Raw genomic sequence first — 72,089 nt, forward strand, 5'->3', positions numbered from 1 at the left:
TTTTTTTGAAGAGGTAACAAAGAAGCTGAATGAGGACAGAGTGATAGACGTTGTCTATATGGACTTCAGCAAAGCATTTGACAAGGTTCTATATACTAGGCTAGTCAGGAAGGTTAGATCACATGGGATCCAAGGCAGCTAGCAAATTGGATACAAACTTGGCTTGTTAGAGGGTGTTAGTGGAAGTTTGTTTTTCAGACTGGAGGCTTCTGCCAGCTGGTGTGAATATAGGAGTATGGTTAGCAAGTTAGCAGATGACCCCAGAATTGGAGGGTAACGGATAGCAAAGAAGATTATGTCAGAGTACAACAGGATCTTGATCAGATAGGCCAATGGGCCAACAAATGGCGGATGAAGTACAATTTAGATAAATGTGAGGTGCTGCAGTTTGGAAAGGCAAATCAGGGCAGAACTTATACACGTAATGGTAGGATCCTGGGGAATGTTGCTGAACAAACAGCCTTGGAGTGCAGGTTCACAGTTCCTTGAAAATGAAGCCACGACTGGACAGGAGAGTGAAGAAGGCGTTTGGGATGCTTCCTTTTTTTTCTGGTCAGTGCATTGAGTACAGGAGCTGTACTGTACACTGGTTAGGCCATTTTTGGAATATTGTGTGCAATTCTGGTCTCCCTCCTATATGAAGGATGTTATTAAACTTAAGAGGGTGCAGAAAAGATTTACAAGGATGTTGTCAGAGTTGGAGGGTTTGCGCCTCAGGGCGCAATAGGCTGGTTGAATAGGCTGCAGCTGTTTTCATAAGAACATAGGAACTCAGAGCAGGAGTAGGCCGTCTGGCTCAGTGAGCCTGCCCCTCCACTCAATACGATCATGGCTGATCTTTTTGTGGACTCAGCTCCATTTACCCGCCCTCTCACCGTAACCCTTAAATCCTCTATCATTCAAAAAACATCTATTTTAGCTTTAAAAACATTTATTAAATTAACATCGACTACTTTCCTGGGCAAGGAATTCCATAGATTCACAACCCTCTGGGAGAAGAGGTTCCTTCTCAATTTGGACATAAATCTGCTCCCTCTAATTTCGAGGCTATGCCCTCTTGTCCTAGTTTCACCCACCAGTGGAAACATCCTCTCTACTTCTATCTTATCTATTCCCTTCATAGTTTTATATGTTTCTATAAGATTCTCCAGAATTCTAATGAATATAATCCCAATCTACTCTGTTTCTCCCCATAAGCCAACTCCCTTAACTCCAGAATCAACCCTGTGAACCTCCCCTGTATCCCCTCCAGTGCTAGTCCATCCTTTCTCAAGAAAGGAGACCAAAACTGCACACAGTACTCCAGGTGTAGCTTCACCAGCACCTTGAACAGCTACAACATAACCTCTCTGTTTTTAAACTCAATCCCTTTAGGAATGAAGGACAAAATTCCATTTTGCCTTCTTAATTACTTGTACCTGCAGACCAACCCTCTATGATTCATGCAAAAAGACACCCAGGTCCCCCTGCATAGTAGCATGATGCAACATTTTGTCATTCAAGTAATAATCCTTTTTACAGTTTTTCCTACCAAAATGGATGACTTCACATTTATTAACATTGTATTCCTTCTGTCAGACCTTTGCCCACTCACTCAATGTATCTTAGGTTCCCCTGCAAAGTTTCACAGTCCTCTGCACACTTTGCTCTGCCACTCATCTTGGTGTCAAAGTTTGCAGATGACACTCTACACTTAGTCCACAACTCCAAATCATCTATATAAATTGTGAATAATTGCATTCCCAACACTGACCCCTGAGGCACATCACTGGTTACTGATTGATTGCCAACCAGAATAGTACTCTTTGTTCCCTGTTAGTCAACCGATCCTCTATCCTTGCTAATTCTTTACCCCTAATGCCGTGCATCCTTATCTTGTGCCCACAAGAGGCTGCTGCATCTTGTCGAAGGCCTTTTGGAAATCTAGGTACACCATAATCACTGGGTCCCCACTGTCCACCTTGGTCATAATGTCTTCATAGAATTCTAAAAGATTTGTTAAGCATCACCGGCCCTTTATGAAACTATGCTGTGTCTGCCCGATGGCACAGTTTCTATCTAGATGCCTTTCTATTTCTTCCTTGATAATAGACACAAGCATCTTCCCCATACAGAGGTTAAGGTAACCGGTGTGTAATTCCCCACCTTTTGTCAACCTCCCTTTTTAAACAGTGATGTCACATTTGCTGTTTTCCAATCTGCTGGGACTGCCCCAGAGTCCAGCAATTTTTGGAAAATTACTGCAAGTGCACCTGCTATTTCTCCCACCATCTCTTTTGGTACCCTGGGATTCATTCCATCAGGGCCAAGAAACTTTTCAATTCTTAGCTCCATTAGCTTGCCCAACATGAGCTCTTCTGTAATAATGATTATATTCACGTCCACACCTACCTTTGTCTCTTTGTCAGTTGCTGGTGTGTTATTAGTGTCCTCCATTGTGTGGGCGGATACAAAATACCCATTCACTGCTTCAGCCATTTCATCATGTTCCATAACTAAATGTTCCTTCTCATCCTCCAAAGGACCAATGTTTACTTTAGCCACTCTTTTTCATTTCATATATTTGTAGAAACTTTTGCTAGCTGTCTTTCTATTCTGTGCTATTTTTTTCTCACGTTCTCTCTTACTTTATAGATCTGATTGTGGCTTTCTGTTGACCTTTAAACTTTTCCCAATCTTCTAGTTTCATGCTGTTTTTGGCCATTTTGTTCGAGCAAACTACACGTAAATTAAAATCCCCCCCATGAGAACTGTCATACCATTTTTACAGGCATTAATTATTTCTTTGTTTATTGTCTGCCCCAATATGATGTTATTATTTGGTGGCCTATAGACTAAGCATATCAGTGACCTTTTCTTCTTAGAATTTCTCATTTCCACCCAAATGGATTCAACCTTATTCTCCATAGAACCTATATTATCTCTTAGCACCGCCCTGATGTCGTCCTTGAATATCACAGCTACACCACCTCCTTTATCTTCCTGTCTGTCCTTCCAAATAGTCTGATACCCCTGGATGATCACCACCTAGTTGTGACCACGTCTCCGTAATGGCTACCAAATTAGATTCATTCACGATGATTTGTGCCGTGAACTCATCAACCTTGTTATGAATGCTACGAGCATTCAGGTAAAGTGTCTTTATGCTAGCTTTCTTACCCTCATGATTTCCAACGTCTCTAATAATATCTTCTGAGTCATTCTTCCTTTTTACTTCTTTCATAGTCTGCCTTGTAGATAAACCCTCGTGCACACACGCTAACCTGCTGCTTCCCTTTTTATTTACCATCGTACCTCCTGCTGTTTTCCTCTTCCCTTCCCTTCCCCTGACTCATTAGTTCAAGGTCCTCATCACCACCCGATTTATCCTATTCACTAGAACACTGGTTCCAGGTCAGTTCAGGTGGAGACCCATAGGTGTAGATCCCTCCTTGGACCATCAGAGGCTGAGGCATGACCTTGTAGAGGTTTATAAAATCATGAGGGGCATGCCTGGGGGTGGGGGAGTCCAGAACTAGAGAGCATGGGTTTAGGGTGAGAGGGGAAAGATTTGAAAAGGACCTCAGTGGCAACTTTTTCATGCAGAGGGTGGTGTGTGTATGGAATGAACTGCCAGAGGAAGTGGTGGAGGCTGGTACAATTGCAACATTTAAAAGACATCTGGGGAGGTATATGAATAGTAAGGGTTTGGAGGGATATAGGCCAAAAGCTGGCAAATGGAAATAGATCAGATTGGGATATCTGGCTGGTGCAGACAAGTTGGACTGAAGGGTCTGTTTCTGTGCTGTATGACTCTATGACTGTATAACTAGCAGCAGGAGGAGGCCATTCAGCCCCTCAACACTGCTCTGCACTATTATCATGGCTTCTCTCACCTCAAGCTCGCCTTCACTTTCCTGCCTTCTCTCCATTACCCTTCAACCCTGTTACTCATTAAAATTCTGTCCGTCTCCTTAAATTGTGAAAACAAGCCATTTGGCCCAACAAGTGCACACTGACCCTCTAATGATTAACCTGTCCAGACCCATTTCCCTCTGACTGACACACCTCACACTACGGGTAATTTAGCCAGGCCAATTCACCTAAGCTGCACATCTTGGGATTGTGGGAGGAAACTGGAGCTCCAGGAAAAAGGGGAGAATGTGCAAACTCCACACAGATAGTTGTCCGAGGCAGGGATCGGACCCAGGACCCGGATGTTGTGAGGTAACAGTGCTAACCACTGAGCCACCTCACCACCCACTAAATTTATTCAATTTCCCAGCATCCGCTGCACTGTGGGATGGCGAATTCTACAGATTTGAAGTAGATTTTTTTGTAGGTGCATTTTGGATGGGCCGAGGGGCCTTTCTGTATGATTTGATGATTCTATGATTGTTCCTTTTCTTAGGTTGGTATCACAGCATTTGGAATGTGTGGCTCCCAGAAACCAAACTGAGCTATTTGCCTGAGCTGAGTGAAGCAGCCATTGATCACAGTCAGTGTACTGACCATGGAACACTGTCTGGAAGCTGTCGGGTTCCATCATTGTGCTTTTTGTTAACATGCAGGGTACGGTCAGGCACATGAACAAACTAACTCAAAGCTGGCTAACCCTCTTTGCATTTCTCCCAGTGCTAGCCGTTTAGATACATCGAGACATCTATTTAACATGTCATGATTCATTTCTAACAGGAGTCAAGATCTTCTGAAATGGGAGTTATATTACAGTGTTGCTGTAACCTATAATCTGCACGATACTCTTCACCTCATATTCAAAATTAACAGGGTATAAAATATCAATCAAACATTTAAAGGTATTTTATCTGTTTATTCATATAAAGAATCGGATCTCCCAATCTAAACAAGAGCTTTTGAGCGACTGTAATTAGGGCAGGTGACTGAGGTGTCAGTGGGGGAGCACTTTGGGGCCAGCGACCATAATTCTATTAGATTTTAAATAGTGATGGAAAAGGATTGACCAGATCTAAAAGTTGAATTCTAAATTGGAGAAAGGCCAATTTTGACGGTATTAGGTAAAAACTTTCGAAAGCTGATTGGAGGCTGATGTTCGCAGGTAAAGGGACGGCTGGAAAATGGGGAACCTTGAGGAATGAGATAATGAGAATCCAGAGAAAGTATATTCCTGTCAGGGTGAAAGGGAAGGCTGGTAGGTATAGGGAATGCTGGATGACTAAAGAAATTGAGGGTTTTGTTAAGAAAAAGAAGGAAGCATATGTCAGGTATAGACAGGATAGATCGAGTGAATCCTTAGAACAGTATAAAGGAAGTAGGAGTATACTTAAGAGGGAAATCAGGAGGGCAAAAAGGGGACATGAAATAGCTTTGGCAAATAGAATTAAGGAGAATCCAAAGAGTTTTTACAAATACATTAAGGACGAAAGGGTAACTAGGGAGAGAATAAGGCCCCTCAAAGATCAGCAAGGTGGCCTTTGTGTGGAGCCACAGAAAATGGGGGTGATGCTAAATGAATATTTTGCATCAGTATTTACTGTGGAAAAGGATATAGACTGTAGGGAAATAGATGGTGACATCTTGCAAAATGTCCAGATTAGAGAGGAGGAAGTGCTGGATGTTTTGAAATGGGTAAATGTGAATAAATCCCCAGGACCTGATCAGGTGTACCCGAGAACTCTGTGGGAAGCTAGAGAAGTGATTGCTGGGCCTCTTACTGAGATATTTGTATCATCGATAGTCACAGGTGAGGTGCTGGAAGACTGGAGGTTGGCAAACGTGGTGCCACTGTTTAAGAAGGGCGGTAAAGACAAGCCAGGGAACTATAGACCAGTGAGTCTGACCTCGGTGGTGGGCAAGTTGTTGGAGGGAATCCTGAGGGACAGGATGTACATGTATTTAGAAAGGCAAGGACTGATTAGGGATAGTCAACATGGCTTTGTGCGTGGGAAATCATGTCTCACAAACTTGATTGAGTTTTTTTGAGGAGGTAACAAAGAGGATTGATGAGGGCAGAGCAGCAGATGTGATCTATATGGACTTCAGTAAGGCGTTCGACAAGGTTCCCCATGGGAGACTGATTAGCAAGGTTAGATCGCACGGAATACAGGGAGAACTAGCCATTTAGATACAGAACTGACTCAAAGGTAGAAGACAGAAGGTGGTGGTGGAGGGTTGTTTTTCAGACTGGAGGCCTGTGACCAGTGGAGTGCCACAAGGATCGGTGCTGGGTCCTCTACCTTTTGTCATTTACATAAATGATTTGGATGTGAGCATAAGAGGTACAGTTAGTAAGTTTGCAGATGACACCAAATTTGGAGGTGTAGTGGACAGCGAAGAGAGTTACCTCAGATTACAACATGATCTGGACCAGATGGGCCAATGGGCTGAGAAGTGGCAGATGGAGTTTAATTCAGATAAATGTGAGATGCTGCATTTTTGGAAAGCAAACCTTAGCAGGACTTATACACTTAATGGTAAGGTCCTAGGGAGTGTTGCTGAGCAAAGAGACCTTGGAATGCAGGTTCATAGCTCCTTGAAAGTGGAGTCGCAGGTAGATAGGATAGTGAAGAAGGTGTTTGGTATGCTTTCCTTTATTGGCCAGAGTATTGAGTACAGGGGTTGGGAGATCATGCTGCAGCTGTACAGGGCATTGGTTAGGCCACTGTTGGAATATTGCGTGCAAATCTGGTCTCCTTCCTATTGGAAAGATGTTGTGAAACTTGAAAGGGTTCAGAAAAGGTTTACAAGAATGTTACCAGGGTTGGAGGATTTGAGCTATAGGGAGAGGCTGAACAAGCTGGGGCTGTTTTCCCTGGAGCGTCGGAGGCTGAGGGGTGACCTTATAGAGGTTTAGAAAATTATGAGGGGCATGGATAGGATAAATGGGGGAGTCAAGAACTAGAGGGCATAGGTTTAGGGTGAGAGGGGAAAGATATAAAAGAGACCTCAGGGGCAACGTTTTCACGCAGAGGGTGGTATGTGTATGGAATGAGCTGCCAGAGGAAGTGGTGGAGGCTGGTACAATTGCAACATTTAAGTGGCATTTGGATGGGTATATGAATAGGAAGGGTTTGGGGGGATATGGGCCGGGTGCTGGCAGGTGGGACTAGATTGGGTTGGGATATCTGTTCGGCATGGACGGTTTGGACCAAAGGGTCTGTTTCAGTGCTGTACATCTCTATGACTCTATGAATGTATTCATAATGAGTAGCACAGGTAGGTTTTTCCTCATTGTGAGTAAAATTGTTCCTGCAACAATGTTGCAGTCCAAATGCACTCTTCCCCATTTTATTAATTTGGAAACACAGTGTTTCTATGTGAGAAGATGCAGATATTCCTTCTTTGAGGTTTAAAGTAGATCAAACAGGTAAAAGAGTTGGTGCTGACTTGCTGTGATCGAATATCTTCCATTGCCCGTTATCAATGAGGTACAAGTTCATTATTCTCATCTGAAGAAACGTTCTACATTCTGTCTGACAATCTCCTTCATGATCTTTATAAACATTGAAACCATGGACGGGCCATCGGGAGATTTTCCATTTAGTCTCAAGTTATGGGCAGGGTTTGCTGCTGGCTCAGATTCTGAGTGACTGTATTAGAAACAATGTTGGACTGGGGTGGACAAGGTCAGAAGTCACATAACATCAGGTTATAGATCAACAGGTTTATCTGAGATTTCACATAAACCTCTCAGTCTATAAGCTGGATCTGACTAAATTAAGAAGGTTCCATTGGCATCATGGTGGAGCCCTCAGAGTGAAGGAAGAGACGTTCACTTCACTGTTGGAGCTGTCAATGGCCAGCTAATCCACGGGGAAGGAATACAGTCTGTTCCACCTAACCTCCATCTTTCTGAAAGTCACAGTGTTCTCTTAGTGACCATCAATTCTGAAGCCAGTGTTATGGGGCTTCTGCAAAATATTTCTTTTCCACCAATTTGACATAAAATAAATATTTGTCAAGAGTCGATACGGTGATAGATACTCAGATGTATAAACTGAATTAGTCACCAGTAATGGCAATAGTTATAGAACAGGAGCCCAGATACGAACTGGTCATCACAGGGATCTGAAAAGCCAGGCTGTAAATCTGTGCTGGACCATCAGCACGCTCCTGCTCCTGCTCCTGCTCCAGCTCCTGCTCCTGCTCCAGCTCCTGCTCCTGCTCCAGCTCCTGCTCCAGCTCCTGCTCCAGCTCCTGCTCCTGCTCCAGCTCCTGCTCCTGTTCCAGCTCCAGCTCCTGCTCCAGCTCCAGCTCCAGCTCCAGCTCCTGCTCCTGCTCCTGCTCCTGCTCCTGCTCCTGCTCCTGCTCCTGCTCCAGCTCCTGCTCCTGCTCCTGCTCCAGCTCCAGCTCCAGCTCCAGCTCCAGCTCCTGCTCCTGCTCCAGCTCCAGCTCCAGCTCCTGCTCCTGCTCCAGCTCCAGCTCCAGCTCCTGCTCCTGCTCCTGCTCCTGCTCCTGCTCCTGCTCCTGCTCCAGCTCCTGCTCCTGCTCCAGCTCCAGCTCCAGCTCCTGCTCCTGCTCCAGCTCCTGCTCCAGCTCCTGCTCCTGCTCCTGCTCCTGCTCCAGCTCCTGCTCCAGCTCCAGCTCCAGCTCCTGCTCCTGCTCCAGCTCCAGCTCCAGCTCCTGCTCCTGCTCCAGCTCCAGCTCCAGCTCCTGCTCCTGCTCCAGCTCCTGCTCCTGCTCCTGCTCCTGTTCCAGCTCCTGCTCCAGCTCCTGCTCCAGCTCCTGCTCCTGCTCCTGCTCCAGCTCCTGCTCCTGCTCCAGCTCCTGCTCCAGCTCCTGCTCCAGCTCCTGCTCCTGCTCCAGCTCCTGCTCCAGCTCCAGCTCCTGCTCCTGCTCCTGCTGTAGTGATTGTAACGAGGTCAACCAGATGGACCACATAGAATATGAGTTCCCTGATTGCGGCTGTTAATCTAATCCAACCAAGGATCTCTGGCTGACAGATATATACAGGAGTATCAGAGGTTCTGCTCACTCTGAGGGAGCTGGATTAATGTCAAGGTCTCTCTCCAAGTAAATTAAAGGGTGATTGGTGACGGGATACCAGCCTCAGTGGGATCTGACAATGACGATGAGAGAAAAGCACGCTCCTGAAGAACATTCACTCACAAGTCATCTTTAAGTTGGGGGTAAGAATTTCTGGCATCATGTTATTATTTGGGAAGCTGGACTCCTTCGATTCTCCATCAAAGACGGGGCCCAGTTTGTGGAAAGAACGTGTTGTTTTTTCTGGGTGAATGACGTTGGGGAAGATGAAAAGTCACGAGTAATCCTGCTGACAGCTTGAGAAACCCCAGCTTTTTTGGTTATTAGGAGCCGAATGCTTCCTGAGGCAGCAGATACTAAAATCTTTCAAGAGTTAATGGATTTAGTTAAGGAATATTATGACCCGCAAGCCTCCTCTCATTCTGAGACCCTACTGGTTTTACTCAGCGGTTTGACAGCCAGGGGATTCTGTGTGAGGATTTTTGACAAAATTTTCTTCAGGATTCGGGCCGTAGGCCGTAGAACGGTTCACCTTGATTGGCTCAACATTTTTCAATTAGAAAATGGCTGTCTGGGTGAAATCCTAATTAAATATCTGAACAATTTTCAGGAAGTTCTCGGGATTATCAAAGGAGTCTAGAGTGCGGTGCTGGAAAAGCAGGAGAGTCGACGTTTCTGGCATGAATGCCTCTCCATTCGGTGTGGAGGTAGCATTATCTCATAGGTGGCCCAATAGTGAGGAATACCCAATAGCATATTTATTCAGGACTTTTGGCTAATGCAGAGCATAATTACATTCGTGCAAAAAAGGAAGGTTTAGCGGCCATATTTAGAGTTGGGAAGCACCACCAATTTTTTTTTAATGGATGTAAATTTGTAATAATAACAGACCACAAATCCCCTGCTAGGTCTACATGAGGAGGACAAGGTAGTGCCACCCATATCTTCAGGCCAAATTCCGGGGTGAACTGTAATGCTAATTACAAGTTGGAACACCGTCCGAGAGGTAAAGTAACAAATGCGGATGTATTGAGCCGGTCCTGGCAAAACTGAAACAGCTAGTGGTGCGGAGGGAATCCAAAGAGCCATCACAACCAGAACTTACACCTTTTTGGGCCCGGAGAGACCAGATCACAGTAGAGGACTGTAAGAGTGATTGACCAGAGCAAAGGTCACCATTGGGTACTAGTTGAACTCCACCAGGGTCATCCAGGGGTTTCCAAAACGAAGATGTTATGTCTAATGTCCTGGATTGGATGCAGACATAGCTGTGTTGGTGGGGCAAGACCCAGAGTGCCAACAAGTACAATAATTACTGCCAGCAGCTGCCCCATGTTGGTGGAAATGGCCAGGTAAATCCTGGACTCAGTTACACATTGACTAAGAAAATTAAACCCTGCAAATTCATTGTGGATACCTAATCAAAGTGGCTGGACGTGTATAGAGGTCATTTGTCAAACACTGAGACGACGATAGAAAAACTGTCTGCATCCTTTGCAGTACGTAGACTTCCAGAAGTGTCGGTCATGGATAACAGGCCATTGTTTATCAGCAGGGAATTTGAATATTTCCTGAAGTTCAATGCCTTTTGGCATGTTCGAACAGCTCCAAACCATCTGTCATCTAAACTTTCGAAGGCAGGCTTAAAGAAACAGCCTACAGCATCACTAGATACCAAACTTAGCGACGAGAGCGATAACTCCAGCACAGTTGCTAGTGGGGAGAAGGCTTTGCAGCAGATTAAATCTGATCTTCCCAGGCCTGCGCAAGAGGATCAAACGGCACCAGTGCTGGACATAAGACTTCACTAAGCGAGAAAGGCAGTTTACTTCAGGGGATGAAGTTTGATGCAGGAAATACGGGAATGTCCCTGTGTAGGTAAGAGGTATGGTGAACGTGAGGTTATGTCCAGTGATAAAGTTCGGATAGAAGCGATGGTCCTGAAAAAGCATATGGACCATATGAAAGATGCAAACTCTTAAACGGTGCAGAGGCAAAATGTGCCTGGCTCATCAACTGCCTTTCTGACTGTTCCTGCTCCTGACGGTTCTCCCTTTCTGTCTGGAATCGGAGATGAACACAGCAGACGCCACCAAAATGATGCCATCTGATGAAGGGAATGATTTTCTTCCAAGATGCTCCGACTGCAAGAGGTGAGATCCCGTGTGTTACACGCTGCCCATATCTGACACAGAGTCAGAGGAACAGGACCCAGTGCTAAAACATCCCAGGACAAGTTACAAGAGAAAAGAACTTGTTTATGTCTGTGGACCCTGAAGCGGAGGGACATTGTGATTGTAATGAGGTCAGTCAGGTGGACCTCAGAGAGTATGAGTTCCCTGCTTGGTGCTGTTAACCTGGTCCAATCAGGGAGCCCTAGCTGACAGATAGAAATAGGAGTGTCAGGGGCTCTATTCACTCAGCCAGCTGGCTCTGAGGGAGCTGGATCAGTGTTCAGGGCTCTCCATCTGTAAATAAAGAGTGACTGGTGATGGGATACTGGCCTCTGTGGAGTTATTTCACAGCTCAGTATCACCCTTCTGCTGGTTAAATCAATACTGCTTTTGGCAAAGTCACGTTATACCCAGTTTAGACATTCCAAAGTGGTCTTGTCAGCTTCCCATCTCATGGTTATAAACACTTTGCAGTTGGTGACTGTGTGTATATTACTGTAGCTGTTAATGGGGCACATTCAGACTTCCCGCACACTCTGCACTGTCCCCACTTCACAGGAATTACTTTTACTCTTTTTTTAATTTAACATCAAAGTCCATTTGAACGATTTAAATCCTGTGCAGATATTCAACACGGCATCAGCAGTTCCTTCGAATGTATTCCCGTCATGTGATCACAATTTGCTGCCATTAGCACATTGTTGTGGTGATGATATTATGGGCTGGAAATTACAGTTGTTGATATTTGTGGACTGCAGCTAAAATAGTATACTGAGGGGCATCCTATCACATTCATTGCCAACAATAACTTTTAGTCCTGACTGCAGGAAATCATTTTCTGAAGCGTACGGTCATTTGCACATGGCTGGTTCAAACAGACCATTTGATGACATTGTCATTGAGACAGATCACCTCCTGTGTAGATGGTCAGACCTATAGTCTGTCTTTCAAGGTTGAGAGATACAAGTTCTTAACATTTACTGAAATAAATCAGACCCTTCTCTGAATCTACTGCCTTGCAAAATTACAATGGACATGATTTAACCCTTTTGAAGGTTGGACATCATTCAGATGATAAGTAGATCATTTAATTGCTGTGTTTAAATTGGCCAGTGGCAGTGTTCAGGACTGAGCGCGTCAACTAAAAAGTCACTTTAGTCCCAGAAGATGGCGCTGTCATTGGAGAGAGACAGTTTAACCTGAGGGTCAGCCCCCCTCTGCTGAGGGGGGGGGGGTGGTTGGGAATGTGGGACCTGCACCTTGATGCAGTTTGTACCAATCAAAGAGGGGCTGAATGTCTCACCGGAAGATTCCAGAATGGAAAGGTCAGTGCCTGGAGTGGAGGGCGGGATGGGATGGGGGGGTGAGGGGTGAGGTGAGAGGAGGGTTTGCTGTCAACATTGTAGAGCCTTCATTAATGTGTTTGAGTCACAGATTCATTCAGTACAGAAGAAACCCTTAGGCCCATCAAGTCTATACTAGCCCCATTTTCCAGCAGTTGGCTCTTAGCCCTGAATGTTATGACCTTTCAAGTGCTCATCCAAGTACTTTTTAAATGGTTTCTGACCTTGACTTCCCTCCCAGGCAGTGCATCCCACATTCCCACCACCCTCCAGGTGAAAAAGGGTTTCCTCAAATCCCTCCAAACCTTCTTTCCTTCACCTCAAAATTATGCCCCCTCGTGGCACCCAAATTCGATGCTGCCATGGAAGATGATGAAATCTGAATTCAAGAGAAATCCAGAATAAAAGCTGCCCTAAAAGTGACCATGTTACCACTGTGGTGGGCTTTTTAAAACAACAGTCTGGTTCACTGAGATCCTTCAGGGAAGGAAGTCATAGGAACAGAGGAACAGGGGGAGTTCAGCCCATCAAGCCTGACGCACCTTTCAGAGAGACCATGACTGATCTGCGGCCTAACTCCATAAACATACCAGGGTCCATATCCCTTCATACCCTTGCTTAGTAACAATTGTCTATTTCAGATATAAAGTTAACAACTAAGTTAGTATTGAGCACTGTTTGTGGAAGAGAGTTCCAAACCTTCATCTTTGGTCGGAAGAATAGGGGCCTGGACTATTTTTTAAATGGGGAGAACATTCAGAAGTGCAAAGAGACTTGGGGTTCTAGTCCAGGATTCTTTCAGGGTAAACTTGCAGGTGAGTCAGTAGTTAGGAATGCAAATGCAATGACGGCATTTATTTTGAGAGGATTTGAATATAACAGCAAGGATGCACTTCAGAGGCTCTATGAGGTGCCGGTCAGACCACATTTGGAGTATTGTGTGCAGTTTTGGGCCCCATATCTCAGGAAGGATATACTGACCCTGGAGCATGTTCAGAGGAAGTTCACGAGAATGGTCCCAGGAATGAAAAGCTTAACATGAGGAATGTTTCAGGACTCGCTGGAGTGGAGAATACTAATTGCCTGGACAGAGAGGATGTTGGGAAGATGTTTCCATTGGTAGGAGAGACTAGGACCCAAGGGCACAGCCTTAGAGTAAAGGGAAGACCTATTAGAGTGGAGATAAGGAGAAACATTTTCAGCCAGAGAGTGGGGAATCTGTGGAATTCACTGTCGCAGAAGGCTGTGGGGGCCAGGGCATTGAGTATATTTAAGACTGAGATGGACAGGTGCTTGAGCATCAAGGGTATCATGGGTTACAGGGAGAAAGCAGGAGAATGGGGTTGAAAAACTTATCAGCTATGACTGAATGGTGAAGCAGACTCGATGGGCTGAATGGTCTCATTTCTGCTCCATATGGTCTTATGGCTTTTGCAATGAAGTGTTTTCAAACATTTCTCCTGATGGCCTGGCCCTAATTCTCAGAATATGCCCTGGTTCTGGAATCTTGAACCAGTGGAAATAGGTTATTTTTATCTAACCTGTCTTTTCCTATTAACATCCTGAACACCTCAATTAGATTCTCCCCCTTAACCTTCCAAATTCCAGAGAAGAAAGGCCTACTTTGTCTAATCTCTCCTCTTAACTTAACCCATGAAGTCCAGGATTTCTCCTTGGTAAACCTGCACTGACCTCCCTCCAGGATCAAAACATCCTTCCCATGATTCCCAGACCTGCTGAGTGTGCACGAGTGGGTTTTGAGTAACTGCAATGTAATGTCTATATCCCAATGCTGCAGCCCCTTAGATGTGCAGGCCAGCATTCCACGGAGACCTTCCTGACTGTTTTCTGCACCTATTTGTGGTATTTTAAACGGCTGTGCACCTGAACACCCAAATCCACAGGATTTAACTTTGTGCCTGCTAAAACAGACGCTGATCGATCCTTTTTTGATCTGAAATGGATAATCTCACACTTGCTTCTATTAAGATCAATCTGCCCCAGCTTTGCCCATCCACCTAATCGATCACTATCCTATATTATAACTGTATGCTGTTGCCATCACTGTCTGTGATATTGGCCAATATTGAGCCATCAGTAAATTTGTCACTTTGGCTTTTTATGTCATTAGGAGAAAGTGAGGTCTGCAGATGCTGGAGATCCAAGCTGAAAATGTGTTGCTGGAAAAGCGCAGCAGGTCAGGCAGCATCCAAGGAGCAGGAGAATCGATGTTTCGGGCATGAGCCCTTCTTCAGGAATGAGGAAAGTGTGCCCAGCAGGCTAAGGTAAAAGGTAGGGAGGAGGGACTTGGGGGAGGGGCGTTGGAAATGCAATCGGTGGAAGGAGGTCAAGGTGAGAGTGATAGGCCAGAGTGGGGGTGGGGGCGGAGAGGTCAGGAAGAAGATTGCAGGTTAGGAAGGTGGTGCTGAGTTCGAGGGTTGGGACTGAGACAAGGTGGGGGATGGGGAAATGAGGAAACTGGAGAAATCTGAGTTCAAGGAGCTGAGTTCTCCAGTTTTCTCATTTTCCCTCCCCCCACCTTGTCTCAGTCCCAACCCTCGAACTCAGCACCACCTTCCTAACCTGCAATCTTCTTCCTGACCACTCCGCGCACCTCCCCCCCCCCCACTCTGGCCTATCACCCTCACCTTAACATCCTTCCACCTATCGCATTTCCAATGCCCCTCCCCCAAGTCCCTCCTCCCTACCTTTTACCTTACCCTGCTGGGCACACTTTCCTCATTCCTGAAGAAGGGCTCATGCCCGAAACATCGATTCTCCTGCTCCTTGGATGCTGCCTGACCTGCTGCGCTTTTCCAGCAACACATTTTTCAGTTTTTATGTCATTATCCAAGTTTTTAATGAATGTTGTGAATATTCGAGGCCCTAACACAGGTCCCTGTGGGACACTGCTAGTCACATACCACCAGTTTGAACACTTACCCATTATTCCAACTCTCTGTTTCCTGCCATTCAGCCAGTGTCCAATCCCTGTCAGTAAATTGCCCTGAGCTTCCACCTTGGTTAACCGTCTTGTGTGTGAATTTATCAGAAAGTTTCTGGAAGTTCACATAAACAACATCCATCAACTTTTGTTTGCCACCTTTGTTACTTCTTCAAAAAACTCTGAGGTTTGTCAGGAATGATCAACCCTTCATGAATCTATGCTGACTCTCCTGAGATGATCAGGTACCCTATCCTTGATGAAAGACTTGAACAATTTCCTGACCCTGGGACAGTGCCTGCAAAAGAATTGAGGCAGATACAGCTTGGCTAAAAGAGATGGGAAATCCTCTATTGTACTTAACATAAAAAAACTTTATAATTCTAAACAGGATGGAAGACCACTATGAAACAGCACAGAGATCATATATTATTTCAGATTTAACATTTCATTTAAAAAAATTTGCAGCAAGTAATAAAGTATTGGAATTATTAAAAGGAAAAAAAGTAGTATTGAACTATACGAACATTTTAAATACTGGTAAAACAGAAGATCACAACAGGGGAGGAGGGATTACAAATACCCCCCTCCTCAATGATGGAGGAGCCCAGCACATCAGGGCAAAGGAGAAGGCTGAAGCTTTCGAAGCAATCTTCAGCTCGAGGTGTCGAGTGGACGGTCCATCTCGACCTCCTCCAGTGGTCTCCAGCATCAGAGAGACCAATCTTTGATTCAGTTTGTGATATGAAGAAATGTTTGGAGGCACTGGTTATGCAAAGGCTACAGGTCTTGCCCGATAACATTGTGACAATATCCCAGCTAATTCCTCAAGTTCAGTGACTTCCTTGTCCTTTTCACAATGTGGTTTAGGGTCAGCCACACTGCCAGGGGGTGGGGAGGGAGTGTCTAGAATCATGTATCATCCAGGCTGGGTCAGGGTGGCAGATCTCCTTCAACAGGACGTGAGTGAACCAGATCATAATTGCTGGCTTCATTGTTCCCAGCGCTGAATCAAAACCTTCAGAGCTAGATGAATGAATTAGTTAATTTAAATTTATTCAGCTGCCATGTTGGCATTTGAACCCCAATCCCCAGAGCATTCACCTAAAAATAAAGCCTCTTATATTGTCTTTAGTGAAGTGAAAACTGTCCCAGTCCCAGAGGATTAAAGGCTTGGGGAGAGAGAGAGAGAGAGAGAGAGAGAGAGAGAGAGAGACAGAGCATGATAACTGATGGTGAGCTGATCTTGAGGGTCAGCCCTCCTCAGGTTAAGGGGAGGAAGGGTAGGGAGGTGTGACTTCGGGATGACCTCAGCCTGTATGAGAATTGAACCAACACTACTGGCATCTGACTATCCAGCCAACTGAGCTACCTGACCTTGTTCACAGATTGTCGTTAGACTTTGCAACCGTTGTTCCCACAAGCAAGTGTGGCCTTTTATATCAGATTGTTTCTTTCAAAAGCTGGCCTAGTAAGGCTTTGTAGGTGACTGCAATATTGTATATTCTTGTCCATCAGTTGGAACTTTCTAGGCACGACCTGATTGACAAACTGCTCTCCATGAGTAATCCTTGGTGTCAGCACTGAGAAAGGAGCTTCAGAATTAGCACTTGAGACAGAACAAAATGTGTAACTGGGTGGATTGCATGTGTGTGACTGTTGTGCTGGTATTAAAGAAGCAACTGATAAAAGATCATTATTTTTGACACGGTATCTAGACTTGATTTTAATGTTAAAAAAATTAAAACAGAATGTTTAATCAGGTGATTAAAGAACAGCGTAGGGCTTGCAATGAAATCGAGTTGTGCCGGTTTTATGGGAGCAGGGTGCGGTCTGCCCTTCATCTGTAAAGGCAGTGAGTATTGATAAGGAGCTTCTACACTCATTTCAGACCTGGATCGGAAATAGAGTCTGTTCTGGTTTGTGGTGAAGGTGCATTTCTGGTTTCTCAGGAACTTAATGCTGATGAAAGGGGCTACTCACAAAAGGCCAGAGAAACCGCCATGATGTATAAAGCCAGCACGAGCAGGAGTATGTTCCCCAAACACCGTCAAATTAAAACAACGCCAGGCCACTCCCTGCCTTAACTGAGCTCCAATTGACAAACACCAGGGCCTCGTTTTAGGACTGAATTCATACAGCTCTAACAGGGTCTGATTTTAACCTTTAATCTCTTGATGAACAGTGACAAATCCCAAAAGTGAATTCTATTTAATTCTTGATACCATTTCTCAATTTGCAGCCTAAGAAATTTGGGTCCTGCCAGCTTTAAAATTAGTTACCTTTCCAATATCCTGCTTGTTCACATTTTGAGGTATTAATTCAGGCTGTAATTTTAGATTAAAATGAGAATAATTGGAGCTGTTGGTCTATTAATCAGCTGTGAAACTTACCAATACTTCCCACAATTCTCCAGGGCAACACTCTGATGATATGCTTTCTGTGAAAAAATGCAACGTGAAATTGGGTCTGGTGTAAATCATCCATCAGATCGGATTCTGTCAGTTTCCTACTGCTTTGATTTGGTTAAAGTTAACCCCGTATTATTTTACAGCGTGAGGTTGTGTTCCACCTGCTGACCCAGCTCTCTATCCCTGCCCTTTCCTTGGATCATTTTAATTCCTTTCCCCTAAATATTCCCTTACGGTGTTTATTGAATCTACTCTCATTACAGTTTCTGGGATAGATTTGCCATGTCCACAGCATTAAACAAAAGCCTCCAAATGTTTCCTCTGTTCTTTTACTGATGTCCATTTTAACACAAGCAGAAGGCACAAGGATCAACAGTGACTCATTTCCCTCTGGTGTTGAATTGCAGGCCAGTGCTTGTTTATTCAAGTTAGTAACTTTAGTTCAGAATAACAATAATAATTATGATCCGTTTCACTTAAAAGGTTCGGATGCATCATTCATCAGCCTGTGAAAGAGTAATCTCTCCATTACAGCTTGAGCCACAATCAAATTGCCTTTTACCCGAAACTTAGATCCTTTAGTGAATGACATTTCTATCCTGGGAAAAAAGATCCAACTATCCATTCTATACAAGCCTCTCATAATTTTGTAAACTTCTACCAGGTCACCCCTCATCCTTCGACTTTCAAATGAAAACCGGTTTATCCAATCTCTCCTCACAGCTAATATCCTCCAAACCAGGTAATAAATTCCTGATCAACTGTTTCCGTACCTTCCCCAAAGCCTTCACACCCTTCTGGTAGTGTGGGGACCCAAACTGTACACAATGTCCCAAATGTGGTCTTCTACATAGCTGCAACATGACATGCCAACTGTTATACTCTCTGTTCCAACCGGTGAGGGCAGATAAGGTCAGGGAATTTAGGCTGAAAGATTGGCATGAGAAAAGAAAGGTTTTGATTCATGAAAGACTGGCGTCAGGACTGGGGAAAGAGTGAGCCGTAATGTTACATTAGCTTTCAGCTGACCCACAGTCTGTTGCATTTATTGACTGGTTCCACACTGGGGTCTGTGGATGAGTTGTGTAATTAGGCCCTGCTGGGGGGAGGGGAGGGGGCCAGCGATAAGGAGATTGGGAAAGTTACATGAGAAAGGACAGCCAATAGCATTGGTCAGTAATTCATGTGATGATATTGGGACAGGAAGTGACAGAGCATGCTAACAGGAGAGTGCAGCAGGAAATGTTGTGTAAAATGGTTTTAGACTTGCAGAAGGAGAGGGATAAAGGAAGATTCAGAAATTCAAAGATAAGAGTTGAATCAATTAACAAGTATTTCAATGTGGGTAAAGACAAGCCGAGTTGGTCAGAAAGGAACAGGATAACATCAGAGATTAAAATCCATGCAGGAAATAGTTGTAAATACTGAAGTCATCTTTTCTTTAAAATTGAGAGCATCTGCAATGAGACACATGGACAAGAGCCATAAACCGAGAGAAATGGTTTTGTTCTAATCACCATTGAGTACACGTGGTTATAAAGTGACTAAGGTGGGAAATAAATCTGCCAGGGGACATGTTATTTTGAAAAGCAGGAATGGATAAGAAGCAATAGTAAGCTTAATCATGATAATCATGAATAATAATAAAGAATAGCACAGAGTATTAGAGAGAGGATCTTGGCTCAGAAAAATCGGGAAATAGCGCGGGGGAAAATTCACAGGTGGATGAGAATTCCAGCTGTAAAGAGGACATAGAGAGTGTAGAGATATAGACAAGTTAAAGAATCAAACTCAAGGGCAGATGGAATTTAATGTGTATTTGTTTAAACAGTGTGAAACTGTTAAATGTTGATGTTCAGAGAAATGTGGGGGTATTTACATAAGACACATAAAGTAGGTACACAGGTCCAGCGAGCAGGAAAGTCACTTCATGCCAGACTCTGTTTTGCAATGAGACCTGAGAACAATAACAGTTCTTGTTCCTGGCTTTTTGCTGCTCTTTGTTTCAATTTATTGCTAGAGTGTTGTGGCAGTGTCCCTGCCTCTGGGCTTGGAGATCTATGTTAATGATTTTTCATCAAGTTCTAGCAACTTGATTTAATGTAATTACAGAGAACCAGCTAGGAGATTGGTGAGGCTGGGATGGGGATAGGGGCAGGAGGAATTACTGACATGCTGTGAATTAACCTCTCCGTAAGGAACAGGTCTGTGGCTGTTTTCTCCTTCAACATCGGGACCTGGATCAATGTAACCCTGAGCTCACCGTGCACCTTGAGTCAAATTACTTATTGTACCCCAAAGCGGAACGGTGAATCTGGGCAATAATTTGAAATCCTTTGTCTTGGTTTTTTTTAATGTTACTCCCCCTCTACATTAAAGGTGGAACCACACAACCATACAACATGACATTGAGTATGATAGATCTGGAGCTGAAAGTTAGTCTCAGTAATGATGACTATGAAACCATCTTTTACTGGGTAAAATAAAATATGGTTCACTAATGTCCTTCAGGGAAGGAAATCTGTCGTCCTCACCCAGTCTGGCCTCCATGTGACTCCAGACCCACAGTAATGTGGCTGACTGTTTACGGCCTCTGAAATGGCTGAACAAGCCCCACACTTTGAGTCATCAGGAACAGGTACCAGATGCTGCCTTGCCTATGATTCAGGCAATACAGAAACTGCAGGGGTGCTTCAATGGTTAACCTCGTTGGGAGGCAACTCTACATTGATGGTGTTCTGGATCAGAGTCATAGTGGACAGGAATCTGATACAACTGTCTCTGAGTGGGAAAAGGAAATCCAGTTTGGTGATACAAAGTGTCATTCACCTGACTGTATCAGACTGGGAGATGGTCTGGTCAATGCATTCAGAGTGTGAAAACTTTCATGGGTCAGATCCAGATGTTTCTCTGGGGGTGGGGTACATATCAAAAAGAAAGGGCCATAAATGTAAAGAAAATGAGCTGGGCCATTGAGTTGTGACATCAGGAAGTACTTTCCCATAAAATTGCTCAGTGGTTAGCACTGTTGCCTCACAGTGCCAGGGTCCCAGGTTCGATTCCAGCCTCGGGTGACTGTATGGAGTTTGCACATTCTCCCCGTGTCTGCGTGGGTTTCTTCCGGGTGCTCCGGTTTCCTCCCACAGTCCAAAAATGTGCAGGTTAGGTGACTTGGACGTGCTAAATTGTCCATAGTTGTTAAGTGCATTAGTCGGGGGGGTGGGGTTACTCTTCGGAGTGTCGGTGTGGAGTTGTTGGGCTGAAGGGCCTGTTTCCACATTGTAGGGAATCTAATCTAAAACCCTTCAGCCCACAATATTTTGCCAAACATGGCGCCAAATTAAACTAATCCCTTCTACCTGGGCGTGGTCTATATCCCTCCATAACTTGCATATTCATGTGGTTATCTAAAAATCCCTCCCTTCAATGCCTAAATCCACCACCACGTCTGGCAGTACTTTCCAGACTCCTACCAGTCTCTACGTGAAAAATTTGTCCCTCACATCTCCTTTGAATTTTCCCCTCTCACAAAGAACAAAGAAAATTCCAGCACAGGAACAGGCCCTTCGGCCCTCCAAACCTGTGCAATCCAGATTGCCTCATGTAGCAGCATCCAGGAGTAGAATGCTATCCTGCAGATGGTTTTAGATTATAGGAGAATGAAAGGTTTGTAAACGATTTCTGTAGCGTAAGACTATGAAAGGATATGGAACTACGGTAAGTCAATGGAATTAAAAGGCTGACCTTGAGCTATCTGAACGGGTGACACAAAGTCTGTTTTCAGCACAGGCTAGAAATTATTGCTAATTGCTGGGCTTTGTGAATTCTATGAATAGTTTACTAATGAGCCTTAAATAGCAGAGTTAGGATTTGTTAATCTAACAGGAGGGAGAGCAATGTGTAAGCTCCAGTATACCTGTACTGGAGAAGTATTTCGCAGCAGACAGTGACCTCTGTTGGAGGCACAGTCAAATCGCTCTCTCTCCCAAAGTGCATCCAGCTCCTTCCTATTAAACTGTGACTGGACTTTTGGACCTGAATAATATTAGTTAAAGTAACGCCACTCGGGTATCAATTCCCAATAATTAAAAGCGTACCTCAGAAAATTTAAAATAAAACAAAGAATTCAAGCTCAAAATCAGAAAGTGCTGGAGAAGCTCAGTAGATGAAACAGAGTTAATGTTTTGAGTCCAGTGACCCATGTTCAGAACTTTCCCTTCACAGATGCTGCCAGACCTGCTGAATTTCACTAGCAACTCCTGTTTCTGTGCTTTTTTGGTTTTGTACCAGGAAATTTAATGTGGGAGTTAACTCTCACTTGTTAAAAAAATAAAATTAGTACAGATATGAATTTCAATCCTGCAATAAATTATCCAAGATGATACAGTTATTTTGATGTTTATTCATAATTTGAGAAACACACATGTCAACTACCATCAATTAAACTTCTGTAGTAAAACAAATGACAGGGATTAGACCCCAGCTGGAATACTGTGAACAGTTTTGGGCCCTTTATCTGAGGAACAACAGACTGCCATTGGAGTCAGTCCACAGAAGGTTCACTCGACTGATGCCAGGGATGAGGAGGGGCTGAGTAGGTTGGGCCTGTTCTTTCTTTCTCTCTCTCTCTCTCTCTCCCCCCACTAGATGCTAACAGACATGCCGAGTTTCTGCAGAATTCCAGTTTTTATTTCAAACCCTATTCCCTATTTACCAACTCCACATCCCTCTCTCACAGCAGTGTGAGGATAAGTCAGTTTGTTCACAACTTTAGTGTCACATTTGAACCTGGAGTAAGCCTCTGATCTTATTTTTGTGCCATCACCCAGACTATCTATTCCATCTCTGTAATCTTACCCATTGTCTCCCCAGTCACAGCTTCCCTGCAGCTGAATCCCTCAGCTGTACACTTTGTTATCTTGTAGATCGTTTAATCCTACTGCGCTCCTGGCTGTTCAGACCCTCAGGACATGGTTAAAAATCACCCAACACCAGATTATGGTCCAACAGGTTTACTTAGAACCACCAGCTGCTGCGATCCTACTCAACTAGCTAACTGATGAAGGAGCGTCGCTCCGAAAGCTAGTGCTTCCAAATAAACCTGTTGGACTATAACCCAGTGTTGTGTGATTTTTAACTCCAATGCATCACATCCACATCCCGCACCTCCGCCCTCAAACCCCACCCTCCAACTGTAACAAGGACAGCACCCCTCGGTCCTCACCTTCCATCCTACCAACCTTCGCATAAACCAAATCATCTGACAACATTTCTATCACCTCCAAACGGACCCCACCACCAGGGATATATTTCCCTCCCCACCCCTTTCCACCTTCCGCAAAGACCGTTCCCTCCGTGACTACCTGGTCAGGTCGAAGCCCCCCTACAACCCATCCTCCCATCCTGGCACTTTCCCCTGCCACCGCAGGAACTGTAAAACCTGTGCCCACACCTCCTCCCTCACCTCCATCCAAGGCCCTAAAGGAGCCTTCCACATCCATCAAAGATTTACCTGCACATCCACCAATATCATTTATTGTATCCGTTGCTCCTGATGCGGGCTCCTCTACATTAGGGAGACTGGGCGCCTCCTAGCAGAGCGCTTTAGGGAACATCTCCGGGACACCCGCACCAATCAACCACACCGCCCTGTGGCCCAACATTTCAACTCCCCCTCCCACTCTGCTGAGGACATGGAGGTCTTGGGCCTCCTTCACCGCTGCTCCCTCACCACCAGACGCCTGGAGGAAGAACGCCTCATCTTCCGCCTCGGAACACTTCAACCTCAGGGCATCAATGTGGACTTCAACAGTTTCCTCATTTTCCCCTTCCCCCCCACCTCACCCCAGTTCCAAACTTCCAGCTCAGCACTGTCCCCATGACTTGTCCTACCTGCCTATCTCCATTCCCACCTATCCACTCCACCCTCCTCTCTGATCTATCACCTTCATCCCCATCCCCACTCACCTATTGTACTCTATGCTACTTTCTCCCGAACCCCCACCCTCCTCTCATTTATCTCTCCACCCTGCAGGCGCCCTGCCTCTATTCCTGATGAAGGACTTTAGCCCGAAACATCGATTTTCCTGCACCTCGGATGCTGCCTGACCTGCTGTGCTTTTCCAGCAGCACACTAACCTGAACTCGCTCTCCAGCATCTGCAGTACCAACTTTTGCCCTTTATAACTTTGCTGAAAATGTGTTGCTGGAAAAGCGCAGCTTATGCCTGAAACGTCGAATCTCCTGCTCCTTGGATGCTGCCTGACCTGCTGCGCTTTTCCAGCAATACATTTTCAGCTCTGATCTCCAGCATCTGCAGTCCTCACTTTCTCCCCTTTATAACTTTGTCCACCCCAGTCCAACACCCGCACCCCCATCTCAGGACATCACAATTTCTGCTGCACATGTGTTAATACACCACAACATTTATTCCCCTTTCACTCTTGTACTCACTGACCTATATTAGCTCCTGGTCAAGAAGCAAACCAATTTGAATATCCTTATCTTGGTTTTCAAATCCCCAGCTGGCCTTGCCGTAATCTGTAATCTCCGAGAACCCACCGTTCTGCTGATTACTCCTCATATTCGCTCCCAGTTAGAATTGCTCCATCATGGGTCGCTGGGATTTCAGTTGCTAGGGATGGCCAGACTTTAGGGAGACAGGATGGTGTTACTGTTCCCACAGGATTCTGGACATTGAACCTGCTCCCGGAGACTCCAGGGAGCCAATGGCCTGGTGGTCCTGGTCCTGGTCCTGGTCCTGGTCCTCGCCCTCGCCCTCGCCTCTTTTAAGATGCCCCTTAGAACCGACCCATTTGTAGCTGTCCTGTGGCTCACTGGTATACTTTGTTTTATAAGCCGTTTTTGCAGTCTGCTAAGTGATTACAGTTGCTGTATAACTATAATTTGTTGCTGCTGTGTTCTGACCAAGTGAAGGATTGTTTCTGATCTTTGCAATCTCCTCAGCTGACTGCATTAAACAAATAACGATCTTTCATGGCATCAGATAGACCTCATTCAAATCTAAATGAGGTAGAGTTCAACATTTGATTTAAACAGCTAATTATTTATAAGCTTTTCTTGAGTGAAGGGAAGAGCAAATTTATTACTTGTTAACCGAGAGAAAGACATGACACAGAAATATAGGGCAGGCATGGGTCAAGAGAAAACATTATTTTGAGGAAGAATTGTAAATAATAAACAGAATGCTTTTTTTTTAGAATAGAGAGATGGCCTTGCCTGAGGGGTTTAGCCTTGATTCAGAGAGTGACTGTTATAAAGAGGAGCTCACTCCCCATTCTCCACCTCACTCCCCATTCTCCAGGTCCAACTTTCAATTGATCTCGGCTGTTCAGCTTGAAGTCCATTTCCTGTCCCTCCCCATTCTCCAGCTCCCTCCCCATTCTCCAGCTCCCTCCCCATTCTCCAGCTCACTGCCATCTGTCTAAACAGTCTCATTGAAATCCCCCACCATTAATTATTAGTGCAATCTCCCACAGGACGTGATCCCAGCCTTGATAGGAAACATTGGAAAGGACTCGGCTTGAAGTGGTATTGTACTGTTGAGGTTACTGAGCTGTTCTCTCATTAAGATAATGCCAATGAGTTTGTCAAGGTTCACGAATGCCTTTCCCCTAGGCCGTGAGTGGGATCAGACTCCCATGGAATATTGGGAAGAGAGGTCACCTCACAATTGAGAAGCTGGGAGGTTTAATTGAGAAAAGACACTTGAGTTTGTCACTGGGTGTAAACGAATAGGGAAGGTGAGCCTGTCTCCAGTAACCACTTTCCCAATGAAGGAGAATGATGATGGATTGCTCGTCTGTCATAAATTTGAGTGCTTCAGTTTGACTCATCCAGTGAACTAAACTTAGTATCGTATTTGATCTGTCAATGAACGTTTTCACACTGACATTACTTTGTTGTCATTAAGATGAAGGATTTCAGCATCCTCAGAAGGAGGCCATTCATTCCCTCAGTGCTATCTTTTCAAAGGAGCGATCCAATCAGTCCAACATAATACAAGCAATTGTTCCTCTTCAGGTATCCATCCAATCCTCTTTGGAAAGCTGCTGGTGATTTTATTTACACCTTCGCAGGCTGTACTTTCCACATTACAGCAACTTACTAAGAAAAGCACGTTGTCCTCAGCTGCCCTCTAGTTCATCACGAGCACAGTTCATCGATCCACCTCAGTGTTGCTGCAGTATGCTTTCCATCTCCACATTCAGCTCCAGCCCCTGGGCTGGGTGAGCTGAGAAACCTGAGGCACTCCTCACTGCTGCCGAAGGAAATGACCGGCTCAACACAATCTCACAAATGTTAGTGACAGCCAATGACACACTTCAGCTCCTCCAGACTTCCCTTTCCTTTACACCCCTCCCCGACCCTAGCCCCGACCCTCGCCCCGACCCTCGCCCCGACCCTCGCCCCGACCCTCTACGTGACCCTTCCTGACCCACACCCTGACCCTCGTCCTGACCCTCGTCCTGACCCTCGTCCTGACCCTCGTCCTGACCCCCGTCCTGACCCCCGTCCTGACCCCCACCCTGACCCTCCCTTACCCTCGCCCTGAACCCCGACCTGACACTCCCTGACCCTCGCCCCGACCCTCGCCCCGTCCCTCCATGTCCCTCGCCCTGACCCTCCCTGACCCTTCCACTGACCCTTCCCCTGACCCTTCCCCTGACCCTTCCCCTGACCCCCGCCCTGACCCCCGCCCTGACCCCCACTGACCCTCACCGTGACCCTCCATGACCCTTGCCCTGACCCTCCCTGATTCTCGCCCTAACCCTCCCTGATTCTTGCCTGACCCTCGCCCGACCCTGACTCCAACCCTCGCCCTGACCATCACTGAACCTCGCCCTGAGCCTTGCCCGGACACTCGTCCTTACCCTCGCTCTGACACTCCCCTGACTCTCTGTGACCCTCGCCCCGACCCTCGGCCCGACCCTCGCCCCGACCCTCGCCCTGACCCTCCCAGATCCTAGCCCTGACCCCTGCCCTGACCCCTGCCCTGACCCTCAACGTGACCCTCGCCCCCACCCTCGCCCTGACCTTCTCTGACCCTCACCCTGAGCCTCGCCTGACCCTCGCCCTGACCTTCCCTGACCCTCACCCTGACCCTCGCCCTGGCCCCCGCCCTGATGGGAGAGGTTTGCAGGACTGGAAGAGCCTAACAAAGTTGACTTGGAGATTCCTTCACTCAGGATTCTCTCAATCTGGATTTATCGCCAGCGCTGGCCCATGCCAACTATGCTCATCCAAAAGGACTTGCTCAGGGGTCACTATCAGCAAAATAAATGAATCAAAACACTTTGTGGTCTGTTCCAGTTACAACACTGGCACCTCCCTGTCAATGTGGAAAATTGCCCGGGTGTGTCCTGTTGACAAAAACAGGACAAATCCAACCCGGCCAATTCCTGCCCCATCAGTCTCCTCTCCATCCTCAGTGAAGTGATGGACGGTGTCAGTAACAGGGCTACCAAGCAGCATCTGCTCAGCAATAACCTGCTCAGTGACACCCAGTTTGGTTTCCCCCAGGGTCACTCAGCTCCTGACCTCATTCCAGCCTTGGATCAAACATGGACAAAGAGCTGAGTTCCAGAGGGGAGGGGAGGGGGACAGCCCTTGGTACCAAGGCTGCATTCGACCGAGTGTGGCATCAAGGAGCCCTGGCAAAACTGGAATCAATGGGCATCAGGGGACAACACTCCCCTGGTTGGTGTCGTACGTGGCACATAGAAAGATGGTTGTGGTTGTTGGAGGTCAGTCATCTCAGCTCCAGGATATCTCTGCCGGAGTTCCTCAGGGGAGTGTCCTAGGCCCAATCATCTTCAGCTGCTCCATCAATGACCTTCCCTCCACCATAGGGTCACAAGTGGGATGTTCACTGATGATTGCACAGTGTTCAGCACCATTCACGATTCCTCAGATACTGAAGCAGTCCATGTTCAAATGCAATAAGATCTGGACAATATCCAGGTTGGGGCTGACAACTGGCAAGTAACATTTGCATCACACAATTGCCAGGCCACAACCATCTCCAACAAGAAACAATATAACCACTGTCCTTTAACCATTGCTTCAACCCATCGCTGAATACCCCACTATCAACATTCTTGGGGTTATCAATGATAAGAAACACAACTGGACTCACCACATGAACCCAGTGACTACAGAAGTATGTCAGAGGCTAGGAATACCACAGCGAGTAAATTACCTCCTCATTTCCCAAAGCCTGTCCACCATCTGCAAGGCACAGGTCTGGAAGGTGATGGAATACTCAGTCAAGAACCTTGACACCACCCAGGACAAAGCCGCCACTTGATTGGCACCACATCCACAAGCATCCACTCCCTCAGTAGCAGCGGTGTGTACTATGTACAAGGTGCACCTGCAGAAAGTCTCCCAAGACCCTGAGACAACACCTTCCAAAGCCATGACCATTACCATCTAGAAGGGCAATGGCAGCAAATATATGGGAACACCAGGCCCTGCAAGTTGCTTTTCAAGGCACTCACCACCCTGATTTATAAATATATTGCTGCTCCTTCAGTGTCATACCTGAAGAGCATTGGGGCTCTCTCTATAGCACACATAGAGCACAAGAAGCAGTTCAAACCCACCTTTCAAGAGGCAACTAGGGATAGCCAATAAATTCTGGCGTAACCACTGACGTCTCTGTCTCACAAGTGAATAATCAAAAATTCCTATTTACTGCTGTTTGGCAGTCTGGGGGTTAATTTGCCCATTACTGTGGCTCCAATTCCACTGGAATGATTGCTCAGTTAGTGGAGTGTTCACCTTGATTCCATTTGTCTGTAATCCCAATTGTTTTGATATTTGTGCCCAGTATCTGGGCCATTTAAAAAGCTCACAATCATCGAGTTGCAGAGGGCAGCAGGAGTCTGCTCAAAGTGGATTTGTGTTCGAGCCAAAGACTAGATGGAACAAAGAGTACACTCCTGAGTGATCCCATCGTAACCCAGCAATTCAACCACTGGCACTGACTGCACATCCTGAAACGGAATTTCCTCAGTCTTTGATACAAGTCTGTTATTTTGGACAGTCAAGTCCAGGTGGAAATTATACAGTGAATCACAGAACCCTGAGGAGTATTGCTATGCAGAGGGATCTGGGTATGTAGGTCCACAGCTCACTGAAGGTGGCAGTGCAGGGAGATAAGGGAGTAAAAAAGGCCTATGGCATGTTTGCCTTCATTGGAAGGGGCACTGAGTATAAGGATAGACAAATTATACTGCAGCTTTAAATAACTTCAGTTTGGCTGCATTTGGAATATTGCATACAGTTCAGGTCACCACAGGACCGGAAGGATATGGATCCTTTGGAGAGCATACAGAAAAGGTTTACCAGGATGTTGCCTGGTCTGGGGGATTTTAGTGATGGAGAAAGGTTGGATAGACTGGGTTTGTTTTCACTGGATCGCAGGGGGTTGAGGGGTGACCTGATAGAAGGTTATCAGATTGTGAATGGTATGGATAGAGTGGGAAGTATGAGGCTTTTTCCCAGGGTGGAGGGGTCAGTTACTAGGGGACACTGGCTCAACGTGTGGGGTGGGAGAGTTTAAAAGAGATGTATGAGGCAAGTGTTTCACACAGAGGGTGGTGAGTGCCTGGAACACATTGCCAGAGGAGGTGGTGGGAGCAGACACAACAGCAGCATTCAAGGAACGTCTGGATGGATCCAGGAATAGGAAGGGAATAGAGGATATGGATCCTGTAAAGGAAGACAGTTTTAGTATGGACGGGCAAAATGTATCAGCGCAGGCTTGGAGGGCCGAAGGGCCTGTTCCTGTGCTGTATTGTTCTTTGTTGTTGTTAAATTCCAGGATAGATCTTCCTTGGAATAGTGCCTGTTTTCCAAACATTTGTCAAAGTCTGACTATGTCTCAAATGGAGATCATTTTTCTTACAAATGTCATCCAAGAGCTTGATGAGATTTTCCAAACCTTCCCAGAAGGAGATTTGAAACAACCACATGTTCAACTGGAGTGGGACAGAGGCCTTGAAATGGAAACTGGCGGCTGGGTCATATTTCCTTCACTGAATTCAACACCATCCATCAGGAACAACTAACCTGGGAGCAGTCCCTTCACATAGCACGTGTTGTCTTGGGGGTGGGGAAGGTGTGGGGCTTTCCCATTGTGGAGCTGTGACAGGCTGACAGGGGGTATTAGCTGTGGCACTGTGAGAGTCAGACCCTACCCTCAATGTGCCCATTGCATCTGCACTAAGACCCTTCCTAAAATGGGAACGACACACTCAGCACCAGAACAGGGTGGCATCAGGAGCCAAGTTAAAGTATGGGCACTCTGCAATTCAACCTTTCCAGCGAATGTCCCTTTACAAAGCCCAGAGTTTATTCCTTATGTTGACAATTACCCGCTCAGTCTGCAGAGGGTGTACGGGATGTTTGACCATGTGTGACTGGCTGTTTAAAAGCACAAGGTCAACAGGAGTTCAGGGATCTGTCAGCACAGAGCGGCCAGTGTCTCGACTCGGCTCAGTATATTTAGTGGTTGTGAAAGGTGGATTAATGAAGCAGGCAGTCAGTGTCCAATATCAACCCAGAGGCTTCATGGGGGTCTGTGTGAGTGAGTGAGTGACAGCTGCTGCAGTGTGATGCTAATGCAGGTGGAATTTTACTGTGGCTGCACTTTACACATGGCATGGTGTAGAGGAGACATCAACCAAATAACACTAACAACAACTAATCCTCCAACAGCAGCTACTCAAATGCATTACCCTGGCTGCATTGCCCTGGCTGCATTGCCCTGGCTGCATTGTCCTGGCTGCATTGCCCTGGCTGCATTGTCCTGGCTGTGCCCATTTGCGAGATTGTTTGACAATGTTGTAATTATTTTCTTCAGATTTCCCCCTCTTTGCTCTGAGGGCGGTCCGTCACACTGACTCCAAGTGACCCAAAGTGACATCAAAAGTTGATGTGAGGACCAAGAGCAGAATCCCACTTTGTGTTTGACTGACATGACCCGATCGAGTAGAGACAGGGATACAAGCTTGGGAACTTCTGTCCCGAATGGCTCAGTACCATTGAATTTACGTCCATGGAGTTGATTGTTAAATTAGCTAAATGTAATGCCGTAATCCGGAATTTCCTCCAAGGTGCTCTCGCTCTGTCACTGGCACAGCCTCAGAAACAGCAGTTGTCCCACCTGTATCCCAGCTCCTGGTGAAGATCCAGCGACAGACTGGGTGCAGGGTCAACCACTCCGACACCATTTCACCGGGACGGGGGGAGTTCATGTTCAGGAGAGTTCACATTTAATAAAACTTGTTAACATGGGGAAGCCTTGCCATGACAGGATCGGTGGTCAGTGTGAGTCCATACAGTGAGTGTCCCGAAATCTTGGTCACCCTGTTATGGGACAACATGAAATTGAGGATCCAAGAGGAAAGGAATGACTATGTCTCAACCGCTCCTAATAACTGACACAGGAAAGGGCACAGCTAAGATTGCCCTGAAAGTTTTGGATATTTGCATTTCATTAAAAAAAATCTGCTTTTACATTTCGTTTTGAACACGTTAATTAATGAGTTATAAAAGTAGACTGGGGTGGGGGTGCAGGCTAAAGGCTGCTTCAGAGATTTGGAGACAGGCGCATGTATATGGTAAAGCCCCTCCTGGAACATGCTGACCAGAGATGATGATGAGTTTCATTACAATGGGACATTCTCCACCCTCTTCCCACCAGGAATTTTAAAAGGTGAAGGAGATGAAAAAGAAAATGACATTGGTGTTAGTGTCAATGCTGACATTAGGAGCACAGTTATTTTCACAGACAGAGCTCACTGACTAGCATCAAATTGCTGTGATGGTCAATGTTAAACGTTGGTAATAATTAGGAACATGTCACATGAGCAAACACAAATTTACTTTTGTACTGATTTAAAAACTGCAAGTAACATTTGTGCCACATAAATGGCAGGCTATGACCATCTCCAATAAAAGAGAATCTAACCACTGCCCCCTGACATTCAGTGATGTAACCGTCACTGAATCTCCCACTATCAACATCCTGTGGGCTTATCTTTGACCAGAAACTCAACTGGACTTGCCACATAAACATAATTGCTGCAAAAGCCAGTCAGAGGCTCGGAATGCAGTGAGTAACTCACCTCCTGCCTCCCCAAAGCCTGTCCACTGTCTACAAGACACAAGTCAGGAGTGTGATGGAATACTCCCCACTTGTCTGGATGGGTACAGTCCCAGTAACACTCAAGAAACTTGACACCATCCAGAACAAAGCAGCCGCTTGATTGGCACCACATCCACATTCCATACGACTCAGTAGTAGCGGTGTGTGCCATCTACAAGATGCCCTGCAGAAATTCACCCAAGATCCTCAGACAGCACCTTCCAAATCCACGACCACTTCCACCTTGAAAGACAAGGGCAGCAGATCCACGGGAAGACCATCCCGTTCCAGGCCACTCCCCATCCTGACTTGGAAATATATCGTTGTTCCTTCACTGTCACTGGGACACGATTCTGGAATTCCCTCCCTGAGGGCATTGTGGGTCAGCCCATAGCACACAGTCTGCAGCAGTTCAAGAAGGCAGCTCACTCCCACCTTCTCATGGGGCAACTAGGGACAGGCAATAAATGCTGGACAGCCAGCAATGTCCACATCTCATCGAGGAATTTATAAAAATTATATTTCCATCTCCCTTCAGTTCTGAAGAAGAGTCTTGTTCAAATTAAAACATTAACGATTTCTCTGCACAGATGCTGTGGGACCTGCTGAGTTTCTCCAGCATTTTGTTGTGAGGTTTGTGCTGCACTCCAGCCCCGCCCTCACACCGAGCTCAGGTGGGTAAGAAGGTACACAGGATACCTGCCTTTATGAGTCAAGAATGCCTCATGAAGGGACAGTGATGGAGCTGTATATGCATTTGTTAGGCCACAGCTGGAGGACTGTGTGTGGTTTTGGTCCCCACACTATCGGAAGGATGTGATAGCACTGGTGAGGATGCAGAGGAAATCCACCAGGAAATGCCTTGGGATGGAGAGATCCAGCTATGAAGAGCGATTGGGACAGGCAAGCAGTTGTTTTAGAACAGGGAGGGCTGAGGGGAATCTAACTGAGGCGAACAAACTCCGAGGGGCATAGGGAAGGTAGATCGGGAGAATCATTTCCCTTATAACAGGAGTCAGTAACCAGGGGCACACTTTAAGGTAAGGAATTTGAAAAATGTTTAATCACCCAAAAGTGGGAATCTGGGGCTCAGCTGGAAAAGGTGGCAGCAGCAGAAACATCAGAGAAATATTTTGATGAACAGAACAAACACGATGGGCTGACTGGACTCATTCTGTGTTGTAAAGATTCTGTGACAGTCTCTATGACAGGACATGGGTGATTACCTTCAAACGTTATGTACAGAGACGGTTCAGAAAGGTCTAACGAAGCTCTGTGCACAAGCCTTTACAGTACATTTAATCCTGTTAAAGTCAAGGTAAAGACTAGAGAGCTAAAATCCCCAGGAGCAAGGGAGGTGCTCAGGAGATTGGAGGGGGATGTGGATATTGGGGGGCGGGGGGGGCTGAGAGGGTGAATATTGTTGGGGGTGCCATATCCCAGCAGCTGCCGTATCCCAGCATCAGACGTTCACTTTGTGCCCTGTGCCACCATGTAGTTGGAGCGGGGAAACTCAGTCGTGTGGTGGTGGTGGACGGGGGCCTGAGAGGGTCTGAATGTTTGGTGAGGGAGGGGTTGAGTATTGTGTTGCGGGGGTGTGTGTGAACATTGTTGGGTGCTGAAGCCAATGCTGGAGAGCAACGTGTGAAGGGGATGCTGAGAATCTCAGAGGCACTGTCCCTCAAACAAGCTCATTCTGAGTCAGCGTACACCGCCACCACCCCCCCCCCCCAGTCCCTCCCCCCTCCACCCCCCCCCCGCCCACGGTCAATTCACCATCGTCTGACTGGACCATGGCTCTGCTCTCCCACTGCAGAGAGAGAGGTAGAGAGAGACTGGTGGCGGTTTAACCCGAGGGGTACTCTCTCTGTCTCGGGGTACTCTCCCTGTCTCGGGGTACTTTCTCTGTCTCGGGGTACTCTCCCTGTCTCGGGGTACTCTCCCTGTTTCGGGGTACTCTCCCTGTCTCGGGGTACTCTCCCTGTTTCGGGGTACTCTCCCTGTCTCGGGGTACTTTCTCTGTCTCGGGGTACTCTCCCTGTCTCGGGGTACTCTCCCTGTTTCGGGGTACTCTCTCTGTCTCGAGGTATTCTCTCTGTCTCGGGGTACTCTCCCTGTCTCGGGGTACTCTCTGTCATGTCTCGGAGTACTCTCTCTGTCTCGTAGTACTCTCTCTGTCTGGGGTACTCTCTCTGTCTCGGGGTACTCTCTCTGTTTCGGAGTACTCTCCCTGCCTCGGGGACTCTCTCTGTCTCGGAGTACTCTCTCTGTCTGGGGTACTCTCTCTGTCTCGGGGTACTCTCTCTGTTTCGGAGTACTCTCCCTGCCTCGGGGACTCTCTCTGTCTCGGGGTACTCTGTGTGTCTCAGAAATCTCAGGTCTCTCTTTTCTTTCGTGGTTTCAGCATCTCGTCACTAAGCAGTTAGTTTTGAATGAGGAGGCGAGATTCCTATTGCAGGAGGTAATTTGGAAAATTGTCAGTTTGTTCTCAATGATTTTTATAGTCCTTCAGTGAAAGTTCCAAAATAATCTCATCCTGCAGTAAGTAATTATTGTGCAGACAATGTCTGGAATACCACAGTCAGAACTTCTGTCCATTTACCAGCGTGAGGTGTCATCAACAAGATTAATGTCAGAATCAAGTATAAGTGATCTTGTCATCTTCCTTAAATCAACAAACAGGATTATCTTAAAGGTTCCAGCTCCCTCTCTACTTAAACAGGATCTGCTCAAGTGTGTTGAACATGACACTGAAGGCAGCAATTGAACTCAGCATCATCCAGCTCACCAGAGGCTAATTCTGAAATCGGTGGGCTCAGAATTAATCCCTTGTTATAGCTTCCTTGCGTGATAAGATCACAACCAGACAATTAGCCTTTCATGTGCTGGCACAGTGTAGTGATCCACAACATCAGGCCGCTGTGCTATTTTAGATTACTGAAAACAGTGTGTACCTAGCTGAGGGAGAAAGATAAAATGTAACAGTGTGAATGCTAAGGAGCAGGTTTTATTTTAAGTATATTACTGAGACTGTTGGAGTTCACTGTGAAAGAAAGTTCTGGAATCTAGCCCTATGCAGTTAAGCTCGAACTTGGAGGTTATGTTCTGAGTCAGTCCTCACTGGTAGGCCCAGTAATCTCCGGTATATTCCTGTTAGATACAGAATGACCATGCCTGAAATGTTTCCATCTAATCATACAGTCACAGAGGTCTCGACAGAGAAAATGGCCCTTTGAGTCTGTGCCAGTCAACTAACTAATCTATCCCATTAATTAGTCTAATTATCTAGTCCTGATGCATTCAGGTCTTGTGAATGTTTTATTATATCCTCAGTCATAAATATTACCAGAAGATCTAATTCTACAAGTGTGGACTATTACCCTTACAGAAACTAAACAGTGTTATAGATTTATTTTAAAATTTCAACTTTAAAAATCTTTATCTGGGTCTCTAATTCTTATGACCCTTGATCTAATGCTTCATTTGCAATCTTTATTTTGCTTCCTGTGTATTCTTTACATCTAATCATGGATCTTTAGCTTGTGAGTGGAGCTAGTGAGCTTGACTTAGTGTGGAAACAAGCCATTCGACCCAGACCCATTCCCCTATATTTACCCCTTCACCTAACACTACCGGCAATTTAGCATGGCCAATTCACCTAACCTGCGTATTTTTGGACTGTGGGAGGAAACCAGAGCACCCGGAGGAAACCCACACAGACACGGGGAGAATGTGCAAACTCCACACAGTCAGTCGCCTGAGGTGGGAATTGAACCTGGGTCCCTGGCGCTGTGAGGTAGCAGTTCTAGCCATTGAGCCACCGTGCTGCAGATTCTCTTTTGTTCTGAGGTAGTCATTGTCTGACATCTGGGTGGTGTGAACATTAATTGCCAAAAAGCAAACCTGAGTATTGCCCAGGAGTTTTACATATGGGCATGAGCTGCTTCGGTATCTGAGAATGTACAAGTTCCATTGAACATTGTGTAATTGTTGATGAGCTTTCCCACTTCCTGCCTGGTCATGGAAGGAAGGTTTGAAGATGGCGATAATTTTACTTTGATCTGGAGTCACGCTGGAGCATACATTCCTTCTCTGTGTTCACCCTGACTTTCTGCAGCTTGTGTGAAGTAACATGGAGCGTGTGGAGGAAAGCCCAGTAAGATCGGGATCCTGCCCACCTGCCCTACCCCCACAACGGCCCTGCAATCCGAAATAAACAAAGGGAGGCCAGCATTTAGTCTTCAAGGGACAGTCACTCCTGGGTAATCCATGGGACTGTGTGTTGCTCTTTTAAGGTGAAAATTCCAGTTCCAACTTTCAGCTGTTTTTCCATCTCACCAGTTTGAACCTGGGCTGGAGTGACTGGACTGAATAACCAGAGGTTGTTTCTTCCTGAACTGTTCTGATGAAGGGTCACTGGATCCACAACATTAACGCTGCTTTCTCTCCACAGATGCTGCCAGAACTGCTGAGTTTCTCCAGTCTGTTCTGTTTGTCCGATTTCTAGTATCTGTGGTTTGTTTTATTTTGTTGTTTCTTCCTTGGCATGTCTTGTATAGAGACAGGCAGCTGCAATGTCCCATCTTTCATAGGTTTGCTGAACTGTTGTATTTGCTCAGCAGATGGTCATGAGTTTTGCTTCTTTCATCAATCTCTATATTGCAGAATTAGACTATCTATTTATAGGAGAAAGTGAGGACTGCAGATGCTGGAGATCAGAGCTGAAAATGTGTTGCCGGAAAAGCGCAGCAGGTCAGGCAGCATCCAAGGAACAGGAAATTCGACCTTTTGGGCATGAGCAGGTGGATAGGATAGTGAAGGCAGTGTTTGGTATGCCTTCCTTTATTGTTCAGAGTATTGAGTACAGGAGTTGGGAGGTGATGTTGCGGCTTATAGCATAAGGCCTTCTTCAGGAATCTATTGATAGCACAGCTACAGGAGAAGATATTTTACACGCAGTCTTTTTGATATTGGATGCTGATTCCAACTTAGATCAGCAGATCACTCCTCACAGGCTGCCAGACCTGCTGAGTTTCTCCAGTACTGTCTGCTTTTGTTTCAGGTCTCCAACATCCACCGTTTTGTTTTTGTTGTAGATCAACAGATCACTTCCTAGGCAGTTCGGAGAATTCCTGCTCTCCAAATCACGTCTACTTTTCCTTTTTATCTCTACTTAGTCACAGACAGTCAGCTTGTCTGTGCGTGAAGCCCTCCCTTTTGGATTGGTAAATGTAATTTGTGAGTCATATTACAGCAGAGGGTGATCATGCTTTATTGACAATTAGCTCTATTGACAGAATGAAGGATTGTATTAGAAATCTGGAAATAGGGGAACTGCCTGCATAGTGCTGATATCTTCTGTGTCATCAGGTTAGCAGCTGGTAGAGTGGGCCATTGATTGGACTTGGTTAAATGCAGGGTTCCTTACTATTTCACACTTGTCTGATAGTGGGTCTCAGCCTGTTCGGGAGGAATCGGTTCTGACACACTCCAATTCTCTCCTGGCCCAGTTTTAGCACCAGTTCCCCATCACACATTCATATCCCTCATCTGTTTGTCCCAACTTGTTAATGATTCAGGTAACAATCCTGATTTTATTTTAAAAAATGTATTTACTAACGACTACTTTAATTTATTTAACAAACTTCTGGTCCTCCCTGAACAGGATCTGTGATTGGTCATTTATATAAATGATTTAGGTGAGAATTTAGGAGGTATAGTTAGTATGTTTGCAGGTGACAGCAAAATTGGAGCTACAGTGAAGAAGGTTATCGGGGAATTTAGTGAGATCTTGATCAACTGGGTCAGTGGGCTGAGGAATGGCAGGTGGAGTTTAATTTAGATAAATGCAAGGTGTTGCATTTTAAGTCCAATCAGGGCAGGACTTAGAATCATAGAATACCTACAGTGTGGAAACCAGCCCTTCGGCCCAACAAGTCCATACCAACCCTCCGAAGAGTAACCCACCCAGACCCATTCCCCTATTATTCTACGTTTTCCCCTGACTATTGCACCCTAACCTACACATCCCTGGACACTTCGGGCAATTTAGCATGGCCGATTCACCCTAATCTGCACATCTTTGGACTGTGGGAGGAAATTGGAGCACTCAGAAAACCCAGTTAAAAATCACACAACACCAGGTTATAGTCCAACAGATTTAATTGGAAACACACTAGCTTTCGGAGCAATGCTCCTTCATCAGGTGATAGTTGCTCCAAAAGCTAGTGTGCTTCCAATTAAACCTGTTGGACTATAATCTGGTGTTGTGATTTTTAACTTTGTACACTCCAGTCCAACACCGGCATCTCCAAATCAGAAAACCCACACAGACACGGGGAAAATGTGCAAACTCCACATAGACAGGTGCCCAAGGCTGGAATTGAATCCAGGTCCCTGGCAGGTAGGGCTGTGGAGAGTGTTACAGAACAAAATATATCTCTGGGTACAGGTTGTAGCTCTTTGAAAATGGAGTAACAGGTAGACGGGGTGGTGAAGGTGACGCTCAGCATGCTAGCTTTCATCAGTCAGAGCACTGAGGAAAGGAGTTGGGACATTTTACTGCAGCTGTAAAAGATGTTGGTGAAGCCCCATTTGGGGTACTGCGTGGGGTTCTGGTCACCCTGCTATCGCAAAGATATTACTAAACTAGAAAAAGTGCAAAAAGACTTACTAGAATGCTACATGGACTGGAAGTTTTGAGTTATAAGGAGAGATTGGACAGGCTGGGACATTATACAGTGGAGTGTAGGAGATTGTGGGATGACCTTCTAGAGGTTTATAAAAACATGAGGGACATAGATAAGGTAGATAGGAGACCAGAATTGCACGCAATATTCCAATAGTGCCCTAACCAATGTCCTGTACAGCCACAACATCACCTCCCCAACTCCTGTACTCAATACTCTGACCAATAAAGGAAAGCATACCAAATGCCTTCTTCACTATCCTATCTACCTGCAACTCCACTTTCAAGGAGATATGAACCTGCACTCCAAGGTCTCTTTGTTCAGCAACACTCCCTAGGACCTTACCATTAAGTGTATAAGTCCTGCTAAGATTTGCTTTCCCAAAATGCAGCACCTCACATTTATCTGAATTAAACTCCATCTGCCACTTCTCAGCCCATTGGCCCATCTGGTCCAGATCCTGTTGTAATCTGAGGTGGCCTTCTTCACTGTCCACTACACCTCCAATTTTGGTGTCATCTGCAAACATACTAACTGTACCTCTTATGCTCGCATCCAAATCATTTATGTAAATGACAAAAAGTAGAGGACCCAGCACCAATCCTTGTGGCACTCCACTGGTCACAGGCCTCCAGTCTGAAAAACAACCCTCCACCACCACCCTCTGTCTTCTACCTTTGAGCCAGTTCTGTATCCAAATGGCTAGTTCTCCCTGTATTCCATGAGATCTAACCTTGCTAATCAGTCTCCCATGGGGAACTTTATCAAACACCTTACCGAAGTCCATATGGATCACATCTACCACTCTGCCCTCATCAATTCTCTTTGTTACTTCCTCAAAAAACTAAATCAAGTTTGTGAGACATGATTTCCCATGCACAAAGGCATATTGACTATCCCTAATCAGTCCTTGCCTTTCCAAATACTTGTACATCCTGTCCCTCAGGATTCACTCCAACAACTTGCCTATCACCGTGGTCAGGCTCACTGGTCTATAGTTCCCTGGCTTGTCATTATCGCCCTTCTTAAACAGTGGCACCATGTTAGCCAACCTCTAGCCTTCTGGCACCTCACCTGTGACTATCGATGATATAAATATCTCAGTAAGAGGCCCAGCAATCACTTCTCTAGCTTCCCACAGAGTTCTAGGCTCCACCTGATCAAGTCCGGGGGATTTATCCAACTTTACCCATTTCAAGACATCCAGCATTTCCTCCTCTAATATGGATGTTTTGCAAGATGTCACCATCTATTTCCCTACAGTCTATATCTTCTATATCCTTTTCCACAGTAAATACTGATGCAAAATATTCATTTAGTATCTCCCCCATTTTCTGTGGCTCCACACAAAGGCCACCTTGCTGATCTTTGAGGGGCCCTATTCTCTCCCTAGTTACCCTTTTGTCCTTAATGTATTTGTAAAACTCTTTGGATTCTCCTTAATTCTATTTGCCAAAGCTATCTCATGTCCCCTTTTTGCCCTCCTGATTTCCCTCTTAAGTATACTCCTACTGCCTTTATACTCTTCTAGGAATTCACTCGATCTATCCTGTCTATACCTGACATATGCTTCCTTCTTTTTCTTAACCAAACCCTCAATTTCTCGGGTCATCCAGCATTCCCTATACCTACCAGCCTTCCCTTTCACCCTAACAGGAATATACTTTCTCTGGATTCTCGTTATCTCATTTCTGAAGGCTTCCCACTTTCCAGCCATCCCTTTACCTGCGAACATCTGCCTCCAATCAGCTTTTGAAAGTTCTTGCCTAATACGGTCAAAATTGACCATTCTCCAATTTAGAACTTCAACTTTTAGATCTGATCTATCCTTTTCCATCACTATTTTAAATCTAATAGAATTATGGTTGCTGGTCCCAAAGTGCTCCCCCACTGACACCTCAGTCACCTGTCCTGCCTTATTTCCCAAGAGTAGGTCAGGTTTTGCACCTTCGCTAGTAGGTACATCCACATACTGAATCAGAAAATTGTCATGTACACACTTAACAAATTCCTCTCCATCTAAACCCTTAACACTATGGCAGTCCCAGTCTATGTTTGGAAAGTTAAAATCCCCTACCAAAACCACCCTATTATTCTTACAGATAGCTGAGATCTCCCACTGACTATTAGTGGGTCTATAATACAATCTCAATAAGGTTATCATCCCTTTCTTATTTCTCGGTTCCATCCAAATAACTTCCCTGGATGTATTTCCGGGAATATCCTCTCTCAGCACAGCTGTAATGCTATCCCTTCTCAAAACGCCACTCCCCCATCTCCCTTCCCTCCCTTTCTATCCTTCCTGTAGTATTTGTATCCTGGAACATTAAGCTGCCAGTCCTGCCCATCCCTGAGCCATGTTTCTGTAATTGCTATAATATCCCAGTCCCATGTTTCTAACGATGCCCTGAGTTCATCTGCCTTCCCTGTTAGGCCCCTTGCATTGAAATAAATGCAGTTTAATTTTAGTCCTACCTTGACTCCATCTGTCTGTCTCTGTACCAGTCTCAGATTTGTACAGCTACAATTTTTTCCCATCCTCCATCTTGGATTACCCAGAATCCAGGTGGAGGAGAGTACAACTTTCCCATTTAGACATATACATGGATGGGCTAGGTATGGAGGGATATGGACCAAACACAAGCAAATGGGACAGGTTTAAATTGAGAAAACTGGGTATCATGCTCTCCCACTTTCTCTGTATTATCCTTCCAAGTCAATCCCTCAGTCGAGCAGTAAGTTGCTAACATTCCATGCTTCATCCAGTGTGCAGTGGATGTTATCTGTCCGTGTAATTGTTGAACCTCTGTAACCATTACATTACATCTACCGTCCTGCCCCAAGAGCTGGGGTCAGTAAGTTGGATATCCATCCAACTGCCTGCATTTAACCACAATGACCAAGTATATTTTCAGGAATATATTTCTGTTACTAACATCAACATAATGATTCTGTTACTAAACACCACATCCAGAGACCCAGTCTATTTTTTGTGGAATTTAAATTCAGTTAATTAATTGAAGAAACCTGTAATAAAAAACTGGTATTAATAATGGTGATCTTGAAACAATGGTACCAGATTGATGGTAAAATATCTATCTCATTCATTCACTGTCTGTGGGGCAGGAAAGCTGTTGTCCTTACCCAATCTGGCTGTCATGTGACCCAGACCCACAGTAATATAGTTGATTCCTGTCAAACAGCTAATCAAGACCCTGTACAGTATTTTGGAGCCTTGGTGCTCACCAGCACACTCTTGGTGTCAGTGATGTGTGGAGGATTTCGTCCAAAAGCTCGCGTCCTGTCAATGAGTAACACATATGTGCTGGAACCAATCAGTATCTGTGGATCTTCATCCCAAGCTCCGCCTCACCACCTACAGACCTGGAGTTACATTAACCCCATCTCTTGGTGAGATGTGAAGGAGCATCAGAACATTGTCCAAACCTTTTTCTCCTGCCCTCACTGCACTGTAATGCAAGGCAGACACATCTGATTTTAGACCCATCTAAGCTCCACAATCATTGTATATAACATTGGTTTCTGATTATTTTGAGCTTCAAGGCTAATTTAAAAAGTTAGTTAATCTATTGATGTCATGTGGGTCTTGGAGGACGTTTGAGGTGAGTTATTTTATGGAAGAAAAACAGCCAGAATCTGAAGACATGCAAAGTAACTGTTTCCACGCCAGCGACATATAAGGTCAAAATGGCTGCTGCTCGCTATCAAGTATTTCCATCATCACATAAGGATTGCATCATCAATGAAGTATCTGTTTATGTACACGTTCAACAATGAATCCCTTTATAGACATAAACACAACCACAACCACCATATATCATTCAAGGGCTCCTATAATTCTCTCATTGTTCCTCCTGACAGTCACTTTCAAAGCTTCAGGTTGTGGTGCTGGTTAGCTCAGTTGGCTGGACTGTGATGTAGAGTCATGCCAACAGCAGGGGGAAGATGATAGCCTCGTGATATTATCAATGGATTCTTAATCCAATCACTCGGGTAACTTCTGAGGATCTGGGTTCAGTTCCTAACACAGCAGGTGATGGAATTTGACATCAGTAAAAGCAAATTGGAATTGAGTATGTAACGATGACCAGAGGGTCAATGCTGAGATGGTGTTTTCCCGCATGGGACAGTCTAGGAGCAGAGGGCACAGTCTCAGAATAAAGGGGCACCAGTTCCAGACTGAGATCGGGAGGAATTTCTTCTCTCAAAGGGTTGTGAGTCTTTGAAGTTCCTTGTTACAGAGAGCTGTATAATATCCAGAGATTATTGATCTTTTGTGGAATCAAGGGATTACAGGGAAAGGGCAGGAAGGTGAATGTGAGGAAAGTCAGATCAGTCATGATCCTGTTGAATGGTGGAGCAGGTTCGAAGGGCAGAATGGCCTCCTCCTGCTCCTATTTCTTATGGGTCTTATGGAAAAACAGAAAGCCCTGGAAATGTTCCAGCAATCAGGAATGTCCAGCGGGACATGAAGAAGTGTGAATATCTCAATCTGTCAGCACTGGGAAACGTTAGAGTCAGCCAGACAAGCTCAGAGACAGAGAGAGGGAGAGGAGAAACTGAAAGGAAACAGTGATCCAGGTGAAGGCAGGATAGATGAAGTGATAAAGGGGAGTACAGTGTAAGGCCAAAGTACTGGGATAAAAGATAGATGGAGAGGAAGCGAAAGCAGAATCCTCACCAACAACTGTTATCCAAAGAGAAGGAGGCTGAGATTACAATCTGAGGTTACTAATACCAGTGTTGGGGGTGGAAATCTATGGGAGCAGCTCATTGAATCAGTGTGGGGCTGTTGGAAATGGGCAAAGTCTTCTCTGTTGTGAATGTTAGAGTGTAAAGTGGGGACATGGGGAACTCTATCAGGGTCCTGAGCAGTGAAGGGTAGGGCTGAAGAGGTACTGAGCCAATCGGGAGAAGCAGAAACGTATTCCATAAACTCTGGAAATGTGAGATACAGCGTATTTTCATGAGGCATTTTACAGCCTTTTAGACTCAGCCTTGGGTTTACTCATTGAGAGATCGGAACGACTGCTCCTTTTGTTTAGGGCAGTGATCTTCAGGGATCCTTTTCCCATTCACACCTCCATCTCGGTGCAATCGTCCAGCAGGAAATGGAGTCTTGTTCCAATCCCGAAACTGGAACAGGGTCCAAGGTCAGTCCATTGGGATTTATAAACCATCGAGGCATGGGAGCGGGTTCACTCTCTGAGGGGGAGCTCCCAGCCCTAGAGGGGCTGAAGGGAAACACATTGGCAGCCTCAGTGGATGAGGCAGGGGACTATTGAAGTGAACACGGAGACAGTGAGGGGCAAATGAAGGTTAGTTGTGTTTCCTCCTTTGGGAAGGACAGGTTCTGGGTTGTGGTCAGAGCAGGGACCTGCTGGCTCTGTCTACGATGGGCTATCTCCAGCTCCATCATGCCCTTCCCTAGCTCTGAGAACATCATGTGACCCCAAACCATGTTGGCACCAGGAAATTCTGGTCAGAGTGGGAACCAGAGTGAATGACTGAGGTGGATTTTAGGGCACTGTCCACTACTGTAATGGAACTTTTGAGAAGGTAAGGGGCAATTCTGCCCTGCTAGTTTCAATGTTGGTTTGTTGCCAGTGTCTCCCCCCTCCCCCCAGCTGTTGTAAACGAGGGCAGTCGAGAGTCTGATAAGGGACACCATCCAATGATTGTAACTTTCAGGGTCCGATGATGCCATTTTCAGTGCCCAGGGCAATGTCACAGGGACACACTGACATGGTGGGGGGCGGGGGGGGTGGGGGGGGGGAGGTGGGGGGGGAGGTGGGCGGGGGTGGGGGGCTTGGAATCCCTACAGAATGATACATTCTCTACAGTATGGAAACAGGCCCTGCAGTCCAACATGTCCACACTGAAGAGTAACCCACCCAGACCCATTCCCCTCCCCTATTACGCTACATTTACCCCTTACTGATTCACCTAACCCACACATCCCTGAACAGTATGGGCAATTTAGCACGGCCAATTCACTTAATCTGCACATCTTTGTGACTGTGGGAGGAAACCCACGCAGACACGGGGAGAATATACAAACTCAACACAGACAGTTTCCCAAGGCTGGTATTGAACCTGGGTCCTTGGTGCTGTGAGGCAGCAGTGCTAACCACTGAGCCACTATGCCGGGTCCATGCAAACTGGGGGGGCGGTGGGGGATTGCCGCCCACTCAGTGGCACATCCCGGATTGCAAGCTGCCAGGATGACCATTCACCTGTGTTTCCAATCTTCGATTCCCACACTTGAGGCAGTCTCTATACAGATTCTGGATTAGTGGTGCTGGAACAGCACAGCAGTTCAGGCAGCATCCAACGAGCAGCGAAATCGACATTTCGGGCAAAAGCCCTTCATCAGGAATAAAGGCAGTGAGCAGGAAGCATGGAGAGATAAGCTAGAGGGGGGTGGGGGTGGGGAGAGAGTAGCATAGAGTACAATGGGTGAGTGGGGGAGGGGATGAAGGTGATAGGTCAGGGAGGAGAGGGTGGAGTGGATAGGTGGAAAAGGAGTTAGGCAAGTCGGACAAGTCCGGGCAAGTCATGGGGACAGTGCTGAGCTGGAAGTTTGAAACTAGGATGAGGTGGGGGAAGGGGAAATGAGGAAACTGTTGAAGTCCACGTTGATGCCCTGGGGTTGAAGTGTTCCGAGGCGGAAGATGAGGCGTTCTTCCTCCAGGCGTCTGGTGGTGAGGGAGCGGCAGTGAAGGAGGCCCAGGACCTCCATGTCCCCGGCAGAGTGGGAGGGGGAGTTGAAATGTTGGAGTTGAAATGTTGGGCCACGGGGCGGTGTGGTTGATTGGTGCGGGTGTCCCGGAGATGTTCCCTAAAGCGCTCTGCTAGGAGTCGCCCAGTCTCCCCAATGTAGAGGAGCCCGCATCGGGAGCAACGGATACAATAAATGATATTAGTGGATGTGCAGGTAAAACTTTGATGGATGTGGAAGGCTCCTTTAGGGCCTTGGATAGAGGTGAGGGATGAGGTATGGGCACAGATTTTACAGTTCTTGCAATCCCTTGCAAGGTTCCCCCATTCAAATGGCAGGGGTAGGATTATAACCTCCTGCCTCAGATCCAGATCACAAACCTTTCTATCATTGCTTGTGTCTCAGTCACAGCCCCTTCTCCCCAAGCAATCTTACTGGTGACTTTCTCTCACCTCACAGAATTCCTCTCATTGAATGGTGGAAGAGGGTGGAGGGACTGAATGGCCTCCTCCTGTTGCTATGTTCCATCACCTCTCTTTCCCATCCTGCTGTCAGACTGGCTACAGGACTAACTTTTCCAGTTTGGACAGGAGGCTGTCATGTGTAATGTGAAACTCTCTTCCTCTCTCCAGCTGCTGAGTATTTCCAGAATCTTCTATTTTTATAGCATTAGCTGATGATGTGCTAATGTCTGTGCAACCTTTCATCAAATTGTTTAAGGTGTGCAATGTTTATTTGTTTCAAGATTTAAAGAGACAGTGAGGTGTCCCAACCTGTCCTAACACTGGGATTACCAACTCCGAGACTAGGCTCACTGTTTACATTGTCTCAACTGCAATCTCTGTGATTGAGAATTTGTTTTGGCTCAGTGGGTGTTAATGGGAAAGCGAATGACAGCGGCAATCACGGGCTCTTAGCTGAGCTCTAATACCTTGTTCCGATGCCCATAATTACAAAACATATGCGGCTAAAGTCATGAACGATTCCCATGGCAAACCGTTACTCAAAAGGCCACAGATATTATCTATTCCAGTCCAGCACATACCTCACACTGGGTTAGTTTCAGTATCTCAGGCAGTACTTCTGTAAAAAAACATTCAAGTGAAAGTGTAAACTCTTCCATTTGTGTCCAGACTTCACTGGAAGCTTCTTCCATTCAGTTGGAGTTCCACACATCTGACCCCCATATCACAGATGATGCTGTCCAAGCATTAACATTAATGATCAATGCCGGAGGAAAGATCACAGAAGCGCTTCACAGGAGGCTCCCAAGCACTGAGGATGTCACCTAGACAGGGGACGAAACGTCTGCAACACAAATTCCCAGCTCGGCGAACAGAACCACAACAATGATCAATCCTGTACACACTGCATCACTGAGACTAGCTTTCATTCCACGTTTTGTTTTGATTCACTTAATTTAAATTTTCCCAGCTTAAAAGGACAAATGTAATTTGCAGAAATTCACCAAAGATTCTCGGGCAGCACCTTCCAAACCCATGACCTCTTCTATCCGTTAGTGAATCTGTTAGTGTAGAAATTTTCAGTTATTAAGGGGCACAAGCACTCAGGATCTCGACACCAGCACCAAATCCAGAACCTTCCACATTCATCTCTCCTGACAGTACACACCATCCACAAGATGCACAGCAACAACTCACCAAGCTTCCTCAGACAGCATCTTCCAATCCCACAACCACTTCCATCTAGAAGCACAAGGGCAGCAGATACATGGGAACACCACCCCCTGCAAGTTCCTCTTTAAACCATTCACCATCCTGACTTGGAAATATATCACCATTCCTTCAGTGTCATTGGGTCACAATCCTGGAATTCCCTCCCTAAGGGCATTGTGGGTCAACCCATAGCACACGGACTGCACCATCACCTTTTCAAAGGGTAACTAGGAACAGGCAATAAATGCTGGGCCCAGTCAGTGACACCCGGGTCCCATAAAAAAAAATTAAAAGCTCCTTTTGTGCTGAAGATATTTCCAGTTGTCAGACTGCAGCTGGTTCACAGGGAGATCTCCAGCTGGGGTTGAATGGAAACTTATCAAAATGTCCAACAATGAAAACTAACACAATTTTCAGCTAAATCTCTGGTCAGATTGATAATTGGACACAACCATAAACTCTACCTCAATTTGCTATCTTTATTGAATCTGTGGAAAACAGGAGTAGGCCATTTGGCCCGTTGATCTTGCTGCATCATTCATTATGATGGTGGCTGAACAGCCTTTCCTGCTTTTCCCCCACTTCTTTTGACCCCTCTAGCCCCAAGTGCCAGATCCAACTCCTCATAATTATTTTGATTGAGGGATAAATATTGGGAGAAAGTGAGGACTGCAAATGCTGGAGATCAGAGTTGAGAGTGTGGTGCTGGAAAAGTACAGCAGGTCAGGCAGCATCTGAGGAGCAGGAGAATTGACATTGTCAGGGTAAAATCTCCCTTTTTTCCTGGAAATCATGTCATGGGATTATTCACATTGAGCTGAGAGGAGAATTGGTGCTTGGGTTGGCTGATAGCTGGCACCTGGGACAGAGTGGCACTACCTCAGCCTGGCACTGATGAAGCCAGCCTGGTTTGGTTGCTCGGGTCTCATGGAAACATATTCCAGTACAATGTGTATACTCTCTCATGAAGTGAATGGAATAGGACTTATTTAGAACTCAATCCAAGGCTGTGGTAGGATAGTCGTTCAACACTTTATTACAATGCAGTACACTCAGTAGGAACAATGAGCAGGTCCCATGATGCAGACTGACTGCTGTCGCTGGCTAAATTCATTGACTAAATAAGGCTAGATGTCAATCTAACATCATAATGTTCTAAGTGCCCATGACCACTAACAGACAGATGGACAGTAGTAAATCTTCCTGCAGCAGACCTCTGCTGTGAATATAGTTCTGCAATTTAAGTTTCTAAATAAAACCTCCAAGGTGCCACTGAAATCAGAGAGGGGCTCTCTGTTAGAACAGCTCACATCACACTCAAAGATATAAACAAAACAGGAAGATTACAAAGACTTTTCACAGCTACTGGGTAATGCAAGTACTCTGCAGCCGATAAAGTATTTTTGAAATGGAGTCAATTGCTGTAATGTAACAAACACCGCAACTAATTTCCACACCAAATCCCAACAAACCGCAGTATGATAGTGAACAGAGGGATAATCTGCTTATTGTGATGTTGACGGAGGGTTAAGCATTGGTCAGAATTCTGTTTTTTTTCCTTTCAGTAGTACCAGAGGGTCTTTTGGTATGTCACAGTGATACATGGGGCCTCAATGTATCTGAACTGGGAATCCCTTCCCCCCTCTCCCTGGTAGTGCAGCACTTCCTCAGGACTGCACGGGGACACCTGCCTTCACTTTGTGCTGAACTCCTGGAGTGGACCTTGAATCGAGACCTTGTGATTCTGAAACAGCGGGAGGGTGTTACCAATTGAAACACTCAGCAATGCCAACTGTCCCCAGTGTGAAGCCACCATTAAACATCATCGTCACTGAGAGCAAATATACCACGGAAGGAAGGTTCCATTGGTGCTTGGCTGTCTATATCAGTAAAAGTTAGCGATGATCCTTGATGGCAGGAAAGAGGAGATTATTGACTGGTGATCAGCATGGCCTGACCTTCTAGTTCTGTCCCTCCATTTCCCCCACAAAGGATTTGATGTAAAGGACAGTCAGAGTGTTCACAGCTTTGCACAAACATTATTCTACATTACTGCAGAGAAAATGGAGCAGCAGTTAAGGGAATTTAGATGAGACAAAGTTGAGGAAGGTATTTTGTATAAATTAAGTCTTAAATTTTTTTACTTAAAAATAAAACAAGGGATTTTGAAATACATTGCGACAATAATAAGTGTTAGACTCCTTGAATATTTGCCATCTTCACTGACCCCCCGAGCCCATGCCGCAGTTCCAGGCTGCAGAGAGCGGCCCTCATATTTGAAACTTATGGGGAAGTGGCACTGAGTTTTCAGACACTGAATGCATAATTCCTAGCAAAGAAGCGTGGATTCTGCATGGATGACAGAGAAACCAAATCTACTGTCTCTGCCCACATGTCAAAATTTTTTAAAAATTCATTCACAGGGTGAGGGCATCTCTGGCTGGCCAAGAATTTATTGCCCATCCCTAATTACCCAGAGGGCAGGTAAGAGTCAACCCCATTAGGTGTGGAGTCACATCTAGGCTAGACCAGATAAGGATAGCAGATTTCCTTCCTTAAAGGGAGCACAGCAGATTGGGGGAATATGATTGATATGTACAAAATTAGGAGGGACATCGATGGAGTTGACAGGAGAAACCTTTCCTCTTGACTGAGGGATCAATGACCGGGGTAGGGGGGCACAAATCAAAGGGAAGGGGCAGGAGGTTTCAAGGGGATATGAGGGAAAACTTTCTTCAACCAGAGAGTGGTAAGAATCTGGAACTCGCTGCCTCTAAAGTGTGGGAGAGGCAGAAATCCTCATAACATATAAAATCATAAGGGGCATGGATAGGGTAAATAGACCACATCTTTTCCCTGGGGTGGGGGAGTCCAGAACTAGACGGCATAGGTTTAGGGTGAGAGGGGAAAGATTTAAAAGGGACTTGAGGGGCAACCTTTTCAGAAGGTGATGTGTGTATGGAATGAGTTGCCAGAGGAAGTGGTGGAGGCTGGTACAATTATAGCATTTAAAAAGCATCTGGATGGGTTTATGAATAGGAAGGGTTTAGAGGGATTATGGGCCAAGTGCTGGCAAATGGGACTAGATTAATTTAAGATATCTGGTCAGTATGGATGAGTTGGACTGAAGGGTCTGTTTCCATTCTGTACATCTCTATGGCTCTATATTTAGATGTGCCCTTGCGATGCCAAGTCATAAGGCTATGGGCTAAATATTGGAAAATAGAATAGTTAGCTGGGTATTTTTGATAAGCAGAGACTCAATGGGCCAAAGGGCCTTTTTCTGTGTTGTAGATCTCAAAGACTCTATGACTCTATGGCTCTCCCCAATTCCCAAACCCATTTTCCATCCACCTCTCTCCAGCCCCAGGAATCTCAGGGCTGATTATGGATTTCATTGGATGAGAAAATCCAGTTTGCAGCTGTCCATTCCATTCTGTGCTGGGATGTCGTGGGGCATCACTGTAATGGAGAGCTGGTTTTGTTTGTGGGAATTATTTTGTGTTGTGGCGTGGCATTGGGAATACAGCAGGCAGTTACTGACACTTGCTGACGTTGAAGTGCCGAATGTGTAATGCTTCAAGCATTGCAACAGATTCCTGAAGACATATGATCATTTTCAAAATGTACCCTCTCACAACACTCCCCACCTCCTCGCCCAGAGCCTCCCTACCCTTCCCACCTCCCCACCCCCACCCTGTCAGGCTCCCACACTCTGCCCCGCCATTAGACATTTGTGAATGCTGTCGTGTGTGCAAGACCTCTCGCATTCTGCCTCTGATTTATAGCCACTAATTTGAAACTGATTGAGGTTATGGGATCAGATTTGAGCAATCTACAAAAATTGGAATGGATCTAAATAGTGAATGGTGCGGTGTAGAGTGAGAAGAGATCTGTTCGTGTCAGCGGGGTGACTCAATGGTAAGAATGTCTTTAATTCAATGAAAACATGACTATGTTTTTGATCCACTTTAGCAGGCAGTGAAGGACATAACCAGGTCCTCACTGCCTTGCTGATGTTTTCCGGAACCTGAACGTGTTTTTTCTTGTTTTGTTCATTTACTGGAGCAGTTGTGGCTCAGTGTGCAGAGGCTCAGTCTGTTAGAAATGGAATGCAGAAACAGTTAAATCCCAACAAAGTTGTTGCTGTTTTGTCAAGGGAATTTTTGCTTTCAATAACGGGTGATTTTTAAAAGAAGTAAACTCTGCGCTGAGCAGAGAGCAGGAGAGATCAATCACTTTTAAGAGGACACCCATCCTAACTGAAATATAAATTAGCCAATAAGGGAGACCAAATTTATTTCCTAACAGTCTGAAAATAGTTCTGAAATTATAGTTATACAAATCAATTCCATCTATCTCAGAAAGATTTATCAAAATCTTTACATGTGAAAGATTTACCTTTAGTAGAGAAACTATTAGATCAGCATTAAGTGTTCACAAAACATTAACACCTAAAATAAAAGGATTTGTATTTATTCACCATTTATGATTTCAGGACTTCCCAAACCATTTTTTCAGCCTTGCAATGTAGTCATTGTCGTAATTTAGGAAGTTTCTTAACAGAAAAGTAGAAAATGCTGCAAATAGAATTCCTTAGAGAATTCTGTTAAGAGAATTCCTTAGGATATTGTGGAAAGATTTCATTGGAAAACATTTACTCTGTTTCTCTCTCAATGCCTGACACAAAGTGCTTCCAACATTTACTATTTCTTGTTTTGGCTAGTTTTCCAGTTACCTCAGTATTTTGTGTTTGTGGTCACAGCTCCATTATGTTGTAAACTGTAACCTGTAATAATCTTGAGAGGTTGATTAGCTCAGTTGGCTGGTTGCCTAGTTTATAATGGAAGATGATGGCGTTGGTGTGGGTTCAATTCCTGCACCAACTGAGGGTTACTACAAAGGACTCTCCTTCTCAACCTCTCCCCATGCCTGAGACATGCTGACCCTCAGGTTAAACCACCACCAGTTGTCCCTCTGCAATGAGAGAGCAGTGCTATTGTCCATCGACCATATGTTCTATTGACTTTTCACTGGTTGATTGGCTGGTGAGAAGATGGTGATCTGTAGGCTACCGCTCGTCACTGTCAGTGAAAGGTGAAGCAGTGTTCCACATTAAATAACAGGAACTTGAATGATCCAGGGCCATGTGCAGAATGTTTAAGCACAAGCTTTGAGCTGTTTGGTACATGACTGAACATGTGAGAAATCTTGACAATGTAAACATTGCTGGCCTGCTAGAAATGATTTGCATGATCACATGAATACTTTCACAGTTGGAGACAAGGCATTGGGAAAGAGAGGTGTTGTTAACATTGAACATTCAAAATAAAAATAAAATAGAGTCAAATATCTTTTGGCTGTTGTAACCGTACCCACTTCCAACACTTCCTCTGGCAGTTCATTCCACAAACAAACCACGCTCTGTGTGAAATAATTGCCCCTCAGGTCCAGTTTAAATCTTTCTCCTCTCACCTTGAATCTATGCCCTCTAGTTCTGAACTCCCCTACCCTGGGCAAAAGGCCTTTGCTACTTACCTTATCCATAACCTTCATGATTTTATAAATCTCTATAAGGTCACCCATCAGCCTCCTACACTCCAGGGAAAACAGTGCCAGCCTATCCAGCCTCTCCTTATAACACAAACTCTCCAATTCTGCACTCTATCCAATTTAATAATATCCTTCCTATGGCAGAGCAAGTAGAACTGTATACAGCTGTACAGAACTGCAAAAGGTTGTGTAGTTCAAGAGGAACTTTCAAATTACACATTTCTTAGTCAGATTGCCACACAGATGTGACATTTTATCAGTAAAAAGGGTGCCATGCCATCATCTAGTGCATTGTGGGTTCCTTCACCACCATGAACATTGGGAAGACTCCATCCAAGTAACACCTGCAATGTTAACTCTGCCATTTTACGTTTTGAGTTTGTTCTCCTATATAAAATTAATCCACCGCTGAATCCAAGACTGACTGGATAATTATCCTCAGCTTCTCATTCTGGGCAGTTCCATTTGTCTCTGAGAATGACGCTGAACATTTGGTTTAGAAGTACGTGCCCTATCGACTCTGCACTGAGAGAAAACTGTCCCTTCCTCATCTGTCCAAACTGTTTCCACTATCTTCATGGTTTATCCCATATCTGTCTGGATTCTCACGTGAGATGTTCTCCTCTCGAATACCAAGCTGCAGGTCTCCATGTCACTCCGGTCCAGGTGTGGGCTAATAAGATTCACGCCAATCCTGGTGAGGTCACTGGCTATATGACTGACATCAGGAGGAGAGAAGACACCAGCCCAGAATGAGTTTATGTACAGTCAGGTCTTACATACCACATAGTAGGGCCCTCAGCCCACTACTGTACTCCCCGTACACCCACGGCTGGGCCCTCAGCCCCCTACTGTACTCCCCGTGCACCCACGGCTGTGTCCTCAGCCCCTACTGTACTCCCCGTACACCCACGGCTGTGTCCCTCAGCCCCCTACTGTACTCCCCGTACACCCACGGCTGTGTCTCTCAGCCCCCTACTGTACTCCCTGTACACCCACAGCTGTGTCCCTCAGCCCCTACTGTACTCCCTGTACACCCACGGCTGTGCCCCTCAGCTCCTACTGTACTCCCCGTACACCCACGGCTGTGTCCCTCAGCCCCCTACTGTACTCCCCGTACACCCATGGCTGTGTCCCTCAGCTCCTACTGTACTCCCCGTACACCCATGGCTGTGTCCCTCAGCCCCCTACTGTACTCCCCGTACACCCACGGCTGTGTCCCTCAGCCCCCTACTGTACTCCCCGTACACACACGGCTGTGTCCCTCAGCCCCCTACTGTACTCCCTGTACACACACGGCTGTGTCCCTCAGCCCCATACTGTACTCCCCGTACACCCACGGCTGTGTCCCTCAGCCCCCTACTGTACTCCCTGTACACACACGGTTGTGTCACTCAGCCCCTACTGTACTCCCTGTACACCCACGGCTGTGTCCCTCAGCCCCCTACTGTACTCCCTGTACACACACGGCTGTGTCACTCAGCCCCCTACTGTACTCCCTGTACACCCACGGCTGTGTCCCTCAGCCCCCTACTGTACTCCCCGTACACCCACGGCTGTGTCCCTCAGCCCCCTACTGTACTCCCCGTACACCCACGGCTGTGTCCCTCAGCCCCCTACTGTACTCCCCGTACACCCACGGCTGTGTCCCTCAGCCCCCTACTGTACTCCCCGTACACCCACGGCTGTGTCCCTCAGCCCCTACTGTACTCCCCGTACACCCACGGCTGTGTCCCTCAGCCCCCTACTGTACTCCCTGTACACCCACGGCTTTGCTAAAACTAGTCAAAACGCAGCTGGAATACTAATTTGAGTCTCCTTATCTGAGGAAACACATAATGGCATTGTAGCCAGTCCAAGGAAGGTTCAATCGACTGATCCCAGGGATGAGGGACTCTGAGGAGAAATTGAGTAAACTGGGTCTGTACTCATTGAAATAGAGATGAATGTCAGGAAACATGGAATATTCTTCGGGGGCTTGGCAGGGGAGATGTGGAGAAGTTGTTTCCCCTTGTGGGAGAGTCAAGGACCAAACGAAATAAACTCAGAATAAGGAATCACCCAAATGAAGACAGAGATGAGGAGGAATTTCTTCTCTCAGAGAGGAGTGAATCCATGGAATTCTCTATCACAGAGGGCTGTCGAGGCTGGGACATGAAAGTAGACTCAAGGCTGAGAGAGACAGATTTTCAGTCAGGAAAGGAGTGGAGGGGTGTGGGGAAAGGGCACGAAAGTGGAGTTGAGGATTATCAGATCAGCTACGGTCTGACTGAATCCACCTACTAGGCCTGATGAACAGATTCAACAAAGAGAAAGTGTATGTCAGGTCATCCCCAACCGAGTAATATTCCAGAACAATATTCAAAGCAACATTGGATTAAAACACAGGAGCAAACTATGGGCCCACATTAACCCTATTCTCCCAGCCTATCGTGATCCCTTACAATTTGCCTGCCAACGTAAGGTGTTCAAAACAAGTGGATTCTCAGCTTCCTGACCAACAGACCCCAATCAATGAGGATAAGTAACTGCACATCCTCCACAATAACACTGGAGCCGCACCAAAGGATGTGTCCTTAGCCCCCATTGTACTCCCTGTACACACACGGCTGTGTCCCTCAGCCCCCTACTGTACTCCCCGTACACCCTCGACTGTGCCCTCAGCCCCCTACTGTACCCCCTGTACACACACGGCAGTGTCACTCAGCCCCTACTGTACTCCTTGTGCACCCACGGCTGTGTCCCTCAGCACCCTACTGTACTCCCCGTATACACACGGCTGTGTCCCTCAGCCCCTACTGTACTCCCTGTACACCCACGGCTGTGTGTCTATGTATTTGCCCGTTTATGTCTATTTGTGTGCGTGTGTGTTTGTGTGCGTGTGTCTTGGTTTGTGTGTGTATCTCTCTATGTGCGTCTGTATCTAAGTGTGTCAATGTGTGTATCTGTGTGTGTCAACGTGTGTGATTTTATCTATGGTGTGTCTGTGTGTTTGTCTGTTTACGCCTGTGTGTGGGAGTGTGTAACGATGTGTGTGTGTGTGTGTGTGTGTGTGTGTGTGTGTGTGTGTGTGTGTGTGTATGTGTGTGTGTGTGTATTTGCCTGAGTGTGTGTCTGTGTATCTGTGTGTATTTGTGTGTCTGTGTGTATCTGTGTGTCTGTGTGTATCTGTGTCTGTGTGTATCTGTGTATGTGTGTATCTGTCTGTCTGTGTCTATATTTTCTGTATTTATGTATGTCTGTGCGTGTATCCATCTGTCTGTATGTGTATCTGTTTGTGTGTGTCTCTGTGTGTGTCTGTGTGTGTGTTGATTTGATTTGATTTGATTTATTGTTGTCACATGTGCCGAGATACAGTGAAGAATATTGTTTTGTATGTTAACCAGACAAACCATACCTTACATAGGTACATCAGGGTAGAAGAACAGCATGCAGAATATTGTGTTACAGTTACAGAGAAGGTGCAGAGAAAGATCAACTCTAATATATTAGGGGCCTCTAATATATGAGTCTGAAAACAGTGGGGAAGAAGCTGCTTTTGAATATGTTGGTACATGTTTTCTAACTTTCATGTCTTCGGTCTAATGGAAGCGAGTGGACGAGAGTATAACCAGGATTAGAGGGTCTTTGATGATGCCAACTGCTCTCCTGAGGCAGCGGGAAGTATAGATGGAGTCAGTGGATGGAAGGATGGTTTCCCTGATGGAACCAGGGTGGGAGGATTTGAGCTATAGGGAGAGGCTGAAGAGGCTGAGGGGTGACATAAAGAGGTTTATGGATTCATGAGGGGCATGGATAGGATAAATAGACAAGGTCTTTTCCCTGGGGTCAGGGAGTCTAGAACTAGAGGGCATAGGTTTAGGGTGAGGGGGGTAAGATATAAAAGAGACCTAAGGGGCAACATTTTCATGCAGAGGGTGGTACGTGTATGGAATGAGCTGCCAGAGGAAGTGGTGGAGGCTGGTACAATTACAACATTTAAGAGGCATTTGGATGGGTATATGAATAGGAAGGGTTTGGAGGGATATGGGCCAGGTGCTGGCAGGTGGGACTAGATTGGGTTGGGATATCTGGTCAGCATGAACGAGTTGGACCGAAGGGTCTATTTCCATGCTGTACATCTCAGTGACTCTATGACACTGTTTCTACACTGTACATCTCTGTGTCTCTATGACACTGTTTCTATGCGGTACATCTCTGTGTCTCTATGACACTGTTTCTATGCTGTACATCTCAGTGACTCTATGACACTGTTTCTATGCTGTACATCTCAGTGACTCTATGTCACTGTTTCTATGCTCTTCATCTCAATGAATCTCTGTAATTTCTTGCAGTCTTGGGAAGATCTGTTGTCATACCAAGCTGTGATGTATCCAGGTAGGGTACTCTCTGTGGTTTGTCTATAAAATGAATGAGTCATTGTGGACATGCTGAATTTTGTGAGCCTCCTGAGGCAATAAAGGCATGGCTGTGCTTTCCTGACTGTCGTGTCGCTGTGTCTGGGCCAGGACAGACTGTCGGTGATATCTCCTCCTAGGAACTTGATGCTGTTGGCCATCTCCCCCTCAGCCCCACTGACACAGACAGGGGTGTGCCCTGCACTCCACATACTGAAGTCAGTGACCAGCTCCTTCGTTCAGCTGACATTGAGGGAGAGATTGTTGTCTATACACCATGGCTATCTGCACTTTATCTCCATCCTGTATTCTGTCATGTACTATTGCAGCATTTAAAAGGCATTTGGATGGGTATATGAATAGGAAGGGTTTGGAGAGATATGGGCCGGGTGCTGGCAGGTGGGACTAGGTTGGGTTGGGATATCTGGTCGGCGTGGACGGGTTGGACCGAAGGGTCTGTTTCTGTGCTGTACATCTCGATGAGCCTATGACTATGTCATTGTTTAAGATCTGACCCTCCGTGGTGATGTCATCAGCAAATTTGTGACTGGAGTTTGAGCTACCTTTGGCCTCAGAGCTGTGTGTGTATAAGGGGCAGAGAATGACCCCTTGCACAGCCCCAGTTTGTACAGATTATTGTGGGGGATGTGTTGTCAACAATCCTCACTGTTTGCGGTCTGTGGGTCAGCACGTGGAGGATCCAGTTACACAGGGGCAAGCAGCAGGCCTCAGTCTCAGAGTTTAGAGATAAGTTTGCTTGTAATTCAGATGTTGAAGGCAGAGCTGTAGTCGATAAGAAGGAGTCTGACACATACCCTTGTTATCCAGATGTTCCAGGATAAGTATAGGGCTAGGGAGGTGGAGTCTGCTCTGGACCCATTATGATGGTAAGATCAAGGCAATCTGTGTGTGTTTGTCTGTGTGTGAGAGAGAAGAAAGAGAGAGTGTGTATCTGTGTGTGCGTGTGCGCATGTGTGTACGAGAGAGAGAGAGTTTCTGTGTATGTATGCGTGAGAGAGAGAATGTGTGTGTATGTGAGAGAGCGAATGTGTGTGTGTGTGAGAGAGAGAGTGAATTTCTATGTATGCATGTGTGTGTGTGAGTGAGAGAGAGAGTGTGTATGTGAGAGAGTGAGTATCTGTGTGTGTGTGTATATATATATATGAGAGAGGGAGAGAGTGTGTGCGTGAGAGAGAGAGAAAACGAGAGAGTGTGCCTGTGTGTGTGTGTCTGTGTGAGCGTGTGTGTCTATGTGTGTGTATATGCATGTCTGTGTGACTTGTGTGTGTGTGTGTGTGTGTGTGTGGCTGTGAGGTGGGGAGGGGTGTGGAGGTGTAGATTGGAAAATCATGAGATAGTGGGACATAGCTGTCCTTTGCATTTTTCTGTCATTTCTGCAGTTCACACCTTCTGTGTAAACTCATTGGTTTGATCTGTCAGTGACATTTTGATGGTGAGACTCTAAATCTGTCAGATAAATCCAAGTGTCAGCTCCACATCAGACTGACAGACACAGAGTGCTGTGTGTCAGTGCCACGTTTAGGATGAATTTAACTCCAAGCGTTTCTGACACTGAAACCCCAGAGCAGATGAAGAGCAATCCCATTTCATTTCTGAAAGTTTGCCAATGAAGCGTGTAAACAAACATTCATTAATGGATGATAAAAGTGAAGAGGGTGGGTACCGGGATCCAGGGCCTGGGATGTTGCTATGGGATACGGAGAAGAGTAACAAAGGCTCATCGCATCTTTCTTCACACTGGAGAGAAGGAACTGAACTAATCATGTCATCACTGAAGATTGGATGGAAAGGGGTAGGGGAGGAAGGTGGAAGAGATATGCAGGGAGAGGAGAATGCATGTCTTCATGACCCACCATGTTAGGGTTGGTGTCAAACCCACGCTCATGGCTTTACAGTCACTAACCCAACATTGCTAACTGAGCCCTTGCTTCCAGGGGACATGGACTCAATCCCACCAAATGTAAACTCTGGGACTGCGAGCATCAATACAATCCCCATCAGTCATTTATAAAAACTCATCCACTTCACAAAGCTCCTTTAAGGGATGAAATCTGCTGGCCTTACCTGGTCTGAGCTCCATGTGACTCCAGACCCACAGCCTGTCTTCCCTGCTCTCTGAAATGCCTCACAAGCTGAATAGTTCAACGGTAGTTAGGGCCAGGCAGCAAATGCAATTTTGGGCATTAACATCAGTGGCATGGTGGCACAGTGGTTAGCACTGCTGCCTCACAGTGGCAGGGTCTCAGGTTCAATTCCAGCCTCGGGCGACTGTAAGTGTGGAGTTTGCACATTCTCCCCATGTCTGCTTGGGTTTCCTCCCACAGTCATTTAGAAACTGTGTGAAATAATTAATTTAGCCTTCAATCTGGATTTTGATCTTTGAAATTTTGTTTATCCCATCCATTTCCTTTATGCTTTCACAGTAAAACCTTCTGACTCTTATCTGTCTGAACCTGTGTTTTTATGGGTTTTAAAGGGGTATGGATGAAGTTGCACTGTAGTAAAGTAGATATTCTTTCCTTTCTCCAAACTTGTTGAAGTTGGTGTGTTAACATGGAGATATTTTCTATTCAGGATGAAATCTGGTGTGAATTGCTATTAGGGGTTAGTTCCCACACCTGACTGATCTGTTCAGTGGGTGCGGCAAATACAGCTACTTGGTTGATCCGTGAGACATGTTCCTTTGCCAATAAATTCTTACTAGAGTACCTATTGATGTCATAAAGTTAACTGATGAGTTATAGGCAGAGCTGGGTGGACAAAAAGCAGTAAGTTTTTGAAAAGCACCGTTTGCTACCTCAGAAACCAGCAGTCAGGTGATGTAAGCAATATATCAGAGCAGACTTCTGACAGAATAGAGTTAAAAATTTAAAAGAGCTTTTATGAACCTGGACTGAAATTAAATTTAAAACTCTCAGTGACAGCAGGGTAATTTTTCCAGATAAATGTAATGAGTGAGGTTAGTTATCTACTGCAAGTTTGTTTTGGATCTAAGATCAATCCTGGTCACTTTGGGCTGCCAAGATTGGCAAAGGAATTTTCTAATTTTCTTCTATCCAGCAAGGAATCCTGTCATTTAAATTAGCAACGCTTAAAGCTGTACTGTAATGAGTAACTGTGGATCACACAAAGACAGAAACAGAGTTAGTGTTTCAAGCCCCACTGACACTTCTTCAAAACTTTGATTTTCTCTCTCTCTACAAATGCTGCCTGACTTGCTGGTTTCTCTGGCCACTTTCTGATTTTGTTTCAGATTTCCAGCATCTGCAGTATCCTTGCTTTGTTTTTGAGTATCTACAGCTGATGTTAGAAGGAACTGTGAATGAGCCCTGTCTATAGGACCCAAAGGCTTCCTTTTAATAGTCAGTCTAATGGAAGCGAGCCATCAGCGAGCCTGATAAAGGTACTCAAAGCTACAATTGCTTGGTGCATTTTGTACAGCCTGAACCTGAAATGGAAGTTACCTTTTCCAAACTGTCTCCACTGTACCATCCAAACAGATTGGAGGGGCACAGGTGAGGGTGTCTGGTGAAAAGACTGCCTCAGGTGGTCATTTTCTCTGGCTTGTAAGTCACTATTCTTTCACCAGAAAGCTCTGTTGGAAGCAGGTAGCAATGAGGAAAGGGATTTCCCTCAGGAGGATGCCATGCATGTGGTTAGTGTAAAGCAGTGTATTTTGTTGGAGGTACATGTGAAGCCAGCAATGAGCCCCTTTTCCTAGCTTTGGGATCTTTCCTGACTCCTCATTTACTTAATGGAAGGTCCCTGGGCACTGAAGTTAGGAGCTACTGTTTAAAGTTAGTCACAGATTCAGAAAGATAAGCATTGCCACTTGATACAGAGATTCATTACAAAGCAATTAGCAGCCACTTCAGGGTCAGCCTGAAAGATGTGTTGGAAGATTGACTTGGAATGTCAGGGATGCGTGCTTGATCCCTGGAGCTGAGTCAGCTGATGTCAGTCGGCACGCAGTGTCAGGGTAAGGGGAGCCAACACTGCATTGATGGTATTCCTGAAGGTCTGATCACATGACATTCCATCACATGACATTCAATCACACATACACTTTGCAACTCTTCTTGTGTTGACCTTGTAACATTTGGGTCCCTCAGTAACCAAGTGTCTTCTCTTGTGCAGAATAAACACAAGACATGTTCAAAATATTCATTTTCTTGTTCGATGTGCCTGAAAAATATTGGCACAGTTTTGTAATTGGTTGTTGTGAAGTTGCATTAGCCTCAGCTGGAGAGACTGAACATTCACTGCCTGAAGGTTTCATTTTCATCCTTTAGAATTAGGTCACAGGGTCCTGCTGTTGTGAGCTCCTGTCTCTGAAGGGAAGCTTCTTTAATTTGTACTAAAACACCACGTCAGGACATTGACTCATTGACGAACAGAATAGCAGTACAGAATGAAATGGAAGTAAGTGAAATGACGGTACCGGAAATACAGCCAGGGGTGTAAAAGAGCTGTCCTTCAGCTGCTTGATGTCATTACAAAAGACACAGCTACAGGGATCAGACTTCATTGAGAGAACCAAAAAGGAGATGCTGCCCATTGGTCAGATAATCCAGTCAATAACCTACTGACATGGGCATATAGGCTCCAATCCTGTCATTACTCTCAGTAATGGGAACCATAAGATTGTCATTGATTATTGTTAATAACTCATCCGGTCCAATAATGCCCTTTGGAAGCAATCTGCTGTCCCTCCCGGAATGTCTCCAAGGCTAGAACAGGTGAAGCCATTCCTCTCAGGGTCAATTATACGGATGGGCAATAATGGCAAGATGCACCTACTTCCCATAAATATTAACAAACATTCTCAAATAGGACAGGATCAGCTGACATGTCACATGATCAAACTTCTCAGCAGACATCACCAAACCAATGCGAGAGCATATGCGCTAAGCAATGTTGCTCACTGCTGCTCTCCCATCTCATTCAGCTGGACTCCAGTCACTTCTTCAGGGTCACACCATCTGCTCAGTTCAGCTAAAGTGCTCATGCTCTGAATGCTGATTTCAGGGGCACTGTGTATAGCTGTGAGGTATTGCTGATTTCTCGGGCACTGTGCAGATCTATGAGATATTGCCGATTTCCGGGAAACTGAGCAGAGCTGTGAGATATTGCTGATTTCAGGGGCACTGTGCAGAGCTGTGAGATATTTGTGGGCGGCATGGTGGCACAGTGGTTAGCACTGCTGCCTCACAGCGCCTGAGACCCGGGTTCAATTCCCGACTCAGGCGATTGACTGTGTGGAGTTTGCACATTCTCCCCGTGTCTGCATGGGTTTCCTCTGGGTGCTCCGGTTTCCTCCCACAGTCCAAAGATGTGTGGGTCAGGTGAATTGGCCACGCTAAAATTGCCCGTAGTGTTAGGTAAGGGGTAAATGTAGGGGTAAGGGTGGGTTGCGCTTCGGCGGGTCGGTGTGGACTTGTTGGGCCGAAGGGCCTGTTTCCACACTGTAAGTAATCTAATCTAATTGCTGATTTCAGGGCCAATGTGTGGAGCTCTGAGATATTGCTGATTTTGGGGCACTGTGCATAGCTGTGAGATATTGCTGATTTCAATGGCACTGTGCAGAGGTGTGAGATATTGCTGAGTTCAGGGGCATTGTGCAGAGCTGTGAGATATTGCTGAGTTCAGGGGCACTGTGCCGAGCTATGAGATATTGCTGATTTCAGGGGCGCTTTGCACAGCAGTGAGATATTGCTGAGTTCAGGGGCATAGTGAAGTGATGTGAGGTATTACTTATATCAGGGGTACTGTTCAGAGCTGTGAGATATTGTTGATATCAGGCGCACTGTTCAGAGCTGTGAGATATTGTTGATATCAGGGGCACTGTTCAGAGCTGTGAGATATTGATGATATCAGGGGCAATGTTCAGAGCTGTGAGATACTGCTGAGTTCCGGGTCACCGTGCAGAGCTATGTGATATTGCAGATTTCTGGGGCATTGTGCAAAGCTATGAGATATTGATGATTTCATGGGCACTGTGCAGGTCTATGAGATATTGCCGATATCAGGGAAAATGAGCAGAGCTGTGAGATATTGCTGATTTCAGGGTCACTGTTCAGAGCTGTGAGATATTGCTGATTTCAGGGGCACTGTGCAGAGTGTGAGATATTGTTGATTTCAGGGACACTGTGCAGAGCTGTGAGATATTGCTGATTTCAGGGACACTGTGCAGAGCAGTGAGATATTGCTGATTTCAGGGGCTCTGTGCAGAGCCCTGAGATATTGCTGATTTCAGGGGCTCGGTGCAGAGCTGTGAGATATTGCTGATTTCATGGGCACTGTTCAGAGCTGTGAGATATTCCTGATTTCAGGGCCACTGTGCAGAGCTATGTGATATTGCAGGTTTCTGGGGCATTGTGCAAAGCTATGAGACCTTGTTGATTTCAGGGTGACTGCTCAGAGTTGTGAGATATTGCTGATTTCAGGGGCACTGTGCAGAGTGTGAGATATTGTTGATTTCAGTGGGAACTGTGCAGAGCTGTGAGATATTGTAGATTTCAGGGGCACTGTTCAGAGCTATGAGATATTGCTGATTTCAGGGACACTGTGCAGAGCTGTGAGATATTGCTGATTTCAGGGGCACTGTACAGAGCTATGAGATATTGCTGATTTCAGGGGCACTGTGCCGAGCTATGAAATATTGCTGATTTCAGGAGCGCTTTGCACAGCAGTGAGATATTGCTGAGTTCAGGGGCATAGTGAAGTGATGTGAGGTATTACTTATATCGGGGCACAGTTCAGAGCTGTGAGATATTGTTGATATCAGGGGCACTGTGCAGAGTTGTGAGACATCGCTGATTTCAGGGGCAATCTGTGGAGCACTGAGATATTTCTGATTTCAGGGGCACTGTGCAGAACTGTGAGATATTGCTGATTTTAGGGGCACTGTTCAGAGCTGTGAGATATTGCTGATTTCAGGGGTGCTTTTTATATCTGTGAGATATTGCTGATTACTGGGGCACTGTGCAGAGCTGTGAGATATTGCTGATTTCAGTGGCACTGTGCAGAGCTGTGAGATATTGCTGATTTCAGTGGCACTGTTCAGAGCTGTGAGACATTGCTCAATTCAGGGGCACTGTGCAGAACTATGAGATATTGCTGATTTCAGGGGTGCCGTTCATATCTGTGAGGTATTGCTGATTTCTGGGGCACTGTACAGAGCTGTGAGATATTGCTAATTTCAGGCGCACTGTGCAGAGTTGTGAGATATTGCTGATTTTGGGGCAATGTTCATATCTGTGAGATATTGGTGATTTCAGGGTCAGTGTTAAGAAATGTGAGATATTGCTGATTTCATGGTCTCTGCGCAGTTCTATGAGATATTGCTGATTTCAGGGAAAATGAGCAGAGCTGTGAGATATTGCTGATTCCAGGGGCACTGCTTAGAGTTGTGACATATTGTTGATTTCAGGGGCACTGTGCAGTGCTGTGAGATATTGTTGATTTCACGGGCACTGCTTAGAGTTGTGAGATATTGCTGATTTCAGGGGCACTGTTCAGAGCTGTGAGGTATTGTTGATTTCAGGGTCACTGTGCAGTGCTGTGAGATATTGTTTATTTCACGTGCACTGTTTAGAGTTGTGAGATATTGCTGATTTCACGGCCACTGCACAGAACTGTGAGATATTGCTGATTTCGGCGGCACCGTGCAGTGCTGTGAGATATTGCTGAAGTCAGTGGCACTGTTCAGAGCTGTGAGGTATTGCTGATGTCCATGGCACTGTTCAGAGCTATGCAATATTGCTGATTTCTACGGCACTGTGCAGAGCTATGTGATATTGCAGTTTTCTGGGGCCTTGTGCAAAGCTATGAGATATTGCTGCTTTCAGTGGCACTGTTCATATCTGTGAGATATTAAAGATTTCAGGGGCACTGTTCAGAACTGTGAGATATTGCTGATTTCATGGGCACTGCACAGATCTGTGAGATATTGCTGATTTCAATGGCACTGTGCAGAGGTGTGAGATATTGCTGAGTTCAGGGGCATTGTGTAGAGCTGTGAGATATTGCTGATTTCAGGCGCACTGTTCAGAGCTGTGAGATATTGCTGAGTTCAGGGGCACTGTTCAGAGCTGTGAGATATTGCTGATTTCTGGGACACTCTGCACAACAGTGAGATATTGCTGATTTCAGGGGCATAGTGAAGTGATGTGAGATATTTCTGATTTCAGGGGCACTGTTCAGAGCTGTGAGATATTCCTGATTTCCGGGCCACTGTGCAGAGCTATGTGATATTGCAGGTTTCTGGGGCAATGTGTAAAGCTATGAGATCTTGTTTATTTCAGGGTGACTACTCAGAGCTGTGAGATATTGCTGATTTCAGGGGCACTGTGCAGAGTGTGAGATATTGTTGATTTCAGTGGGAACTGTGCAGAGCTGTGAGATATTGTAGATTTCAGGGGCACTGTTCAGAGCTATGAGATATTGCTGATTTCAGGGACACTGTGCAGAGCTGTGAGATATTGTTGATTTCAGGGGCACTGCTCAGAGGTGTGAGATATTGCTGATTTCAGGGGCACTGTGCCGAGCTATGAGATATTGCTGATTTCAGGGGCGCTATGCACAGCAGTGAGATATTGCTGAGTTCAGGGGCATAGTGAAGTGATGTGAGGTATTGCTTATATCAGGGGCACTGTTCAGAGCTGTGAGACATCGCTGATTTCAGGGGCAATCTGTGGAGCACTGAGATATTTCTGATTTCAGGGGCACTGTGCAGAACTGTGAGATATTGCTGATTTTAGGGGCACTGTTCAGAGCTGTGAGATATTGCTAATTTCTGGGGCACTGTGCAGAGTTGTGAGATATTGCTGATTTCAGGGGTGCTTTTCATATCTGTGAGATATTGCTGATTACTGGGGCACTGTGCAGAGCTGTGAGATATTGCTGATTTCAGTGGCACTGTGCAGAGCTGTGAGATATTGCTGATTTCAGTGGCACTGTTCAGAGCTGTGAGACATTGCTCAATTCAGGGGCACTGTGCAGAACTATGAGATATTGCTGATTTCAGGGGTGCCGTTCATATCTGTGAGATATTGCTGATTTCTGGGGCACTGTACAGAGCTGTGAGATATTGCTAATTTCAGGAGCACTGTGCAGAGTTGTGAGATATTGCTGATTTTGGGGCAATGTTCAGAGCTGTGAGGTATTGCTGATTGCATGGACACTGTTCAGAGCTGTGAGATATTGCTGATTTCAGGGGCACTGTTCATATCTGTGAGATATTGGTGATTTCAGGGTCAGTGTTAAGAACTGTGAGATATTGCTGATTTCATGGTCTCTGTGCAGTTCTATGAGATATTGCTGATTTCAGGGAAAATGAGCAGAGCTGTGAGATATTGCTGATTTCAGGGGCACTGCTTAGAGTTGTGAGATATTGTTGATTTCAGGGGCACTGTGCAGTGCTGTGAGATATTGTTGATTTCGCGGGCACTGCTTAGAGTTGTGAGATATTGTTGATTTCAGGGGCACTGTGCAGAGGTGTGAGGTATTACTGATTTCAGGGACACTATTCAGAGCTATAAGACATTGCTGATTTCCATGGCACTGTTCAGAGCTGTGAGATATTGCTGATTTCAGGGGCAATGTGCGGAGCTATGAGATATTGTGATTTCATGGGCACGGTACCGAGCTGTGAGATATTGCTGATTTAACGGGCACTCTGCACATTAGTGAGATATTGCTGAGTTCAGGGTCATAATAAATTGATGTGAGGATATTGCTGATATCAGGGGCACTCTTCAGAGCTATGAGATATTGCTGATTTCTGGGTCACCGTGAAGAGCTATGTGATATTGCAGATTTCTGGGGCATTGTGCAAAGCTATGAGATATTGTTGATTTCAGAGTCACTGCTCAGAACTGTGAGGTATTGCTGATTTCAGGGGCACCGTTCAGAGCTTTCAGATATTGCTGATTTCAGGGGCACTATTCAAAGATGTGAGATATTGCTGATTTCAGGGGCACTATTCAAAGATGTGTGATATTGCTGATTTCAGGGGCACTATTCAAAGATGTGAGATATTGCTGATTTCAGGGGCACTATTCAAAGATGTGTGATATTGCTGATTTCAGCGGCACTACTCAAAGATGTGAGATATTGCTGATTTCAGGGGCACTGTGCAGAGCTGTTAGATATTGTTTATTTCACGTGCACTGTTTAGAGTTGTGAGACATTGTTGATTTCTGGGACACTGCTCAGAGCTATGAGATATTGCTGATTTCACGGCCACTGCACAGAACTGTGAGATATTGCTGATTTCAGCGGCACCGTGCAGTGCTGTGAGATATTGCTGAAGTCAGTGGCACTGTTCAGAGCTGTGAGGTATTGCTGATGTCCATGGCACTGTTCAGAGCTATGCAATATAGCTGATTTCTACGGCACTGTGCAGAGCTTTGTGATATTGCAGTTTTCTGGGGCCTTGTGCAAAGCTATGAGATATTGCTGCTTTCAGTGGCACTGTTCATATCTGTGAGATATTGCTGATTTCAGTAGAAATGAGCAGAGCTGTGAGGTATTGATGATTTCAGGGGCACTGTTCAGAGCTGTGAGGTATTGCTGATTATAGGGGCACTGTACAGAGCTGTGAGATATTATTGTTTTTTGGGGCACTGTTTAGAGTTGTGAGATATTCTTAATTTCAGGGGCACTGTGCAGAGGTGTGAGATATTGCTGATTTCAGGGACACTGTTCAGAGCTTTGAGATATTGCTGATTTCAGGGGCACATTTCAGAGATGTGAGATATTGCTGATTTCAGGGGCACTGTGCAGAGCTGTGAGATATTGCTGATTTCACGGACACTGTTTAGAGTTGTGAGATATTTTTGATTTTGGCTGCACTGTTCAGAGCTGTGAGATATTGCTGATGTCAGTGGCACTGTTCATATCTGTGAGATGATGATTTCAGGGTCACTGTTCAGAACTGTGAGATATTGCTGATTTTATGGGCACTGCACAGATCTGTGAGATGTTGCTGATTTCAGGGAAAATGAGCAGAGCTGTGAGGTATTGAAGATTTCAGTGGCACTGTTCAGAGCTGTGAGATATTGCTGATTTCAGGGGCACTGTGCATAGCTGTGAGATATTGCTGATTTCAGGGGCATTATGCAGAGCTATGAGATATTGCTGATTTCAGGTGCACTTTGCCGAGCTATGAGATATTGCTGATATCATGGACACTGTGCAGAGCTGTTAGATATGTCTGACCACCTCGGCACTGCGCAGATCTATGAGATATAGCCGATTTCAGGGGAAATGAGCAGAGCTGTGAGAGATTGATGAATTCATGGGCACTGTTCAGAGCTGTGAGATATTGCTGATTTCGACGGCACTGTTCAGGTCTGTGCGATATTGCTGATTTCGGCTGCATTGTTCAGAGTCGTGAGGTAGTGCTGAATTCAGTGGCACTGTTCAGAGCTGTGAGGTATTGCTGATGTCCATGGCACTGTTCAGAGCTATGCAATATTGCTGATTTCTACGGCACTGTGCAGAGTTTTGTGATATTGCAGTTTTCTGGGGCCTTGTGCAAAGCTATGAGATATTGCTGCTTTCAGTGGCACTGTTCATATCTGTGAGATATTAAAGATTTCAGGGGCACTGTTCAGAACTGTGAGATATTGCTGATTTCATGGGCACTGCGCAGATCTGTGAGATATTGCTGATTTCAATGGCACTGTGCAGAGGTGTGAGATATTGCTGAGTTCAGGGGCATTGTGTAGAGCTGTGAGATAATTCTGATTTCAGGCGCACTGTTCAGAGCTGTGAGATATTGCTGATTTCAGGGGCACTGTTCAGAGCTGTGAGGTATTGCTGATTTCAGGGGCACTGTGCCGAGCTATGAGATTTTGCTGATTTCAGGGGCGCTTTGCACAGCAGTGAGATATTGCTGAGTTCAGGGGCATAGTGAAGTGATGTGAGGTATTACTTATATCAGGGGCACTGTTCAGAGCTGTGAGATATTGTTGATATCAGGGGCAATGTTCAGAGCTGTGAGATATTGTTGATATCAGGGGCAATGTTCAGAGCTGTGAGATATTGTTGATATCAGGGGCACTGTTCAGTGCTGTGAGATATTGTTGATATCAGGGGCAATGTTCAGAGCTGTGAGATACTGCTGAGTTCCGGGTCACCATGCAGAGCTATGTGATATTGCAGATTTCTGGGGCATTGTGCAAAGCTATGAGATATTGTTGATTTCAGAGTCACTGCTCAGAACTGTGAGATATTCCTGATTTCAGGGACACTGTTCAAAGCTTTAAGACATTGCTGATTTCTGTGGCGCTGTTCAGAGCTGTGAGATATTGCTGAATTCAGTGGCAATGTGCAGAGCTGTGAGATATTGCTGATTTCATGGGCACGGTGCCGAGCTGTGAGATATTGCTGATTTAATGTGCACTCTGCACAGTAGTGAGATATTGCTGAGTTCAGGGGCATAATAAATTGATGTGAGGATATTGCTGATATCAGGGGCACTCTTCAGAGCTATGAGATATTGCTGATTTTACGGCCACTGCACAGAACTGTGAGATATTACTGATTTCGGCGGCACTGTGCAGTGCTGTGAGATATTGCTGAAGTCAGTGGCACTGTTCAGAGCTGTGAGGTATTGCTGATGTCCATGGCACTGTTCAGAGCTATGCAATATTGCTGATTTCTACGGCACTGTGCAGAGCTTTGTGATATTGCAGTTTTCTGGGGCCTTGTGCAAAGCTATGAGATATTGCTGCTTTCAGTGGCACTGTTCATATCTGTGAGATATTAAAGATTTCAGGGGCACTGTGCAGAGCTGTGAGATATTGCTGATTTAACGGGCACTCTGCACAGTAATGAGATATTGCTGAGTTCAGGGTCATAATAAATTGATTTGAGGATATTGCTGATATCAGGGGCACTCTTCAGAGCTATGAGATATTGCTGATTTCTGGGGCACCGTTCAGAGCTATGTGATATTGCAGATTTCTGGCGCATTGTGCAAAGCTATGAGATATTGTTGATTTCAGAGTCACTGCTCAGAACTGTGAGATATTGCTGATTTCAGGGGCACTGTGCAGAGCTGTGAGGTATTGCTGATTTCAGGGGCACCGTTCAGAGCTTTCAGATATTGCTGATTTCAGGGGCACTATTCAAAGATGTGAGATATTGCTGATTTCAGGGGCACTGTGCAGAGCTGTGAGATATTGTTTATTTCACGTGCACTGTTTCGAGTTGTGAGATATTGTTGATTTCTGGGACACCCTTCAAAGGTGTGAGATATTGATGATTTTAGGGGCAATGTTTGCAGCTGTGAGATATTGCTGATTTCATGGCCACTGCACAGAGTTGTGAGATATTGCTGATTTCAGCGGCACCGTGCAGTGCTGTGAGATATTGCTGAAGTCAGTGGCACTGTTCAGAGCTGTGAGGTATTGCTGATGTCCATGGCACTGTTCAGAGCTATGCAATATTGCTGATTTCTACGGCACTGTGCAGAGCTTTGTGATATTGCAGTTTTCTGGGGCCTTGTGCAAAGCTATGAGATATTACTGATTTCAGTGGCACTGTTCATATCTGTGAGATATTGCTGATTTCAGTAGAAATGAGCAGAGCTGTGAGGTATTGATGATTTCAGGGGCACTGTTCAGAGCTCTGAGATATTGCTGATTTCAGGGGCACCATTCAGAGATGTGAGATGTTGCTAATTTCAAGGGCACTGTTCAGAGCTGTGAGGTATTGCTGATTTCATTGGCACTGTTCAGAGCTATGCAATATTGCTGATTTCTAGGGCACTGTGCAGAGCTATGTGATATTGCAGTTTTCTGGGGCTTTGTGCAAAGCTATGAGATATTGTTGATTTCAGTGGCACTGTTCATATCTGTGAGATGATGATTTCAGGGGCACTGTTCAGAGCTGTGAGGTATTGCTGATTACAGGGGCACTGTGCAGAACTGTGAGAAATTATTGTTTTTTGGGGCAATGTTTAGAATTGTGAGATAGTCTTGATTTCAGGTGCACTGTGCAGAGGTGTGAGGTATTGCTGATTTCAGGGACACTGTTCAGAGCTTTGAGATATTGCTGATTTCAGGGGCACATTTCAGAGATGTGAGATATTGCTGATTTCAGGGGCACTGTGCAGAGCTGTGAGATATTGCTGATTTCACGGACACTGTTTAGAGTTGTGAGATATTTTTGATTTTGGCTGCACTGTTCAGAGCTGTGAGATATTGCTGATGTCAGTGGCACTGTTCATATCTGTGAGATGATGATTTCAGGGTCACTGTTCAGAACTGTGAGATATTGCTGATTTTATGGGCACTGCACAGATCTGTGAGATGTTGCTGATTTCAGGGAAAATGAGCAGAGCTGTGAGGTATTGAAGATTTCAGTGGCACTGTTCAGAGCTGTGAGATATTGCTGATTTCAGGGGCACTGTGCATAGCTGTGAGATATTGCTGATTTCAGGGGCATTATGCAGAGCTATGAGATATTGCTGATTTCAGGTGCACTTTGCCGAGCTATGAGATATTGCTGATATCATGGACACTGTGCAGAGCTGTTAGATATGTCTGACCACCTCGGCACTGCGCAGATCTATGAGATATAGCCGATTTCAGGGGAAATGAGCAGAGCTGTGAGAGATTGATGAATTCATGGGCACTGTTCAGAGCTGTGAGATATTGCTGATTTCGACGGCACTGTTCAGGTCTGTGCGATATTGCTGATTTCGGCTGCATTGTTCAGAGTCGTGAGGTAGTGCTGAATTCAGTGGCACTGTTCAGAGCTGTGAGGTATTGCTGATGTCCATGGCACTGTTCAGAGCTATGCAATATTGCTGATTTCTACGGCACTGTGCAGAGTTTTGTGATATTGCAGTTTTCTGGGGCCTTGTGCAAAGCTATGAGATATTGCTGCTTTCAGTGGCACTGTTCATATCTGTGAGATATTAAAGATTTCAGGGGCACTGTTCAGAACTGTGAGATATTGCTGATTTCATGGGCACTGCGCAGATCTGTGAGATATTGCTG

Source organism: Hemiscyllium ocellatum, chromosome 22 (genome assembly GCF_020745735.1).
Source record: "Hemiscyllium ocellatum isolate sHemOce1 chromosome 22, sHemOce1.pat.X.cur, whole genome shotgun sequence".
Classification (NCBI taxonomy): domain Eukaryota; kingdom Metazoa; phylum Chordata; class Chondrichthyes; order Orectolobiformes; family Hemiscylliidae; genus Hemiscyllium; species Hemiscyllium ocellatum.